Genomic DNA, 57,316 nt, shown 5'->3' with positions numbered 1-57,316 from the left:
TGGCCCATTTTTTGTTTTTGCCAAGAATAACAAGCCTAAGAGTGGACAGCAGCTCTGAGAGGCTGTACTTAGGCCCTGCATCGCTTGGAGCTAAATGCTAATGTGCTTACAGTCACAATACTAGCATATTGATAGCTTAGCCGATGAATATGAATTTTTTGTAATCACCTTAGTTTAGCATGTTAAGATGCAAACATTTGCTAATTATCACAAACACAAAGCACAACTGAAACTGATGGAGTGTCTCTTAGTTTTCTATTCATAAACCATGCACATATTCACCTGATGATGGTGCAATAAAACTAAAGAAGTACATTTTGTGCAAGTAATTATTTAACTGAATGAGTGAAAACCGTGACTGTGGTTGGCACTACATGAAATGTCAGGGATAAGCTACAACAGTCACGACTGAGCGCTACAGATTTAATGAATCTTCGGACAAAATTTCAGCGCAGTTAATCCGGTAATTGTTGAGATATTTCTGTTTGGATTGAAGTGGTGGACAGAACAACACATACACTATTTCCCATTAGAAGAAAATAGAAAATTGTACTTTCATTCTTTTTTAAATTTATGTTTTCCTATCAAGTTTGAAGCTTTGAATAATACAGTATTCCAGTGCAGGTGTTACATCATTAAAATGACAAAAGTGACAGAATATATTTAAAGTGGAGGGTGTTATTGGTATAAATAAAGTCCAAAATGAACATGCAAGATTAGAGATGTACTCTAGATAACTTCTCTTACATTTACCCTGCGATATGTTCACTATCAGTTCCCGGTAACACCAAGTCTTGTGATCTATGTCTGATAATGACAGTGATGGTGAAGTATTGAGGACCTGTAGTCTCCAGAGTTCTCTGTGTCTCACATCCACTTCCATCTCTCTCTGATATGATTGGTCGCTGAGTTAATTGTGGAGGTCACGGATGGATGGGGAATTGAAAACTCTTCCTTGGAGACCACAAAAACTAGATCACTCAGAAAGAGATAGCATTATTAATAGTAAACTATTGCTATAATAATAAAGACAGATTCTGACATGTCCTTTGCAGAACATCATACAGATTAGTACAAAATTGACGTGGATTAGTAATGGGTAAGTAATGTTTGAGTAAAAATCCCTACTAATTCAACCAACGTAAAGTAAGATTCTAACAATTGAAATTAAAGGTTGCTGTTGTTTAGTCATGAACTTGTCCTTTTCATGTGATGGAATAAAAGGCTGCAAAGTTTTGTGTTATTTAAATCAAAATATCGTTCCAGAAATCTAACTTTTTGTTTACAAATTGACAAATACATCCTGTAGCTGAAGTAGAGAGATCTCTAGCAATTGTTTCAGTCTTAAGATGTTGGTCATGAAGGTTATGGTTGTAACCTGGATTCGGTGACTAAAGGTGGAAAGGCATGCAGCAAACAATATATGAGTGAGGGCTGAATTAACACTGGATCTGATGAGAAAAGAAAGCAGTTCAATACTATTTTTCTTTGTACTTTTTGCCCCTTACACACAAGACAAAACAAAAAACACTAACATCGGCTTCTTACTTCTGCGTGAAAAGGTACAATAGTCGTCCAGGGTCAAGGGTTTTGATTTAACTCATATCAAATAATAACTAAGGATGCTTTGTCAGAGATTTAATTATTGATAATTAAATCATCAATACAAAATGTTATACAGAAATAGATATGAAACCAAGTAGACCCTCTCTGATGATATCATACCTAACACAATACCATTAACACACTTTTCAGTGGAAACCACAGTATGTTTCTCTATTGTCTGCTTGAAAATGTATGTATGAAATGTATTTCTCAATACAATGCATGAGCATTGAACTTGGCTTTGAAATTAGTGACTTACAATGCAAAAGCCACTTTAAATTAGTTTCCAACTGATCAGACACTTCATCGCACATTATTGCCTTCCTGTTATTTGACCACTCTCAGACTGAGAGGGTTTAATCCAGGTTTCGCTTGCATGTCCACCTTTGTATTGATGCCAGGGAGTGTTCCTCCAGACATATAGAGAATAAAAACTGTTCCCCAGGAGGAAAAGATTAATGATTGTAGCAAGTGGGTGAAAAAAAGAAATAACAACTATAAATACTAATGCTTTAGAGAGCTGGGATCAGGGTGGAGCTGTGCACATCAATGAGCGCTGTATCACTCTACCTTTTCCACTCTTTGTCTAGCCTCTTTGCGCTGCTTTAACACCATCAATGTGAATCAATCTGACAGTGAAATTTACAAAAAAAGGCACAGGGACTCGGCCAGACGTTGCCAGTTCACCTCCACTACATGTTTGGGTTCACTGGATCTCTCAAGTCCCCTCTCTCGCCATCCTAATCAACTCACCACCAGTTGAAGATCATTCGACAGCTCCACTCTTCTCTTCACCCCAAGTATCCAAGATAGACAGCCACCTCTCAGATGATACGACTTGTTACATTTTCCTACATGGGTGAATTGTAATTTGTTTGTAAGTGTCTGCTGTGCTGCTCCTCAGGCTTCGTGGGCCTCCGGTCTTGATCCTCCCTCATCGAGTGATTGGCTGCAGATCATCACATGATCTCCTGGATCATTCCAGCCTTGAGTCACCTGGAGCATAGAAGGACTGAGAAGCAGGCACCTCACGCTCTCTGTCACATGCTGCCTGTTGCCTGCTTGTCCCAACCTTTGTCTCCTTGCTCACACAAGAGTTGTGTTAGAGAAGCTTATGTTTGTTTCTACATTTCAGTTACTGATCATAGTTTGCTTTCTTTTTTCTGTAGGGGAAAGCTGCCATTTTGTCTCAGCCCACTTTTCTCCTCTTTTGTTTAAAGGTTGGAAGCATTAGAATATAATGTTATATTATATATATATATATCATTGTCATTTTGCACCTACAATGACTACTCATATCTGTCATCCAGCATTACGTAACCTCCCTTTACTGTAGACCAACAGGACTTCACAACCACCTGTTCATCTTTTGCTTTAGGGAAGGTCCATTTTTTAGACATATTTTTTTTCTCTCCCTGATGAGGTTGACATGAAGATCTCAGGTTTCCACTCTGCCCTCTGAGGCTTTGATTGGTACATTTTGGAGGCTTCACAGCTGGGTGACTGGTGTCTGGGAGATTCACCGCTCTTCATGTGTGGAGTTTGTCTTCTTACCACTGTTTTTTTCAGCTCCAATGTCCTGGGAATTGGATACTGCTTTTGTATAGCAGTTGTGAAGAAGTTCAATGAAGCTTTGTCTTCCTCAACATAGAAGATTTCACAATGAGCTCAAGGGCCCATCTGTCTTCTCAGATTAATTATGCTTAAATAAAAAATGAATATAATATAAATCATGGGATAGGTTGGGCCGATGGATCCACCCGTTGGATCCTTTGTTGCTCTAGAATGGAAGTCTTTGTCAGACGCAGCCCCCTGAATTGGGGCACAGCTTTTTCTCTGCAGCCATGCTGGGTCATCAGAAGGCATGGACATGTCTTTACTCGTGTATTGTTCAAAATAAGATTTCATGTTGTCTTCACTCACACCATCAGAAACATACATTGCCCAATTACAGTTCTTGTGGTCCCCACATAGTATCCCAGTAGCCACTATCTAGCCACCATTGCGATATAACACCTTCATGGAGAAATATAAATGGAGCATTAGCCATCAACAAACATCGCTTAGCTTAGTTGAATATCGATGGGAAACATTGCTTTGCAGTTGTGATAGGTGTGATGTCTACTACTTCATTGCCTCAAATTGAAGAATAGATGTTGTCTACCAGGCCACTAGGCCTCATCTTGAGTATAAACCTCAACTGCAGCTTTTTCAGCCCCTTGTTGCTCCACAAGTCTGTGACAGTATATTCCTATAACTTCTCAGAGAAGCAAAGTCAGGTGCACACTTTTAGACGATAATATTAAAACCCATTTGTGATATGTTACAGTCTCTCTCTGTCACCTGGTGTCCAGCTTCTTTTGAGGCCTTACGCATGGTCGGAATTGTACACATTCCTTACCAGAGGCAGGTTAGTGTCAGTGCCAGAGTTAGCTGGAACAGTAACAGATGGTTGCTGGAGCAAGTCTGGCTTTTCCCCTTCTCTCTTTCACTCTCTCGCTCTCTCTCTCTCCCTCTCTCTCTCCTCACAATAACCCCACTGCTGTTCTCATGGTAACACTATCTGCCAAGTCTGAAGGATTGGATTTTTACAGGACATATGAGCTCAGCACTGTACCAGCGGAGGAGACTCTGCTCTCACCGTCTCTCTCCTCTTCTCCTGCACCTTCATCTTTCTTTCCATCTCTACTGAATGTTTCATTCCGTCCTCCTCGCTGCCCCAGGATCCCTTTGTCTCCTTTGTCCGGCTCCTCCTCTCCGCAGCTCATCTGTCATCGCTGCTTGTTGAGTCAACAGTTCCTTCTTCTCTTCCTCCTCCTGGTTGTGTTTCATCATCCAGACATCCCAACCATGACTGGGCTTTATCAGTTAGCATGTATAAATCTCACTCAGATCTTATCTGCTGTAGCTGCTGTGCCATTGTTCCTGTTTCACCGTATCTTCAAACTCCTTGCCTCTACTGTATCATGTTCTCCAGGCTTTACTGATAGTCTCACCATATGACTGATGATCTCAGCTCTGTGTCTTACCTCTCACCTTTAAAGAATGGCACCCATTTTGGAGTATGCTTCTTGCAGTGAGGCTTGGTTGACTGTTGGTGCTTTTTTGGAAGTGAATCAGGGACACGGGCCCATACAAACACACTTATTAAGGATAATAGATTTAAACAGGCACAGCATGGTGTAGGAAAGACAGCCAGCTGTTCTCTGGACCAAGTTATATTTCTCAAACAGTAGCCATCTGTGGCGCACCGATTGAGGGGGTGACGCATTGTGAATTCAAAACATCTACAAATCAAATGCAAGACCACACACACACACACTCAACTCCGCAGATTTACCCAACCCCTGCTCCATCAAAGAAGAAATTCAAATCACGAGAGTTAAGATGCTGGCTTCCTGTGTGTCTTGCCATCTTTCCATCCACAAGGTGAGCTCGACTACCTCTCCCTGCCTCCTCCTTCCCCCTTTCTTCGTCTGACGGCATTGTAAATGGAATGAGTGTGGTTGCATTGCTGTATTACGGCGGGATAAAGTATCAGTGCTGGTAATCTTCCGTGGATTAATGGCTTCTTCTTTATCTGCTGCGGCTGCTCCGCTCAGATGTCTGGCCGGGCCAGGAGCCTCCTGCTGGAATACTAATGACAGACAGACAGACAGCTCCAGCTCTCCCTGTCCCCAGCCCCAGCCCCGACCCCGGCCCCGGCCCACGGAAGCCGAGTGTGACTGTGGTTGTGTGTGTGCATGAAAGAAAGGGAGCACATGTGTGAAGTGCATGTGCATGTAGATAGAGAGAGCACACAGCAGAGGACACAGAGACATACTCTGTGTGTGTGTGTGTGTGTGTGTGTGTGTGTGTTTGTGTGTGTGTGTGTGTGTGTGTGTGTGTGTGTGTGTGTGTGTGTGTGTGTGTGTGTATGTGTTTGTGTGTGTGTGTTTTGCCCCCAAGACCCTGTCGCCTCCTTTGTGAGGTAGTCGCTGTCCTCCTTGTCCTGGCTGACACCTGCTTTGCATACAGGAGGGGCCAAGCGGAGAGGAGGGGAGGGACAACGGTGGTGAAATGAGGGTCCCCCAGGATGTGAGAAAGAGAGAGACACAGGAGGGAACAAGGGAAGGAGAGGAGGGGAGAGAAGAGGGAAGAAGAGATACAGCAGGATTAGTAGTAGGAAATAAAGCAGACTGATGGAGTGGAAGAAGGAAACAGAGGAAATTGAGATAGGAACAATGGGAAATATGAGAAATATCCCAGAATCTGGACCACACCACATCATCCCTTTTCCTATGAGCAGAACCCACTGTAGGGTGCAGTCATCGTGGTGTGGTATACCTCCAGTTCCATTCCCTTTGCAAGATCACATTTACCCCATACAGACCCTGGGCTAAGAATATCTAGTAGGTCCTTTATGAAAAGGAAAAGGACCAACACTGAACACCATCTGCTTCCCCGGTGAAAGAAGAAAAGAAGAGGAGGAGGAAAGGAAGAGGAGGGGGAGTGACAGAAGCACACCATGTACCAACTACTGACCATGCTTCTGTGCACAGAAATACAGAGAACAAAAGAAGACTGCACAGCCCGGGCTTACCTCCTCTTCCAAGGTGGAGCAGGAAGCAGTATGAGGAGCACCAACTGAACATCCAACCACTTAAAAATTGAAATGCCAGTGTCAGAGGATACTTATTGGTAGGACTTAAGCTTCACAATAAATTTTCCACAAGAAAGGCCATGTCACCTCACCAGTTCGCCAAAAGAATTGCAGCGGATTCAGATTTTCCGTTGCTTCGCAGATAAATAACCTTGGTTTTATTCAAACAACATTATCATCTATATTAGGCGCACAAACATGGCCACAAAATTGAATGTAGTATTTCTTTGAGTCTCACACTCACAACAAAACATGGATACTATGAGCTTTTGTCCAGAGACCTTGCTCGTATATTAGGCATATCCTGCAGATTCAAAAGCACAAAACCTGGATCCTTGACAAGTGCGGTCCCATTTTGTTTTCGTAGATGCGGACCTCACCACACATGCCTTCCTCCACTCTCCAAGTCGGACTGAGTTGTAATTTTCAGTGAAAGAGAATCACTTGGGGTCACAGCTAACAAGATGCATCTGCTACAAGAGTACAAATAGGGTTTTAAGGGGTCATCTGTAACCTGCGATAACTGATGTTGTATGGAGGCAGAGGAAACAAGTTGTGAACACGACGCCGACATATACCTTCATCTTTTAAGATGATATGAGGAACCTATGAGCGTATTCACGCAGCAGACAGCGAGCAAAATGATTGAGGTAAAACCTCTCTACATGTCAGATTGTTTCATTAGTAAGTATAAGTTCAAGAGAGTTTTTCAGGTACACAGTCCAATGTAATTCACTGCAACAACCCTGCAATGAATCATATCTTTCTGAAGCTCATCATGTTCAGTTTGTGTTGACACTGAGTCGGAGAGTGGCTGATTTATTATCTATTCCTAGTTTTTTTTGGCAGGTGTTCCCCTGTATGTTATAGGGTAGGCAGTAATAAAGCAAACTTAAACTGCAGTAAATCAGTTTTCAGTTTGTGTTTCTCTCTCTCTCTCTCTCTCTCTCTCTCTCTCTCTCTCTCTCTCTCACACACACACATACACACACACAACCAGCTCTCCAGTCAGATCACTTTAGCTCCTTTTTATTTTTTTCTCCACGCAGCTGTTCTTTACAAGTCCGATTTTGAATGGCGGTAGACGTCGGCCATTTGGCGTTCAGTTAGGGTTCTCTGAAGAGACTGCTGTGCTCGTATGTGTGTGTGCGTGTGAGTGTGTGTCAGAGGGGAAAAGAGAGATGTCAGAGCGCGCATCACCAGAACGTTGTCACGATGCCCTGATGACTCCTCTCTCATGGGGCCGCAATATTTTTTCATATATTTTTTTCTCTACGTTTCTTTCTGCCTGTCTCCTTCCTTCTCCTTCCTTCCCTAACCGAGTCTTTTCCTGTGTGGTCCCAAGCAGCTCCCTCTCTACTTTCATCTCACTGGAAGAGACAATGAGTTTGATTGCATCAGTCGAAGGGTCGACTGTCAATACACACACTTTTCAAAGCAATCCCAGTATCCTCAGTAATCACCAGTAAAAGAGTAGTGAATGTCTTGCTGTTGTGAAGCCCCAGTGAAAACTTTTTATTGATTATTGATTTGATACGTCATGCGTGGTAGACATAAGCTCAGAGGAGAATCGGTGCACAAGGTCCCACTAGAGATTATGTCAGTGTGTGTGTGTGTGTGTGTGTGTGTGTGTGTGTGTGTGTGTGTGTGTGTGTGTGTGTGTGTGTGTGTGTGTGTGTGTGTGTGTGTGAAACAACGTCCAGCATGTGACATCACGTTGAGACGCTGCTGAGTTGGAGCAGGTGCACTGCCACCAGCAAGAGGATTGTAGCGGGTTTCATGGGACTTGTGGTGGGGCAACATGTCAATGACAAGACTGAGACTGACTGGAACGATGCCACAGCCACAGCCACAACAACAACAACAACAACAACAACAACAACAATCATTGAAATAAGTCATGGGTAAACAACCACTCTGTCTAAATTTGGACAATCCCTCCACGGATTCATAAGCAATAAAAGCAGAGGTGTGAATTTGAAGAGGTCATGTTTTTTTTTTCTCTTCTGGAGAAAAAGAAGAAAACAAAGTGTCCTGGCCTCAGAGATGGTTGGAGGGATTTGGTGAGTGTGCATGTGTGTTTTGGAGTATGTGTTTGCAGGTGTGTGTGTGTGTGTGTGTGTGTGTGTGTGTGTGTGTGTGTGTGTGTGTGTGTGTGTCAGCAGCTCTTTGTGCCTTTTTGATGGACTCAGCCTTTGTTGCCACTCTGTGTCACATGCACATGCACTGACACAGTGTCAGTGACTGACGCACAGTCAGCACACACACTATAAGACACACATATCCACATACAAGTTAGCCGGTTTGGCTTCACATTACGGTTGACATTTTTTATGCAGTTATTGCAAAAACCAAACCCACACCAAACTATAAATACACAGTGCCAGATTAAGCTTTATCGATATTTGAATATGCTCAGTTGACTGTCAACACATCTAGAGAGTCATTCTGAAGACTGATGGAGCTCAGGGTGCACATCTTTTACCAGCAACCCCAAAATGAGCTCTTTGGGCCATCCAAAGTGACCCTACAGCAGATGTCCTCACAAGCGTGGTGGAGCGGCTAAAGTCAACCCTCGCAAGCGTGGCTAAACCAGACCCCACACACGCACATGCAGGCAGCCACCATTGGTTCTGCACGGAGGGTCCCCTCCTGTCCCCGTCCCCTCTTGCCTGCAGCTGCTGGCCAGCCTGTCAGTTCCCAGGCATCAAGCCATCACAGATGACGCCTCCTCACGCCACCAAGTGGTAATCACCTGTCCTGCACCGCTCTTCAGCAGGGGAGCAACACTCCAGCAGCAGTGGACGTCAAGGTGCTAACAAAAGTGTGCTTGAGCTCAAGCCATGAAAGGAAAAATATTTAAACTGAGTAATAAAACCCTAATAATGATGCTATCATTAAAAAAAAAAAAGTGTTGTTATAAAGGCAAGGTCTTTCCTTTGTTTTTTTCGTCTTTGTTTTTTGTCACCCGGTACTTTCCCACCAAGTCTGTGTCCACTGATTCACATAATTTAGGATGTGAATCAGCTCTTGTTCAAACATTCAGTCATTTCCTGACTTTTTCGTGTGAAGAGATTTTGAGAAAACCCAACTCAAACACAAGTTTGAACTATTTTCAGCTGTGAATTAAAAGAAAAATGACCAACAAAGCACATCACGGACTCAAGCTGTCAGTGTCATACCCTGATGGCCTCGCAGTATTTTTGCCAAGATGCTGTGTGTGTGTGTGTGTGTGTGTGTGTGTGCGTGCGTGTGTGTGTGTGTGTGTGTGTGTGTGTGTTTGTGTGTGTGTCTGTTGTGAGTTAGTTTATGGGTGAAATACTATCACCTTGGTGTGTGACCTTGTGTCATCACTGTGGATTCGAAGTCGTGTGTATTGGAATATGTGTGCAAACAGTATCTTGGGATTATATCTAGCTTCATCGGTGGGTTTTTGCATGTGTGTGTGTGTGTGTGTGTGTGTGTGTGTGTGTGTGAGTGCCACTGTCAGATCCTTGTCATATTCATGACCTCGACTTAGATGCCACTATGGGTTCAAAGTCATGTATACAGGAACATGAGGCAGTGTTGCAGTATTCTATGTATAATCTATGTCTGTGTGTGTGTGTGTGTGTGTGTGTGTGTGTGTGTGTGTGCGTGCGTGCGCGTGTGTGGAATTCAGTTTGCGTGCACATCTTAGGATTAATGTTCTGCACCTGACAAGTGGAAAACAGGCAGTAGTCTGGGGATAAAGAGGCTGAGGCGATGAGCCGTAGGGCAGGTGAAGCGCAGGGAGCGAGGGGCTGAGGTGAAAGGAGCGGGGGGCTCGACAGTGGGGGGGCTGCTCAGCTCAGTGAGTCATTGCGGTGAGGGGGTCATGCAGGTCTGGACCTCATTAAGAGAAGTGTCAGGGAACTTTCAGGCTCTGACTTGCCATCATGTCGCCTGCCATCTTGTCATTGGAGGCATTTGCGAGGAAAACTAGTGCTTGTTAATACGCCTTACAGTTTTCCAGGTCGCACAGTTCAACATTAGAGTCGGTAACGTCAACGCACGGTAACACGAGGCAGCGCCGAGGCCTGTAGTTGACATACACGCGTCTGAAATCTGTGGGCTTCAGGCATATTAAAGGCAGGTACATCATCTCAACCTGTATCACTTTTGATCATCTTCTCTTTTCTCTTTCGACACCCCTCCATTCTTCATTTGTATTCACGGGGGGGGGGGGTTCTTCCCCATCTGAGGTTACATGTATGAGAATTGGGGGGATTTGGCGGATCTCTCTCCAGCAGCTTTTCTCAAAGAGGGTGAGGTATCAATCAGGTGCTGATGTTACACTGATGCAATCTTTCAGGCTGTAGAGGAGGTTACTTCTGGACGCTGCACTACTTTATACCAGCCTACAAGCAGCTAATATTCAGTAATAATTCTTCGCCACATGATACTATGACCATACTATAAAACTCTATAACTGCATGGTGATTCATTCTGTATTAATGGGTAGCTTTTCTTTGGAGGGACACAGAATGAAAATGCGACTAATTATCTTTTTCTTTTTCTTTTTAGGTACAGAGCACCCATGTTCACTGAACTGTACAAATGTGACTGACAATGCTGGAGGCTAAAGATCACAAGAACACATTTTATAGTGCTTTTAGACCTGTTTATTCTCATGCTCTTAGATATAATTTCAAAGCATTCACTGAAGAAACACAACAAAAAGTCGCCTTCCATTTCAAAAATGTTACACATTTCATTATTAAGTGCAATTTTAGTACAAATAGAATAAAATATATGATTGTCATAGAATATAATCTCTCTCTTTTAAAAATGTCTCTTAGAATCTCAGCGAAGGAAATACAGCATTTACATTGAAGCATAATATAAACAGAAAGATAGACATTCATAGATCAGCAGGTGCACAGCAATGTTCCCAGAACCCAGAGATAAAATTAATAACAGTTTTTCTCATTATAAATATATATATATATATATAAAAAACCAAGCTACAAATTGTACTGCAAGTGTGCAATCAGCCCAAGGATAGTATGATGTTCACTTTCCAACAGCATAAATATTACATTACGTTAAGGATGGGGTGATTATCCCAGAATAAGGTACAGGGTTGGTTGGAGTCAGTTCTTCGTCAGTAGGCTTTAAAAATGGACTCTAAGAAACGCAAAATGAATTAAACAAATGTAAATAATAATGGAATGAAATGGTTTTAGCCAGCAGGACCAAAAAAGAAAAACTGAATATAAATTCCTGATGTGACAAATCTGAATCAGAAATGACTCCTCAACCCAGTGTAGAGGTGAAAAGGTGCTACAGGGCAGAGGCTGACTAGTTGCTCTTTTTGCAGTCTGCCGTCCCTGCGTTCTCTGACTCCTGTTTGGCTTTGAGCGAATTACTTTGTCCCTCGACAGGAGGAGCCGGGGTGCGTTTCCCTGCTGCCCCGTTCCCACTGGACTCTTTGGTCTTGGCGGAGGAGGACGTCCTGCTTGTTGTGCCAGCATCAGTACATGATTCCTGCACCTCGCCAGTTAGGGCGGCATAGGGGGAGTAGCCGGCGAAGAGGGTTTTGTAGACGGCCGACTCGACGGCAGCAAATGGTGAGACGGAGGACCCAGTCAGCATCATCCTTGACTGAAATGAGAGAAAATAAATGTGTGAAGACAGAAGTATTGGGGCCAGCATAAGAAAACTAATGAGTAAAGGAAGTTGTTGTTTTTTCATTTTGCATTTCTAGAATAAAGTTGAACTAAATCAGAGATTTAAAAAAAAAACAACTAAGTTGACATTTCTAGATTTAAGTGGAAGAATATATCAAACCATTACATTGTTTTCCAGAATCAGTTTTACTGTAGTAACAAGGATATTCTCTTTTAGCTCATAAACACAGTGTATTTATTCTCAACATTTGAACTTTATTCTAGAAATGCAAAACAATTCTTCCTGTGATGTAGTTCATATTTATTTTAGACATTTCCACTTTATTCTTGACATTTCCACTTTATTCTTCAAATGCAAAAGGAAAAACAATCTTCCTCCTCTCAGTTTTCTTTTTCTTCTGATGCCTGGCCTTAAGACTCTTCTGTAAAATGTGCAGAAAGAGAAAGACGTCTGTCTTTTCACTTCTAAATCAATATTTTTTATATTAACAATAGATCACACTTGTTGCTTGTAGCGATGAAGCAAAAGAGAATTATCACCCCCGGAAGCCGAGTGTCCTAGTCTTTGTCAGTTTTTCAGGTCATTGTTTTGGTTTCATGGTTGACTGCTTTGGTTCATTCAGACCGTTCTCATCAGCATCATCTTCAGAAGCAGCATGAAGTTGTTTCCGCTGATCACCACCAGCTCGCTTGTGAACATTGTGGAGCAATTAGCAGCTAAAGAGCCAAAAGTCTCCCCCATGTTGGTGGAATAAACACGGAGCTATGAAGAGACTAGGTGGCCAGAAGCTCAACTTTCAAATGAAGGCCACTCCATAAGTGATCGATGCATACATATGCAATTGTTTGCCTGCAAATGTGTTAATTTATTAATGTTATATTTGTTTATAGCCAAAATCTATTACAGGTATTCTGTTGGCAGACGATCAAATCAAACAACCATAAAAAGTCGCATGATGAGGTCTGGGCGGCACAACAAATACAAGATGACAGTGGAAAATATATGTTATTGCTACATGGCTATAGTTAGCAATCTGTCTTTTTTTTCCATGTAAATAGAAGATTTATGTGATTCCCAGTTTATATATGTACAGAGTAAGTGATTGCCATATTAGTATTTACTTATCATTAGGGAGCGAGTGTATAAAATCTGCATCACCGAGCACAAAATAATAAATAGCAGGTTGGACCCAACTTCAAAATCTGATGAAATGGTTCTGCGTTAATTTGACAGATCAGAGTCGAGGGAGCGAAACAGAATGAGAGTCGAAAGAAGACATGGTAGATTTATCTGTGTCTCAGTCAAGAGCACAAGTTTCCCAGAGATGAGAAGAAGGGATGATGCAAGCTGATGAAAATGATGCAAAAGCCCCAGCCCTACGGGTAATACTGAGTTAATGTGAGTCACCGCAGCTAAAAACTTCACCAAAAAAAAAAAAAAGCTGAGGGAGAAAGGTCATTTAGAAGACAGGCCATTGCAGATTTGGAGGGAGCTATAGCACCAAGATACCGAGTTGTATATCTAATGAAACGAATGCACCACACCGACCTTGTTGACGACGGTGAAGATGGTGTAGAGGAGCATCAGGTGATGCTTCTGCAGAGGCAGGTAGTGGGTCTGCTGCAGAGCGAACAGCACCGCCCCGATCAGGGTGATCTTGGTTGGGCTAAACGAACATGCAATGAGAAATGCTCATATCACACCTTGAACACAGTTCTCGAATTTTATCTCATGGGATAATGAGAGAGAAAGGGTAGTGGACAGGGAAAGAAAGCTCTGGACATTAATGTTCACAGATTTCCATATCTAAACACATTTTATGATTTTTTTAATTTTTTATTTAACTATGTATGTCTTTACTTTGTTCTACTTTATTTTATAGTTCTTTCATGAGAATGAAAATAAGCATTAACATAGCAACATGCTGTATCTACATTTTAGCTCATTAATTATGTTATGAGTTGGACTATGCGGTAATTTCCTGCCAAACAACTACAGATGACTCCGAAAAGCCTCTCCCAAGAAACAGCTCAGCACATAAACAGGAATCTAATCTGACTCAAGTAAGCAAAGAAGCATATTTCCAAAAAATGTTGAACAATTCCTTTAAATTGTACATTTGGCTCAATACACTCACAGCATGTTAAAAGTAGTAGTTTGATAAGCGCACCGATAACACACAAAGGTAATGATCTGATGTAATGTGAGCAGGATCCTTCAGAAGACTTACTAAGACATTTTCAGGAGCTCATTAGTCTCTGGTTTCCACACGCCACGAACGAGCTGCTCAAAGTTACTGATCAGACCTCCTCCAGCACCTGGCGTGGGCGGAGAGGACACGCGGTCGGTACAGACTGATATGTAGGTCGGTCCAAACAATAAATTCTTCACCATGGAAAAAAAAAAAGGAAAACAATTCCCAGAGTGTGGCACGTGCCCAACAATAGCCACTGACCTTTAGCCCAGCCGATGGCAATCATGACGAGCAGGCTATCCTTGTATTTGCCGTGAGCCTGGGTGACCCCTCCAAGCACCTTCCATGTCCGGGTCACCTCCTTCATTCCCGACAGCACCAGCCTGAGAGGCAGCAGGGCAGCACAGCAGTACACCAGGTCCATGGGGCAGTAGAACACCAGGTACCTGGAGAGAGAGAGAGAGAGTCACACACACACACACACACACACACACACACACACACACACACACACACACACACACACACACACACACACACACACACACACACACACACACACACACACACACACACACACACACACACACACACACACACACACACATATTTCAGCTGCATGGAAGCTACTGTATGTTTCCAGTAAACATTTTACAATGCCGGTCTGTCAGGTACCTCACTTCTCCAGCAGAGGGCAGTGTGTATTTTTTTGTGTGAGATCAGTGTAATTATGTGTGCCACCAGCAGAGGGTGCCAAATGCTCTCATATTTAGAGATGGGACCTCTACAATAACCTCTCTGTTTCACTCACACGGCTTCCACATTTCTCTCCTTTCACAGCGGATTAAAAAGCCCCACACTTCTTCTACAAGAGAACTTTGTTATTTGGACTTTGCTGTAGGGAATACAAAGAGGAAGGGACACTTGTGACGTGTGTCTGTTCCACAAAGTTGCAGAAGGGCCTCTCACTAATCCCAACACGTTCTGCTTCCCTTCCTCTCTCGCTCTTTCCTCGATCTTTAGTCTATCATTCTTCCACATTGCTCAGACATTTACCAGACGACTGAAGCCAGCAGAACGCTGGTGCTGTTGGTCAGAGGTGCTACGGGTGGCTCGGCCAGCATGATCCCCGACAGCACGGCTCCGCCGAAACAGAAGAGCATGGAGCTGAACCAGCAGGCCAAGGGGCTGACCCTGGACACCTCCAGAGCCCCTGCAAGAAACAGAAGGCCATTTATTAGCCTGAGTCCCCTACATTTAATATACATAGCACATAGTTGTGCTCTCATGTGAGAGGCATGGTTATTATATTATGACGTAAAGAAACAGGCTTTGTGGATATGACTAAAACGTAGACTAGACCCAAAGTGCAGTATGATTGCAGTTTGAACTGGAGTTGACACAGAGGTTGTTGCCTCCCCTCAATCCCTGGCACTGCTTAAATATTAACCAGTCCAGAGTGAAATAGATACAGGGAACAAGAGGAGACAAAGGTTCGTCAAGCGCAGTCGCATTAGTTGCGTCGGGGGCCGACACTGTTCAAAGTGCAGAGGCAAAAAGCACAAACAGTGACAGTTGCAACACTGGAGATACTAGTCAGCTGCTCAACGGGTTCCTTTGTGGTCCCACCCTGATTAAAAAGAGCACTGCCTTCCCTCTAACACTGATGACACGAGCAATCAACAGTCAACATGAGTTACAGGCAACTAGGAACTGCTCTCTGTCATGTTTGTGTGATGTTCCTCTTCCTGAGAAATCTATGAAAGAAAGATTTAATGTAACTGTTGTTTACTTAAACCGTCACACAGGATTACAACACTGAGCCTCATGAACATTTGCACAGATAGTCCAAAGCTATCTACCACTGATGTTTATTTGACTGATAGGTTCACACAGGTAGTGCTCAGTTAACCCTTCAAACCACCTGCCCAGAGTCACTGCGGCCGGACACAGGACCACGCTGGTAATCTGAGGATTACAGGCCGATTATAGACTCCTGGAGAGAGATCGGTAGACCAGGGGGATTTATAGCTCTATACCTGCCTCCTCTGCAGACTGCCCTCGATTCTGTCCTCGTGACTCACAGTTAACTTTCTTCTCGGTTTTAAAAATAATCTGAAAGTAACAGATTGCATTTACCACCCATTTAAAATAGATTGGTCCAGGTTGGTTTAAGGCATTTCCTAAACGATAATGGCACCAGTATAACATTTTATGTTCCCTGTGACTGTGGATAAGCAGCATTTCATAGTTGTACTGAGTCGAGGTGGAGCTCATGATCTACATTAGATACAGTAACTAATGTCTAGTGGTTTACACTTCATAGGTCCGACCTCCCTCAAAGGTCACCAGATAAATCTGAGGGGTCGTGAGATGATTAATGTGACAGGAGAGAGAGAAAAAAAGAAGCTCTGCTGCACAAATCTGTTTTTAGTTTTGGGGCTTTTCTCTCACCTTCAATTTTTGTGAAATCGGCATATGTAAAATAAAAAGTAATAAATTGAGTAAGTAGGATATTCCTCATGATCCCCGGCTTCTTGAACCAGAAGCTGCTGCTGTAACGAACACAAAAAACACTGTTCAGAGTTATTGACATTTTAAACGTTTCCTCGCTGAATACTGGAGCAAAAAAGCAGCTTTTCGTGACATCTAAGTCTGTTTAACTGATGTACAGTTCGTCCTCACGCTTCAACTTGCTGGGCCTGATTCTGGCGATTTAAGCCTCTGACTAACAGTCGTCACACCCACTCACCAAAGTCACATTGTGTAAAGACAGTGGGAATTAGAGAGGTACCATCCTCCCTATCACATCTCAGTGTGCCACCACAATGATTTAGAAGTGGTTATTTTAAGGTATAAAAAAAAAAATTGCATAATGTTGCATTGCACTAGTTGCCGGAATGGAGCAACTGTTAGTTTCACGAGTTTCAGCAGCTCTTCGTGCTCGGACATGTCAAATGCTACAAGTGAACGAGCATGGATTAGAAGTGTCAGACAAAAAGCCAAGGAGTTAAGTAATACTGTATGTAAGTTTAAAAAATACCCCATTGGTATGTCTCTGTGTAATATCTAAGGTTGTTACATAAAATACTCAGAGGGAATTGTTAAAACTTAAACACAGTCTTTGATGTCTGCATGAGGAGATTAGTCTTACCAGCACCATACCTGTTTTTAAATCACATTTTTATAGGAAAACCTTTTAATGCCTGATTTTAAACTAGTTTTAACTGCTTGTTTTTATTATTTTGCTTTTATGCCATCGTTCTTATCGTAGTTTTGTCTTGATATGTTCTGTGCTGTTTTATTCATTTGCATTCTGTAAAGCACTTTGTAACCTTGTTTAGATATGTGCTAAATTAAAGTTTTAAGAATTAAAGTTTTAATATTATTATTATCATTACTATTATGTCCCCATACCTGAGGGGGAGTCGACATGTTAGGCACATTACAGATGGATACAGTCGCAAAATAGCACCTCCGGTGACCACACAGTAAACTGCGATGAATGGTCGTAAGTGCTATGTTGTAAACAATAGTTCAAATTGCATCATTAAGAGCACAGTGAGATTTGAACTGTTTTTCTGTGTGTGATTCCAGTTCTGCAAATAAAAACCAACAACATAACATAACAACATAATCTAACTATTGGACAAGTTAGAAATATGCCAATCATCCAACACCCTGACGAACACACACAATCCTCTACATGAGCCCTGGTGTGAATCCAGTGTTGGTGCTTTTGGTCTCATGACAGCTGTGACACACGAGTTCACGAGTGCAGCACATTGCTCACATAGTAAACGAGTGTTGCTCTGTCGTCACCTTTGGGTGCGTGAGCAAGAGCTGTAAGCAAAGTCTGAGCCTGATCGCTGATTTGGACAAGCAGCAACTTTTATGGGAGGACAGAGATCATGTTTTGTTGTTGAGGTGTGTCTCAATTCTTAAAATCTGCAGCATTTAGAGATGCACAAGAGAGATGGATGCTATGACAGACCAACAATGTGTAGTTTGCTCAGACATGCTGGGCCACAGACACACACCACGACCAAATCCTGTCTCCTTATTTTGCATGTGAAGGAAACACATTTACAAGTCAAATCTGAGCAGTACAAGCTCAAGAACTGCACCGGTGTAACCTGCCATACTGTGTCGGTCGTATTTTCAATTCCTTTCTATCTTTCTCCTCTTCTTCTTACTCTGTTCATCTCCAGTGAGAAGGTTTCAGCAGAGGAGTGAGTTCATGCTGCGTCTCACATCTCATCTTCCCCTCAGTTGTTACAGGAATTAAAACAAACTCAAGATTGTTCCCTTCTTGGAAATCGCTCTCAAAGGGCCGGATACAGTAATTGTTGGAATCCGATTTGCCTTCGGGGCCATTTTTTTACGGCAAATGAGACCAAAAGCCGCTTGTAAACGATGTTAGATTAGCAGCGTCTACAGGGTTTATTCACATGAATGCGTAGAAACCTTTACGAATGAGCACAGAGGACGGGGGCATTGAGATACACTGGGTGAGTCTTGTAGCTGAGGGACAGCTCAGTTGCTGCTGCTGCTGCAGTGCTGGCACGGCCTGATCGTAAACAGTCATTAAGTCTGAACCAGGACAACATCTAATCCATCATGAACACATATAGCCTGTGAATAAAAGGTTCCTTCTCTCTCCAGAAACTCGCCACTTCAACTGTGTTGTTGTTGTTTATTCCTCAACCTCATCGTGCAATTAATTCTCCCTTTTCTCTAACTTTATTCCTCTTGACACTTTTGTTCTCGGTTAATCTCCTGAACCTCCCCTGAGCCGATGCCCTTTTTTTTTCTTCCTTTGGCCACAATTTTACTTTTATGAACCCTGTGGAACTTTCTGACACCTCTCTTCTTCCACTTCTTCTCCTCTGTGTACAGAGTCATTACAGACAGGGCTCTACGAGGAACAGAAGGGCCGCATCTCTGGTTATTTTTGGCCTGTAGAGAGGATTGACATATAACATGTAACCACTGCTTCTCTTCCATGTCGCCCTGCTTCCTCCACTCCACAGTGAGTTTTTCCGATTTGAAACTTTGCGAAAGAGATTTTTTCTCTTTGGAAACGACATTTTTCAGAGTAGCGCTGAGGTTGAGCAGCTCCAGGACTGAACACACTTCAGTGGATGCAGTGTATAGAGCAGGTTAAGAGAGATTCAACACAGGATAGAGAAAAGCAAGGGGAGGGTGAATTGTTTATGCCATTCCTCTTTCCTTTTTAGGGAAAAGAAGAACTGGAGCTGGCTCCGTGAGAGTTGTGGGTCATGACTTTTAATTCCAGTTTTATTGAACTTCTTTTCAAACGAGATTTAAACCTTTCTTTTGCTTTTCTCTTGGCGACATGGTATGTCACCACACACACACATAAACACAGGGAAAATATGAGAATCCCGTGCTGTGTTCGTTGACCTCTGGCATATTGTTTGTACATATTTTGACACACTGTGCATCTGTCTTTCAGCTGGATATAGACAGATAGATGGGAGTAGAGGACAGAGGGTTAAAAGGTCACAGCAGCTCAGATGCTTTCCAAGGCAAGTTCAAAAATAGACCGTAGCTTTACAGCAGCGGGACTACAATGGACGGTGGGTGTGTGGGTGTGTGTGTGTGTAAGGTCAACCCGTGGCATATTTAAAGTCCACCTGTCCCTGCTGCCACTATTTCAGTGACATAACATACAGTGGTTGGCTCCGTGCCTGCCTTTGATCTGAGCTCATATGTGTGTGTGTGTGTGTGTGTGTGTGTTATCAAGTTTTTCCACTATTAGTGTGCGTAGTGTTAGTTTGTCTTTGTCAGTCAAACAAAGCCGACAAACATGAGCTACACTCTGAGTGATAACAGACCAGTCGAGATCCCTCCTCCTGTCGAAGACTAAAAGCTTCATATCGGAGGTGACTGTTGGTTTTACCACTGTAAATATGATTGTGATCAATCATGCAAGTAACTGTTAAGCATTAAATAACAATTTAGTACATTCACTGCTGCACAAGTTGCGAGGCACCAGTTTAGCCAAACATATGAGTTTATAAGTTATGATAAGTTTCTTTTTGAATAAACGGACCGACAGAATCAGATCCATCTTGACCAACTACAAGAGAAAATGCTGTTTAGTCTATTATTATATTTTGTACAGCGTAGTAATATTACTTTTACTCAAGTAAAGTATGTGAATATACTGCCACCACTGGACAAAACTCTTCACATGTATAAAACAAAACTTGAGTAATTTTTTTTTGTGTTTATGTTTACAGCTAGGAATTATAAAAGAGGTATTTGATTAGGTGGTATGCAGGAATTTACTATGCATATCAATGAATAATGTACAAGGTATGATGAGATTCAACACCCGGAAAAAACAAGGTAGTCAACAACAAAAAACTTCACATGTATATTACTAATCAAATTGATACATCAAAGCAGTCTCCAGGACGTCCCATTATACACAATTTATTGTACTAGTATTCAATTAAGGCAACAACTTTCAATTTCAACTCATTTTGAGATTTTTCCTTCATCAAAGTGAAATAAAGAGGAACAAAGGTGTCAACTTTTGCAGAAGCAAATATGATCATCTTTAAATGCCTTGTTTTGTTCCGCCAATTGTCCTAAAGCAAGAAATATGCATTTAACAAACTATTGACAAAAAAAAAAGAGAGGAAATCGTCTGACTTCTGGAATCACAGAACATTTAGCACCTTACAATAACAACGAGGTTCATTTTAATGAAATAAATTGAAACAGGACAGATCAGATGTTTCCACTCGGTCTCTGAACGCAACCTTGTGGCTGCGTGTGGCGTTCAGGTGCGTACAAGTCGACATAACAGGGGAAGCCTGACGTTTCATCAACTGTTCAAAAACTGCTGCAAAGTCAAAACGCAGACCTATGGCCTCACTTTGTGACACTAACAAACTCTGCACTTGGTGCCTGTCAGCCGGCTCTTACCTGGCTGCTCCCTCAGAGCCATGACCGACACGACGTAATGCGCCATGTCAAAGTATGGAAACATGGGCAAGTTCGCCAGCCCGTGGGACAGCTCGTCCAAACGCAGCGCCCCGAGCACATCCATCATCGCCCCCTTCAGCAACACTGGACCGCTCAATCCCGGAGAGGAGTTCCAGTCCAGTTAGGAGGCACCGGTCCAACTCATGAGCATCAGGGTGAAACACTGGCTTCATCCACCGTCTGCCAAGTGTGACACGAGCCGATGACAGCAGCTGTGTGGCCGGGGTGCGATGCACCGCAGCCGGGTTAGTTAGTCAGTCAGTAACTGCGGGGGTCGCCTCTCACCGCCGGGCAGCAGATGTGAGCCGCCAGAGGTTGGTCGTCGTCATCATCGTCGGTGGTGGTGGTGTTGCCCCGTCAACGACCCTGTCAGCAGCGCATACGCGGAATTCCTGCTCCGTCTTCCGCCATGCCAGTGATGTGGTGGGCGGAGCCAGAGCCGTCCTGTGATTGGAGGAAGGAGAGCGCGGCGAGCCAATCGTGCGGCAGCGTGTGGCTTCGACGCTGCAGAGTTTGTAAAAGACACATGGTTTTTTTATTTTTGTATTTTTAAAAACATTTTCTGTCTCTTTATTTATTGTTGAGACTGTACAAACCGCGAGGCAATCATTAAAAAAAAACAATTGCATAATGTCTGCAGTGTATTACACTACACATCATCAGTCTATGATCATTATACATGAGAGAACATACAGAGAATAAATATATATCAAAAACATAAATTAAGTTAAAGTAATTACAGTGAGATCAAAGGAGAAAATAGCAGACAAAGTAAGATTGTTCTTAATAGTAGAGATATTTGGCACATTTGTATTTCATTAATTTCAAAGACTGAGTTCAAAGTGGGATTTAATTATAGGAGCATATGCAAATCAATGGGTTATATTTAGCCTCGTGAATAAAGAATTTGGCAAACATAAGCAAAACATTGACGTTTGGAGCCGTTTATCCTCTTTTATAACACCAGATATTATAATTTTATGATCTAAAAGAGGAATTGATTTCTGTGTTGTTATTTAACCATTGTGTGAATTGTTTCCAGTTCAACTGGGTATGGGACCATGAAACAAACACATGCTCTGTTGTTTCAAATTCACTTTTACAAGAAAAACAACAACAACAACAACAAAACATTAATCCCTATGAAAGCCGAAACCTTTCTACCATGCGATTGGCTGATTAGTGTGTATAGTGAATAGGAGTTCTTGATAAAGTTCTATAAGCCATATCTTATACAATCATGGCTCAAAATGGCCACCGTCTAGTTATACAGCATTTGTTTAGGCTACTTTATCTCCTAAAAGTATGAAAACACTTATTTATACAAACATGAGGGAATGCAGAAACAACAACCAAAAAGTCTAGGTTATCATGAAACACAAAATGCATCTTTTTATTTACAGTACTTAGTTCATTTTATGTGACAACCCTAACACTATTCTGACTCATTCTGAATTTGTGTGGCAGCACACACACAAAAAATGTGTTGACATCACAGCATTTCTGACGCAGAGTGACCCTGTTGCCACAGCACAAGCCCCAGTCCATCGGCTCAACCAGCCCGCGATTCAATCTTTTGCAATAACAAAGTCCAAATGTGCAGTGGAGGTCGGGGCTGCTGCTTGACGCTTTTTTAAATCATGCGAGTGATTATCTGGATGTCAGATTCACTGCAACATCATGGATTTCACCGTGACTTTAAAAATCATGTTCAAGTCATGTGTGTCATGAAATACTAACAGACGTCTCATGGCTGGTGGCTGGTTGACAGGACAGACTTTCTAAAACTAGGTTTGGGCCACAAATACTAAGCAGTGTTTACATGTGCAAATTAGCTAATCAATGCATATATGAATGAATCTATTTTAATGGATGGTGCAAACTAGAAATGGATCACTACCTTAATCTGCAATAGGACTTTGGGCAGATGATATATATGGAAGGTCAAATAGTGGGTGATTATACATCTCAGTGTACATTGCAAAATGCAAGCTGTATCTGTAATCTTCTTGATTTCGGTGCAGGTTATGGATTTACAGTGCTATTATAGTACTGCACAGCACTGAGCTAATGCTCTCTGGCTGACATGAGCATGACACCTGGTGGTGGCTTCATATTAATATCATTCATCTCTAGTCTAACAATTTCACATTTAAAATAAAATGAGGGTAAGTGCAACGGAATTGCAAATCTAGTGACAATTATTCTGTCATGGGATTTATTGGCCCTAACCCTAACAACAGAAACGTAAAACTGAGATATCAATTTATGGAACAAACCTTTTCACTATGCCTTCTGTTTCGACTGATACAGCTGGACAACTTTAGATATTAAATCAATACCACTTAATCTGCCTTTGTGAAGAATATATTGCAAAACGGAAAGATGGAAAGATGTAATTTGAAGGAATCGCCACTAGAGAGCAGCAGTTGACTTTCCATTATGTTTCTCCTAATGACACCTGCTCTCTGTGATCCAGCTGGAACATAACCACCCATCAGCACCATCAGTCTACTGATCAGTTATATATTCATATTCTCTTATGAAAGGAAACATCTCAAGTGATTTTAAGATTAAGTCCAGGAGATTCTTAAAATGAAAAATAGTCCATAGTTTACAAAGATTAGTGATCAAACTTGTGGATCAGTGAAGAATCCTGATGATTGCCTTTTTGTGACATTGCTCTGTACACAATCCTCGTGACAGCTGTGGTGAAAACTCCCGTCCGAGGTGATGTGATGTCAAAGCTGTGATGACACTGCACGCACGGACTGATACACAGCTTGAGGACACAGAGTACCCGATGATGTAGCTGACGTGTATTTAAAACCAACATTCATGGTGAAACTCCACCCGTGTTTGTGTTGGTCGCTGGTGGAGCAGTCGGATGTGTATCAGCTTGTTGAAACCTTGTCGTCATTGGAGGCTGTACATTATTGCCAGGGCCTGCATTCAAGATGTGACTCAGATACTTCCCATAAATATATTATAGGACGGTGGGTCTTTCAGGTTCAAGGCTCAGCGCTTGTCAGTGCTTCACACACACACACACACACACACACACACACACACACACACACACACACACACACACACACACACACACACACACACACACACACACACACACACACACACACACACACACACACACACACACACACACACACACACACACACACACACACGTCTCAGCAGTATTCTCCCAGTGGCGCAGGATTAAATCCCACACCACAGGGACGGCCCCTCTCTCTCTGCTGGATCCGTCTAATGCCTGGTTAGCTTGCTACTTATTAAATTCTGCACGATTCTCTCCCTTTTTTTTCCAGGATAAAAGTTGTTTGTTGTTTTGTTTAGTCTGGTGTTTACTTGCTGGCATGTTTCAGCCGCCTGCGTTTCCTCGGAGTGCTCATGGTTCCTCCTACAGTTCAAAAACAGAGAGGACCGTGAATTTCATTAACTGACCCGTTGAATGTGAGCTTGGTTGTTTGTCTGGGTTCACCATCAGTGACATCACTGTGCTTTGTAAGTCTTTCCAGGCCTCCTGCCCATTGTTTTTTAGTAAAGTTGTCAGCCCACCGAAGTGACTTTGAATAGGAGGCAACAGGAGTGGTTTCATCTTAATGTTCTCAAGCTCTTTATAGATTTAACCTCATTTAAACTAGTCAGTCAGATTTGGCATTTTTCACTTCACTCCCCTTACTGTTTATAGACTCTAGATACTTTTTTAGCTTTTTACTATCACATATTAAACTTCAGTTCACTGATTTTTGTGGGCAATTCGTGGGCAGCACTTTTTATTGACATACTATCACTTTATTAAGTTATTACAGCAAGTGTGTGAGCAAATCACCAAAAGTGTCTTTGTACAATTAGCGAACAAAGAACAGAAGAAGAATTCATTTGAAGTAGTGATGAAAGTTATATCTGATATTTACTTAGCTCTGTACTCATCTAGATCTTTATTTGCTTGGTACTGTCCGTCTACTATTTGGTGCCAGATTTGAGAGCTTTTGTTGTTGTTGTTGTTGTTGTTGAAAACAGCTGCCTCCTGCATCTGGAAACAACACTTATCAAAGATGTGAAATAAAAATGTTTGCAAGTCTGGCAAACTAAAACAATGAACTACAAGAAATGTACCTCAAAAGAAAAAAGGAACTGAGTTGGGTGATAGTTACTTGCAAGTGACCCCAATACTATAACCCGTGGTCGCTTGTTCCATTGTTAACGGGAAAAATATTTATTATGGAAACTTTAAAGGAATGTAAAATTTTTGCATATCAGTTCAGGGGAATCTAACTCTCTGTTGGATTGAATAGGGTATGATAGACAAAAGATGGATCGTAACGCAACGAGAAAACATGGGGAAAAATGCAGAAACACAAAGACAGAATGAGTAATCGTGAATGTGCAATCCAGCTGCTCTGATTCACAGTTGCTCAGATGTTCATGTGAAAAACGTCATATAAAAGTCTCCGCGATGCACGAAACTAGACAACTGACACGATGCACAAGAAATTTTCACAACAGGTGATGGGGCATGCGAAGCTCTACGCTGTAAACAACGGACCTGCTCAGCATGTATCGTCGTGTACATGTGTAGCAACAGAGTCGATTCTCTGGTATGATGAGTGAAATGCAGCACACGGGCCCACTAATCAAACTGAACCAATGAGACGATCCCGGTGAGAGACTCTCGGTACACTTCAGTAAGTTACTTTCCCAGTAATATTAACGTGAATGAACAGGATTCTTGACATCAACACAGCCAAGATCCAAATCAAGCAGAATTTCATTGGCAGGGTCGAACAGTTTCATAATGAGTTGCATAATGAAAGCACAATCAGACAATACCTTTGCTCTCAGATAATATATATGGTCCCAAGAATAAAAAGCTCAATGTGCATCAAAAAAGATCTCAAACGTCTACCAAAGGAAGACAAAAGCCAAGTCTTTGTATTGTCCATATATTGTTGATGAGAGTTACAGTACTTTGCAGCTCTGGACAAAAGTTATTTTTTCTGACACGTCTGACATCCACACTTTCTTACATCCACCAAAATATCCAGTATTTTAACACAGTTAAACAATTCCTACACTTTGAACACAGGGGAAAAGCTACAGCTCCCATGAAAATCGTGGGTGGTTGGTTTTGTCCCTGAGAAACTCACAACAGGTTTTATTTATAATCTGTGCTTCAGTCCTCTCTGTCCTTATGTTCTTACAGAACGAGACAAAACCAAAAGGACTTGCTAATGGGTGCAAATCTTCTGTTGAGCGGTGATGTTTAGCCCATGATGGCACAATGCTCATGGGAAATATTGTTCTTTAATGACCCCTACAAAAAAAAGAGACTGCCGTCCTTATATGAACACATTCAGGGAGCCACAGGGCATACTGTACCACCAGTTGAGATCCAAGGCTGTATTTTTAGATATTAGCATAGTTACAAAACTCAACGGGATTTTGAATGAGTTTTCTTTTTACTTCACGACCAGGACCTGGAGGTTCGCTTTGGCTCTCCATAATCTTTACACACTGTATGCTCCTGATAAAGATCTTTCATGTCTCCACAGTTGCTGTAGAGCCCGCCTGTCTGCTCTGAAAAGCCATGCAGGGCGAGGTGAAGAGATTTGTTAACATCAACATATACCAAAGACATGGTGACTGGGGCAGGGTGACCCGACACCTTCACACATTAAGCCCCAGCAACCCTGCTTAAAACAGAAACTTAACCACAAAATTCTTTGGGACAACCAGTAGCATGGCTGTGGTTGGCTAAATACGTCAAGCGACAGTGACATGAAACACCTCGTGTATGGTTACAGCGGTTGGAGGAACATGAGCGGAGCGATCATGTTGGCCCTTTACCTGCCCGTTGTCTTTGTTTCCACCAAACTTACACAAACACAAGCAATTTGCGTTGGGATCAACTTGCAAGAGGAAGAACAATGGTAACAGCAACAAACGCAAAACATCAGCAACAACACAGCATAATGAGCCCAATCCATTTGAAACTCCTGAGGTTCATCTCATTCCCATGATGTTGATGTTTGGGCTTCCTTGGCAGACACAAGGAAGTTGGGTACACAAAGACTCACTTGTCGATATCCTTATTACCATCCTTATATGAAAATAGAAGGTAGGCCTTCAAAATGACTGAGAAGGTCAAAGGGGGATTAGGATCAGTTTCCGTCAAGTAATCTCAAGTGAGCCATGATGCCAAAGCTGCCGCTCGTTCACAATAGGAGCCAGAAACGAAGTAGGCGCTTTAGTGTACAAACTTCTGCCATACTTCTCCTCCATTATCAACTTCCTCGGGAGCTCTGACGAAAAGTACTGGCTTCTAACTAAACAATGAGACCACCTGGAACCACTAGGGGCACAGCAGTTGTCTGTTTCCTCTTAAAACAAATGTTAAAAATGTGCTCTATCACAGAAGGAGAGCACATTCTTTTCTATATCTAAAGAGATTAATTAAACCTTGATCACATACACAAACAGAATCTAATTTGGAGTTACAGTAGCACTGTCACACAAGTGCATCTTCGAAGACAAATATATACAAAGTGTGTTGTTTACTTTCGGAATTTTCAAATTAATCTCTGCATTGTTCACTCATATTTCAGAAATCTCTTCACAGTCATTCTGATGAGCAAAGTAATCAGATAGCGGCTGCCTCTCCACAGGCTTATCTAGAACAGTTACTGTGGGCCGACGGCATGAACAGAAGGCCTGAATATGCATTATGTATATGTGTGCAGGGACAAAAAAAAAAACAGACTGTAAAGTGTGTGTTGTAGATGGTATATGTGAACGGCCCACGTACCTCGTATGTTTTTGAAATTCACTGTATGATCAACATTAATATTCAGTAGAAAATTATGTATCACAACATCACCCACAAATCTTGTGTATATATATATATATATATAATATGTAAATTAGAAAAAGCATTAATTGCCCCTATCAATCAACTTCATTCTTTTCATTTGTTCAGGGGAGATCAGTTCTTTAAGACTTTGCTGTATTTTACACCCAGCAACAAGCCGTGGTCTTATGGTTTAGGGCACTGATGGGAACCAGATGTGTTTGTTTTAGTGCTTCTCATTAAAGCTGCACTAATCAATAGCTTGTTAACAATGGATCAAATGACTGTGCGATGTGAAAGGGCTCACTTTCAGGGACAAATTAACACCCTACTCGGCAGTTCCCGTCAGCTCTCGTGTTTTAGCTTCTATCAACCTACTAGCTGTAGTATTTTAGTTCCCTGGCATTTCATTTCAATGTTTTCAGACGCAGCAAACCTTTTAAAACCCACAGTTCAATAATAATAATATAGAGAGAGTAGGGCTAGTTTAGGTTTAACTACAGAACTGTGGTTACCGGTATTGTATTGAAAAAATTACAAAAACACTTTTAGTTAATCAAGGAGAAATTTACAAAAGCAAGTTGCTACTAGTAGTTGGCCACTTTATTCTTTTACAGTGCACTTTAAATTCTTGCTCATCACTCATCAGCTATTAACCATCAATCAGTCAATATTCACAATCAATTCAATAAATCAAAAACAACATTTCCATTGATATGCTTTCCTCGGCGTACATGCAATACAAAGTTTCACATCTTAATGATCATCATCACGGCTCACCAGTGTTCATCCAAAAGACTCTTCATCCACAGCACCGCAGCAATTCCAGTAGTGATGTGAATGTGAAACTGTTGAACAATGGTGGAGGTATGGCATGGATTGTTAGCATTACCTTTGTTAACATTGGTAAATTAGCAGTGGTGCTAAAATGCATCCACAAGGTCAAGTGACGTTCCCACTCACCAATATCCAGATGCTTATATCAGAGGTTTCCAAATTCAATCTCCAAAGTTGGTTGCAAGTGAAAAGAGTTGAGAGGGTTTCAAACTGCAAGGTGAGATCCTTCAGTTCCTGGGGCTGTCTAGACAACATGTGAGTGATTTGTATAGTGTTTCCTCTTTCCACAGGAAGTGAGGCAGATGCAAGGTTGGGAAAGGTGATTGGCTCAGGTGTGGCTCAGGTGTTTTGATTGACAGATGACAGATTGGAGTGTCGACCTTGGTGGGACAGCAATGAACTCGGATGATCATTTATTTTACCAGAGTTACACAAAGCTAATGATTGGTTGGCAAACACAGTGGAGCATTTTGGTGGTTTCAAAGATATTTTCTGATCAGGAGTTTCATCAGGAGTTGGTGGAGACCAAAACCGGAGCAGAAAGAACATATTGGACTTAAAAGGATACAGCATTGCTCCAAATCAATGCTGATCTAATGTTGCTCCATGTCTGCTACATGTGGAAAGTTTGCTAACATTTCTACTTTAAAAACTTACGGTGATTATATATCAGTGTCGACAATTTTAGTTTTTATTTTCCATGAATGTGTTAAAATCCCTATTGCTTTGCTACCAGCTCAACGTGGTGCCATGGTGGCTTTTTTTGTGGCTGATTTGAATCAAACAAGTCAGGACTGTGACACATGGGACAGTTCGGTCTGCAGCACATTGAATGTTCCTGGAAGGTCAGTCAGTGAGTCAGCGTGTTGTTTTCTGCCTCAGGATCTACAGTAGATATGTATGTGGGACATTGGCTGCCTCTGGGTCTGGCTGGAAAAACCTCTCACAATCCAGACCTCTCCGAAGGGCTCTCAGCTCCCCCCCCACACACACACACACACACACACACACACGCACAACTTAGACACATTACATTACAGTGTCCTGTATTCTATCTATGGCATCCTCGGCCAAGCATGTGTGTGTGTGCACGCGTCAGTCTGACCACACAGCGATGCAGAGTCGTGTCGCTGGCGTCACACTGTGGTAAATTGGTAGTCATGTTATAAAACAGATTATTTCAGTCTCTGATTACGTACGTATCAAATGATGGCTTAGCCTAAACACCAGAGACTCTGCCCATGTGTCCTCTCTTTGATTACACAGATGAGGTCGACGTTGAGGAAGAAAGTTGAGTATAGAATGATGCAGGTCTGTAAAAACATATAACTGAAAAATTCTGCCTCATAAAGATGCATGGAGATAGTTGTAGATACAGATGTTACTAGCAGACATTTTTTTGGAGGATCACAGATTTTCTCAACATTTTTTTTCCACGGAAAACCAGGAAATGAGGAGTGTTAATTACACCTTTGCACCACACCAAGGTATATACGCTATAAGGAATACACAAAGGCTTGATCATATTTTCTGTCCAGCTATTAATACAAATGAAAACATACATCGTACTAGCAGACACAGAGAGAAAAGGGTGGAGGGTGAACTACACCCTCTTCGCAAATGTTAACAACTTCCTCTCTCCCATAAACACATGTGTTTTTTCTCTTTGCTACCAAGCTAAACCGTGTCATTTCAGAAAGATCAAATCTGGGTGTTGTCTCTTTCTGGTGAAACCACGCCACCAGGCTGGTTGGAGACATGGCTTTGGCAATATCTGTAATAGATACTATGGCTGTTTATGTTAGTCAGGGAGAGTTAAGTGGAAAAAGAAGTGGAACGGAGGAGAGAAAAAAAATGTGGCATCACCAAAATAGGACATGATTTATACCCTCGGGTGTGCGTGTCTGTGTGCACCTCTACTCTTTCGGATCACATGGTAACAAAAATATAGACATGGTAACACGTGTAAGAGTGGACATAAAACTTAATAGGGAGGTCAAACCAGTATTGACCACTGTGACCTTTAACTTGTTGAACATCAGTAGGATTAGATGGCCCACAACATTGCACCCTGGGGATGTTGCTTATGTTGTTCCCATAACAGAGCCCCTGGAGTTATCCTAAATTATTCAAATTCCTAATGATTAAATTTAATACTTATTCAGAGCATTTTCTACATTCTGGAGATGAGGAACCAACAAATTTGAGAAGCTCCATGAAATAAAATGGTTTGGAGGATGCTGTTAATGTTAAACTGCTGTAATTCAGAGTTTTTACAGCAAAGTCGCTTTCAGACATGCACTAAAATCCGTAGGGACTGTATGTGAGAACGCTAATGTCCGTAAATGTTGCTTTGGACATTTTCCAGAGCTTTTCCCGCCAGCTCCCTAGTAAAGTTTCCGGAAAATGTCAGGGTGAGCCCATGTGAGAACACAACGGTGGAGAAAGTGAATCTGCGCCAACATTTTATGGTTTCTTCTACGACCCATGACCCTGACCTCCACCAAGTTTGGTGCAAAGCATTTCAGTACTTTGTGAATAATCCTGCTGACAGACAGACATGGGTGAAAACATAATTTCCTTGGAGGAGGTAAATATAGATAATCTAATCAAACGCATTCACAAGTGGAGGGTTTCTACTGTGAAGCATCTGCACAAGTTAACATTAGGACAAAGAGACCGACTCTCATGATGAACACAAGACTGGTTGTTCTATATTTCACTCTCTTCTCGCTCTCTCGTTCTGATTGGACCCTTAGACCAGAGATCAATCTCTCCACTATCGCTCTAAAATCCCCATTAACAAGGTGAGACAGGCCAAATTAAACAGCTAAGCCCACTGAGAGACTGCCAAAGGCTCCGCTTGCTTTCTGTTTGCTTTTAACTGGGGGGGGGGGGGGTGTAGTGTTTTGTGTGTCGTTGTGTGTAACAGTACACGGTGGGAAAACTGGCACTGTCTGGCACATGCTGAAAAGATACTGTACGTGCTCTCTGTGTTAAAATCAAGGCCAAGTTCTAACAGAAGCATTGCAGAGCTTGCTGTCAAGGACACTTAATTGCGTCTGCTTAATCCTCGGTGGCATAAACATGTTTATGATTGCAATACTACTCCAATACAACTTGTTCTATTTTATGCAGGGGGGATTTAAACATCACCACCATGCTGCCAACATCCTTTCAAGTTATGCCTTTTAAAAGCTAACTTAATTCCCTCCTTTTGAATTTCAAGTCCCGCTAATTTCCTGTGCTGCTTCAGACGGACATTTAGATTAATCGGGGCTGACTTGAGTGGTTGTCGTGCTGGGGAGGAATGCTCCTCATGGCTCGCTCTCGCGTTCAAGGATAATTGGTGCTGATTACCGCCTCTCACTGTGTGTACTCACTGCTCACTGATGAGGAATGACTCAAAAACACAGAAGCCCACACTTTTGGAAAGCTCGATGCGCACACAAAAGGCCACTCGCAAGTTTCCCACATTATCTTCCCCCGGCACATACCTGTAGAGGAGGAAGCTTGTTTATCTGAGCTGCTCTAGTCTCTTAAAGACATTCCAGTGTGGGGTTTTTTTTTTCCCACGCTGAGTGCAGTGCTTGTGTCTGGGGAGGAGCGTGGTGGTGGTGCTGGACGGGCTTTGGGCAATAACCTCTTGGACTCTGTGTTGATAGTTGGTGTATGAACGGCCGAAAATGCCTTGTCTGTCCGCCACGATACATAGCACACATTCCTCCGAGTCATGTCCTGACATGTTGGAGAAGACCCGGCGAGGATACACATTCAGGCTTTCTCACAGATTGGAGTGTTTAGAAAAAACGGAATGTGGGTGCAACCAAGTACACGAGTGCATTTGGATAAGGGGGGGAATGTTAATACTGCAGGATTACTGTTGTTTTTTCCAATGTTGTTTCTCAGATCAGCACACTGCATCTTAATACAGATGCTACATACAGCTTTGAAAAAGGTCTGCAACATTGAGTTAAAAAAGGTGTGTGTGTGTGTGTGTGTCATTACTGATGCAGTTAAACACAGAAAAGAAAAACACAGTGTGGCTCCAAAACAGATCTTATCAGCGAGGTTCCTCATGCCAGAAAAGAGGACTGATGAAAGACGACAGTTTACTATCTATTTATGCCTAGATCCACACACACACACACACACACACACACAGTTCACACAGTTCACACACCAGTGCAAAGCTCCCATTGTCAACATATATCAGCAGCGTTTTGGTGAAACCAGACTCTGACATCAGAGGGCACAAAGAAGAAGAAGGAGAGAAGAACCTCCCTCTTTCTGTTCCTCACCCCCAGCTGGCAGGGCGGGGCAGATCTGTGCCCAGTAAGACATCTCTTGTGATTTACACCCTGCAGGTGTCTGGCATGTTCATGAGCGTGCATACATACGTCCATACATGCAATGTCACAACAAATTGGCCCCTTAGCTGTGAAAGTGAAAAACTGAGTTGCAAACCTAAAACCTTGCCGCGAAGAGCCTCTTAACTGTGTAAAGACATTGCTATTTGGAATGCACTGGTAGCCACTCCACAAAGCTCATAATACATTTCTTTACACCAGTGGACACCAACTGCTATCTATCATGAATAAGTGCTATTGTCTTGTTAAAGGTATAAATAATCAGTACAGCGACAGCTACATTTTGTTTGTGTAATCTACGACAGTTGACTCCAAAACCTATAAATGCCAACTTTATGTTGGCCATGTATTCTTAGATCAGAAGCAAGGACCACGTATCTCCCTCTGCACACTGGAAGAGATATAGAGAACAACTGTTCTGCAATGCACATGCACATACGTATTGTGTCATGTCCAAGAATATGCTGTGATATACAGTGCTTAAAGAAATTAAGTCACCAATATTCTATCATTCTCTCATTGTCAGCAAATCCTGTGAAAAGACAACTATTGTAGTATTTCCTGTGTAATGTGATCTCAAATACATAAAAATGTATGACTTTATGTGTATTAATCCACAGCTGAAAATATTCCCCAACAAATGTATTTTACATATATTTAAGTTATATTTGATTAAAAATAAATATATCACCTTTTTAAAAAGAATAAAGATACGTAATTATGAGAATTAATGAGTAATGGGCAAATATGCTGCATACAGAGAATGGAGGTATTGAGAGAGGGACTGACATTGGTTTTGGCCTTTTTATGGGATATAAAAATGTCACTAATGTTTTATATTGTTAAAAGATATTGCGAACATGCTGTTAATGTGGCAGTTAATCATTCAACATTTCATTTCTTCTGTTGCTTTTGTTCAGTACACACACACATATATACTTTGCCCGCTGTAAACACATATCTTGCTAAATCTCTACTGCAGCCTGTGTGTAAGCATTCAAAACAAAATTGCTGTAAAACAGGAAAGAGCCTTTGTGCTGGGAAAAAATGACAGACACTGATACTGTGAGGTACCTGTTTGCCCGCGTGTCTGTGAAGTTCACAGGAAGTGCAGACTCGGAGCTGAGGCTCTTTTGACTTGGGCACTTGCAGAAAAATGCACATAACATATCAACACAGTTTGTTTTTCTTCGGAAGGTGTTGACAATGTTATGACAATTAGATTCAGGGAGAACACTCAATCCTTTATGCTTCTTTTGATTCAGAACATATTTTTATTAATTGCAGTGTCCTCACTCAACGATGTCCAGTGTCTGCCTGTCTTTCTGTCTTTCTGTCCTGGCCACAACCAGCCCCCCTCCCGGCCTCAAACACCACCTCTGAATCCGTCTCTTCGTTCACATTCCCAGAAAGATAGACCTGATAGAGGCTATACCATTAAAAAGGGTTGAGGGAAAAGAGATGAGATGATGAGACAAAAAAAGGCATGGGGGGGTGTTGGGAGTAGGGGTCACGACAGTGCAGAGTGCTGAATCAGCTCTAACACCCATCAACCATCTATTCTAGAGTTTCCCCAGGGAGCAGTTACGTTCTCCAGGCTCCATGCTCTATATAACATTCATACTGACGGGGATCACATTACTGAGATGGAGAAATACGTGGCAGAAAGGCTCCAAATAACTAAGCGTGTACACAACTATAAGTCAAAGCCAATGTGGTTTTCTCAGCACCATCAAAAGGTAATTACTGGGTAATAATTTTTACTCAAACGCGCTTGTTCAAACAAGCAGCTTATGTTATTGGTCTAGGCCTTGAGCTCGTTTCGGCAACTCCCATTTTTTTAGTTTAGACTGTATTCGTTGCTCATTTGTCAGAATCGGGGACCGGTCCTGATCCGAGAGTAAAAATTGTGGGTGTGGCTCCTAGCCTATATGTAAAACTGAGATGTCAGCCATGATACAGAATGCTGCGACTTTCAATCAATCAAAGAGAATGTGCTTTCACAGGCGGGCCTCAGCTGCAGTGAAGTCACGTGTCGGATTGGGTGTCATTGGAAAATGTTCGGAAAAATAGGTCAGGACATTTTCCGGAAAGTTTGACGACCGTTCACATATGAAGACCACAGCAGGGGATCGCCTGAGTCCGACACATTCACAAAAGCAGAAACATTTTCGGAACATTCACGCGAGGGGTGGCACCTAAGCACCCACTCGCTCACCGTGAATCTTCTGAAGATTTTCCTGCTGTTTTAGTACTATAACCATATAAAGACCTGAACATGCTTGTGGGGAAACATACTGTATGACAGCCCTGTGATTGTTGGAGGGTTTCCATGTGAATGTCTGTGAAATACCAGGCAAGCTGGTGGGATGTTGTGTCCAGTTGTGTCATTGTGTTATTGCCATATGGAAATACTTACTTAAAGTCAAATACATCAAGATATATTGCCGCTCCACAACTATCAAAATAGCACTGTTTGTCCTCATGTTGCCACCACTTCAGTCCACTCAGCGTATCTCGACATTCAAACAATAGAGAGAAACCTGCAGAAGGTCAAGGCTCTCACGTATATGATAGCTGAGCTGACAAAACTGCCCAGAAACCGATACTCTTATGACTCAGACCACCGTTTCTAATTGGCTTCACAGGAAGGAAGCTTGATGAATACCAGGAAGTGAGGTTCATTGAAAAGATCCCAACGGCCGCAGTGGCCTTGGTTGCCAGCGGCATGAAACATTGCAAAAAAGAAAAAATCCTGAGTCTGGCTGCTGTTGCCTAGCAACCCTGATTAGGTTTAATCACTGCTAGACCTTTATCTGCTTGTGACTGCAACGAATGCCCTGCCCTTTGTAGAGGTCACCCCTAGATAGTGTGTGTGTGTGAAGACATGATATGTATCTGAGTCTCACTCCATCAGTTAACTTCTTTTTTGTACTGTATACTATTCCATCATACTCTAGTCTGACATGGGGGTCGGTAATATGCGAGAAATCCGTCCACAAACGGATTCCACACACTGGAATGTGCCAGATGAACAGGACGTTTTTTATTTTTTTATTTTAACATAACCCGTAACCCCAGAAACAATGTATTTAGTCAACAATGTGCTCTTTGACTTTAGAAGTCACAATCATAGGTAGTTAGCTTGGTATGCTTATGATTGCAATTTAAATCCATAAACACCACTTCATTGTGTCGGAAAAATCCTACTCAGACTTCTCCTGGCAGTGTTCATAATCCATTTGTCAAAAGATGGTTATTAAGACCGTCTGGGTCTCCACAACACATCTCAGTTTTCACTCACATATTCGTCCCATTACCTCTACGCTCTCCCTCCCTTATATCTCTGATTCAATCAGCTTTCCCTTTCTCTGCCTCTCAGTGTGCAGTTCTGCCTCACCTTTCTTCATTCTAACGTCCTTAACGGGTAAAAGCTTTCCTTGCCAGGTTCCTCTGAGCCTTGGGAGCGATATAAGGGAGAGAGCAGCCGTACATATGGAGGACATAAATGATTTATTATAGGTACTCATTTCAAATTCATCTCGCACAACGGGGGTATAAGTCTTGTAATAAGCAGATGAAGGAAAGAGGAAGCAGACTGAAAGATAAAGGGTTTCGGGTTTGAATGAGTATTACAGGCATAAGTATAACCACAGATGTTTTTTTTTAATAGAAATTATTGAGGAGAGTGAAATCAAATTAAAAGTACAAAAAAAGAGACATGAGTCCGACTAAAGGAGAAAGGGAGAGACTTTACCTTAGTTTTCATTAGAGCATTACAATTGGTTATAACAAAACTTTTAAAACTCTGAGCACTGAACTCTGAAGGTGTCTCAGTCGTATCAATTATTTTTGCTGTATGCAATCAAAAGCATGGTTGTTTCTATATTTCCCTGCCATTGCCTGAGAGTTGCGCAACTACTGTGAGTCAACTGAATTTCCTGTGTTGCTGTGTTAACAGGCAGGAACGCTTCCATCACATATAAACACACTGTGCCACAGGACTGAAAAAGACAGCTAACAAAACCACTACAGTTATTAATCAAACCACTGATATGAGGAGACAGATGGCCGGATGCTGGAGTGTGTGTGCGTGTGTGTGTGTGTGTGTGTGTGTGTGTGTTGCCGAGTCAGACAGCTGTGTCTGTCATACTTGCTTGACGTAAACCTTCCCAGGTGTTGCCTCTTTGGCTTCACTAAAGGAGGCACCGTGGGCACCACATTTTTCTGTGTGCGTGTGTGTGTGTGTGTGTGTGTGTTTGTTTATCTAGACGTTCGACTGTCTGAAGGCAAAGCGATACTGATGAGTGTGTGTGTGTTTTCCTACACTCAGGTTTCGGTGCCAGTGTACAAGTGTACGTGTCATGTCATGCCTTTGTCAAAGCGAGTGTTCACGGTAAATCTCGTGCTGTGCCTCAAAGCAGTTGGCACAAGGAAAGACAAAGAGAATTTTCTTGAAGCCGGCGCAGCTCTAATGTGCGCATTCTTCTCATACCAACAGCAGGTCAATACAGAGTTTAAACTAATGAAAGATTTCTTTTACTTTTTTTTTCAAATATCTGTTTAGGAAGTCCCAGAGAGACCAAATTTGGTGAGACAAGCACACAAATAAAGATAGGAAAGCAACAATTCACGACAAAAGAAACCCTTTAAAAGTTTATAAAAACAGTTTACTTAATTATCTTCTGATAATGACAAATCTAGTTTTGAACTCCAGTTTACTTCACTTTTCTTTACCTCCGATCGCTGCTTCTTTTTCATAACGCACCCCTGAGACACCGTCCACCACGGTGAACTGCAGGCTCCTGTGGGCATAATGTAACTGTCACTCGCTGGCACCACACAGACAGGAAGCGGATCACCGACTGATCTCATGACAGGAAGAGGGGAAGCAGGAAGTCACACTGATATGCAAGAGCAACCACAGACAATGGACAACTGTTAAATATATCAGCAAAGGGGAACACACTGAAACACTCGTGCACATGCTGCATGACTGGCCTGGGACCGTTTATGTGCATGATCATGAAACACGATCACGACCAAAGAAATTATCGCGCTGTTTTTCTCTTTGTGCCTCGTACCACAAGTGAACCTATTGTTTCACTTTCTGCAGATTCACTCTGCAGATTCCCCGCAATGACCGAAATCGATCACATTTCCCACAATAGTTTTCCTCATCAGAAATATACAAAGGCCAACGTTCAGCTCTGGCAATTGAACTGCGACAATGCTGTTTGGAAACAACAATGCATACTGGAAATCATTTGGATAATTCTAGGGTTTATCAAAATCTCAGGACCAGGAAAAAAGGCCACACTGGAGAACTTTGTGGGCTAATTTGAGTCATATTTGTCCATGTTTGACTTTGCACTAATCTGATGCAGCAGGAGTTAGGTATCTCTGAACAATGAGTGACTCTTTCTGTCGTTCCGTAGCGTTCCACCGCTGTGGGTCCATCTCCCACGGGATCTGGACGACACACAGCTCAGGATGTCCTGCTGGCAGTGATTCTTCCTCAGGGTAAAGAGATGAAAGGTCAGCGCGTGATGGTATTCCTGAGCACCGCATATGGGGAAGTCAGTTCCTTGTGTGTGTGTGAGTGTGTCTGTTCACTTTGAATGAAAAACCTTCACGTGCATGTTTCCACCTGTTGAGTGACGTTTAAGCCCTAACCCTAACCCTAACCCTAGACCGCACTTTGCCAGCTGCTAATTGGCTAACTCACTCAGCTTGTCTGGGCATGATGCTTCACAGATTATCATATCATCGGTCTGAATCTCATGACCCCCCTAGCAGTGGATAAGTTGTCCTGACTACCTGATGTATTCGCATTTTAAAACATTTTCTCTGCTTAAAAATTAACTCATTTTCTTTTCCATTGCACTTTTTATCAGTGTTACAACATTTTCTACCTCAGCCAAAGATATTATAGGCAAATTTTGAATATCAAGCATATTGATCCAAGATTTTGCTTGAATTACATATTATGAATATGGCTGGATATGTGCAACGAAATCATTTTCACGGCCTTTCATTTGTAGCCTTTCCAAAGTGTAAGGAATGTATGATATTGTTGAACACCCTGGATGCTATCAGTGTTAAAGCTGCTGTCGGTAGGATTGAGAGAAGTGAGGACATAGTCTCAGAATTCAAAACCCAACGACTCATGCTCCCTCCCCCTTCCTCTTTGCTCCCTCCCCCTCCCTCTCTGCTCCCTCCCCCTTCCTCTTTGCTCCCTCCCCCTCCCTCTCTGCTCCCTCCCCCTCCCTCCCCGCTGCTCTTCGGTTCCTCCTCCATAGCTCCTCCCAGCCCTCCGTGCCCGTGCTCGCCACCATGGCAACCGAAGCCAGGCAAGGTACGTAACATGTCGTTCCCACCGGTAAGAAGCTAACCTGAAGCTAACACGGACTACTGTCCACATTGATAGACTATAAGACGTTTTTTTAATTATCGTTGCCTCACGTTATTACCTGCGACTTTTTGTGAAAACAACATTGTCAGTGTTTTTGAACGTAGTTGACCGTAAATCAGTTTATATTAGCTTGTTTACGTACCTAGCGTTAGCTAGCACATTAGCTACTGCAGTGTTAAATGTATGCCTGTAAATGAACAGCTTTATCTTCACATACATCATGTGTTGCTTTGCAAGATGACTGACGCTTTTATCTATGTTTTATAACATTATTAGAGCTTTGAGACTGGTACACTGGACTCCGATGAGGAAGTGAACACGGCTGCTTCGACGAACAGTCGAGCGAGGAGAGGAGGGAGCTGATACGAGACGCACCGGGCAGCGGCCGTGGGAGACGGGGCAGAGGTCGGCGTGCGGCCCCACACCCGAGGACCTGGGAGCCGAAGACACAGCTGATCTCCATGTGATGAGCTCAAAGAAAAGCATAAAAAGTGTATCAAAGTACAATGATGTAATATTGTCAAGCTTTATTTTGCATGAATAAAATACAGTAGTTGTGTTGAATATTCCTTCAGCTATGAATATATTTTCAGCTATTATGCTACAAACACCGCTAACAACTAGCCGTAGCACTGTGGGCCTAGCAACTAGCAGCCTGATTAGAACAGCACAGTAGCACACGGTCACAGAGTGCGACAATAACATGGGAAATAAAAGATGAATGAAACAGAGATCATTTCCGGTCAAGCAGAACGCATCGTTTGTGAACTCTGTCGGTGTCGTTGCTTCTGTGGAGCCGCGCCGATGTTTACATCTGCTCGATCTGTTTCCTTCTTTTCAGCTCGTTTTTGCTCGTCGTATATGCAGTTTCTGGCAAAGGAGCTGGGCAGTTTTTTCGATGCTTGGCGTTTCTTTGCCGTGGTGTTTTCAAACTAACTCCGCTTCTGCTGCGAAGACGTGCGCTTGGTCGTGACTGAGCGAGTGAGGCTGTGCACCGCGACTGCAGTGCTGCGCCGCTCGTCCCTGGATGACTGACAGAGCGGAGAGACACCCCCTGGCTGTGATTGGACATTTTAGCTCGGGCGCGGTGGATTCTGGCGAATGGCATTAAAGGCAGTAGAGGGTGCAGAGTGACCCAGAGTCTGTCACAGACGATCTGTCTCACGTATTACTACCAGCATATAGCTAAAGTTTCAGCAAATATGAAAAAAAGTTCTTTTTGCAAATCCTACCGACAGCAGCTTTAATGTTACCAGGTAATTTAAACAGTTCAGTCCTCACCCGTTCTCAGATTTACAAACCCCGCCAACAAAAGACATCATTATTTTTTCTGAATGCTTTGTCTTTATCCTAAAATTCCTCTCAGGTCGCCTCCTTAAATGATGAGCCTGCTTTTCTCAACCCCGGTATGAAGACCAATTTGAGTGGTATAAATCTGCTGTCATTATCGCTCTCACAACAGAAACGCCAGGAGCGTGTGTGTGCATGAATGTGTGTGCATGCTCAAAATGAATTCTCCTCCTGAAAAAAACTCAGGTTCAAGAAAGGGATCCCTGTGGTTCTGCAGCCCCAGCTGGTTTTTCTGGATTGGTGACAGGCCTAATGACGAATCCAATGGTCATTCCTCACCCCCAAACACTTTCGCTCTGACACATACACACATACACACACACGCATACAAACACACACACACACACGCACACACACCATTCCCCACAATACCACAAACAGAGCATAGCCAATTAAATAAGATGAGCAGCAAAGCTTGGGGTTACTGGAAGCACACAAAAGGCTTTTGTAGAGCTGCCCCAAACTGACACACACGGGTCGAATCTGTGGGAAAAGACTAACCGTGCATACATTACTCGTGTGACTCACAAAGACTGTACCTCGTTTCTTCATCTTCACACTGCATTAAGGTCAAGTCTTTCAGGACATTTGTTGAGAGACGTGAAGCGTGTGAAAAGAGGTTGTTGTGCATATTCAAATGGCTGAACCTCTGTCCTTCCATTCAAAAAGCACAATGAAGACAAAACATCAGGATGAGACCTTGAATCTTATAGAGCAAATAGAGCAGTTTCTGCAGCAAGGACAGACGAATTGGAGAGAAATCTGATGAGATTAAGTGGTGGCGGTGGGGAAATGTGTGTGTGGGGGGGTGGACAAAGACTGACCCCTCACAAAGCAAAAAAAAAAAAACACCAACAAAAAAACTATTGTTCAGGCAGATGAGAATTGTTATTAAATGAGACAAAGAAGAGGAAAAGAAAAGGAAAACAGAGAGAAAAGACTGTGGATGGGGCATGTCTTGACTCATCCAGGCAGACAATGGCTGAATGATACAGTGTCTAACCTGATAATAATTCAACATATTGTGCAAAGAAGACTGGTGTGAAGCAAAAGTAAGGTTGAGATAGGATTATTTTTTATACGGTATATCTGTAATTCTTGAATACATTTTTTTATATTGTCTTGCGCGTAAAAATTCTATTGAAATGTCACACAGAAGTAAAGGCTTTGTTAAATTAATAAATCCTTGCTCATAGTTGCACTAAATGTGAAGTAAACAGTTCATAGACAACATCAGCTGTTCCAATTATGAATAAATAGTTAATCTGATGTGATGCAAACGTCATCAGTTAAAATCTATTTGTTGTTTGTTCTGGGTTTTTTTTAAACATTTTTTATTCAGTATTCAGCATGTTCTTTAACAAGGTGTTTTATCTTCACCGCCCAGCTCTAAAAATACACACATACGCTCTGCGTACTGTACATGTACGGATGCATGCGAACACAAACAGAAGCTGGCATGCATACAAATGAAGACAGTAAGTTCTGATGCTTTCACACACCCCAGTGCCAATATCATGCTTCAACCCGAACAGGGCTGTATGAAAATAAATAATTCAGCAGCAGGGAGAGGGTATTTTTCTTTCTCACAAACACATACGCACAAATGTGAGGAAAATATGTAGTCAACAGTCTTCACGGTCAAAATTGTCTCCAGTTGATGAAGAGATTGAAAATCAAACGACTGAACAGTTTGAGGGCTGCGAGACGGTTCGAAGGCTCGCTGACCTTTCAAGAGAGAAGGAGAATCTAAGAAAACGCCAGCGTATGGATCCACTGACTGATCCCGTTCAACATTCAGAAAACTATACTTATTTTCTTTCTAAAGAGTTCGACCAGAAGATCAATGCTGCCCTTGTGTCTATACACTAAATGTGACATTAAAGCCAACAAACCGCTCGCTTAGCTTAGCACAAACATGTCACAGCACGAGAGGGGGGAACCGTAAGCTCTGTCCAAAGGCAACAGACTTTATACCAGAACCTAAATCTCAATTAGTGAAAGGTTTGTTTTTTTAATGTACACAGAAACGGAAGCCTACAACCGACAAGTAGTGAGGTTTCTTTATTTTTATTTGCTAGCCGTAGTTTCATATACTGTATATGACAGACAAATTGTAATTTTCTCTTTCAACCCTTGGCAAAAATAAAAATAAAAAGCAACTGAGCTTATTGTCAAAATATTCCTTAAACATGAGCAAGTTAATCTCATAAATAACTGTAATTCTTAATTGTAAATAATTCTTTCTTCAAGAAAGAAACAAGAGATTTTGCTTATGGCTGGAAAGCAGAGGTGAACCTGGAGTTCACTTTACTTTTGGTTTTTATCATCCATGAGTGTGATCTGTGATCTTATATAAACATACCACAACAAACTGTGGACACATAGAAAAAACTTCGCAATCAATAGTTTATAGATTTATTTTTCTGTCTCACACAAGCACATATTGAATTTTAATGTGAAGTGTCAATGAAAACACACGTGTGTAAACTCAAAATGAATTTAGAAAAGACCTGATAAGTTCCATACATGCCAGAGAAACATACACCCTTGGACATATTCCTGATCCGACGGCATCGGTGTTAGAAGTTCAAGAAAACATTGGAGGAGACGTTTTCATGTCTTCTCTTTGATTTATGTGACATTTACAGGCCCATGTTACATCTGAGCCCTTGACAGATTTGAGCGATGTCAGATTTTTCAAGGATACAACCCGAGAGTTGTTGGATCTCTTTTCTCCTGGACTGTGGACTTCACTAAGACATTGGTCCAAAATCCAAAAGTCTAATTCAGTAAACAGTCACTTTTAATTGACCTTATTCTGATTTTATTTGAGTTTTCTAATTAATTGTATTTGTCCTGCAATTCCAAAGGGGATCAAAGGTTCTAATGTTCTTCTTTACTTGCACTGTACTTGGATGAGGATTAGATTTGAGGACAAGAAACCCACATATTTTTTTGCTTCTGGAGGATTTCTTGAAAACGCACAGCAGTGAATGAAGAAAAATATAATTATTAACAATATATTATTGTCCTGTGATGGCATTCCAAAAAATGCTACCAGCAGCAAGATTTACTATTCACTAGGATGTTCACTTGGTATCCATCCATCCATCCAGAAGGGCTTTGGTGGTTGATCGGCCTGAACTGGGATTCGAACCAAGAACCTCCTTGCCGTGAGGCGACAGTGCTAACCACTGTATCACTGTGCCGCCCTGTTCACTAAGAATGAAATGCTGACATTGAATCAATTGATACGTTTTTTTGTTTCACAAGCAGGGCTGAGCTTATAATATTTTAATATTTTGATTCAGAAACTGCAAAACTAACAAAAGAAAACTGAAATATTTTTATCCCTGTTCAAGCTGGGGTCATGGACTAAATGTGGTACATACTTGCTAAGCAATAAATAATGAAAATGTCAGTGTTTCCTCATCCGTCAGTTGTTTAAACAATTAAGAAGAGATTTTTTTTTTCCCCCTCTTCCAAATGGCAGAGTCAGTCTCTTTGTCTTTGGATAATAATCTATTAATGCTGGAGGCCAGTGTACTTGGACAGCGCCCATTTTCTGATTCAGCACTTTCAGTGCGGTGTTGGGAAAGCAATCAGAATTGTCCCCGAGCGATGCGGTTTATTGCTCTGCCTGCTGCGTCTTATTTCACATGATGTGAAGTGAAACGCAGAACAATGTTCAGTTATTATCTGGTGACAAATCAGGGAAAAGTTTTTTCTCTCCATCCTGTCAAATTACTGTGTGTGTGTGTGTGTGTGTGTGTGTGTGTGTGTGTGTGTGTGTGTGTGTGTGTGTGTGTGTGTGTGTGTGTGTGTGTTTTAGGACTGTGTCTGCAGGGGACATCCTTGCTGCTGAGCTTTGCACAACAGGAAGATCTTGTCTTTTGTCTCATCACTCAAGGATTTTTTTTTCTCCCCCCAGAGTCTGTCCTCCTTCTCTTCCTTGATCTTATCTCTACCTTGCCGTTCTGTTCTGCTTATTATCTTCAATTTTTTTCTTCCATTTATCATCTTGTTTACGTATAGCAAGTTTCTACTTGTCAAGTCCCATAGGTCAAAGTTACAGAACAGAACGAATATGTCGTGTCGCGAAAATATCAATATTGCATTCATTGAATGGCTATTAGAAAATGTATTCCATCACTTTTGGGATTCATAGGAAATGCCTGGCACACATTCAACTCTTTTTTATTGATTATGTCTGGAGCATTAGCGCAAAAAAAAAATTCCAGTACTGAAAGAAAGCTACAAATCTGACCCACCAATTTATTGGAACTCAAAAGCAAAGCAAACAATCATAATAAATCTCATTAAAGAATTCATTTGTAAGATCTAAATTACATTCCTGTTCCCTCAAAAGGTCAATTATTCCTAAATTCAATCTTGATTCCTTACCATTATATATTATTAACATATCACCATGTCTGTCAGTGTTTATCTAAACTGTCTCCCACTGATGACTTCATCACGTTTTTGGCAGGCAGCAAGCAAACTGTCCCCCGCAGTCAAGCTCTGCATCCATCTTAAACCGCCATTTGTTTCCGTGTCTAATTCTTAAACAACTTCCCAATTGCGTATTTGAGGCAAAGAGAGAGCGAGAGAGAGAGAGAGACATAGAGAGAGAGAGACTGAAGATGTCGAGAGGGAACATAAAGACTCAACTGTATCCAAACATTTGCCCCTGAAAAGACCACGGCTGAAACCCCCACTAACTGAGCGCACGCTCACGAGAGTAACGGAGCAGGAAGAACCTGCACCTGTGGCTTTTCTGTCAACAGATGACAAGCGATCAGTGTTTTCCGTTGTGGGGTGGTTTACCAGACACACAAACTAGCTCACACAGAAACCAGACAGGAATTTCTGGTCCCCCCACTTCCAAGACAGGTGCATAGTTAGACAGCTAAGTATTTCCTTTCTTCTTCTTTTTTGTGCCCTACCTGGCCGAGGTCGCGAAACTGAATATGAGAGAGAAAGGTCAAGATAGACATGAAGATTTCTTCCAGACCACCCACCTTCCTCCTCAGGATCTCATCTCTTTTTTTCTCTCTCTCTCACACACATCAGAAATCAGAAAAGTGGAAATGATCATCTCGTCTCAGCAGTTTGCCAACTGTTTGTCCTATAAACCCTCTACGGCTGGGGATAAATAAACATGAATGCAGTTTTCTATTTACCAGCTGAAAGCAGATAAGACTGGGCCTTTGTGGAGTTTCCTGGGAAGCAGTTTTGGAATTCCCAAAGGGATGACGGAAAGCCTTTGAAACCTGCTCAAAGGATCTAAAAACTTTTTTTGGTTTTGTTGTTTTGTTGTCTGCATTTTACATGATACTTATTTTTTTAAGTTTGTTTCTCACTATAATATTTCATGACCTGATTTGTCTCCCAATCTCAGTGACAGTAACTCTGGACCATCCCGCCTTCTGCTGAGCGCAGCATGTCCGCAGCAAACTCTGCTTTTTTAATATTCCATGCGATTGCTGTGCCTTTCCTCGCCCTGCTGTTGATCTGGCAGCCATTTGATACGTGGAGCCAAAGCGCTCTGGAGGTTCTTGTGGTGGTTATTGATGGGGAAACGGCTTGTGTTCCTCATGAATCAACGATCAGCGAGACCGTGCGTGAGCAAGGACAGCACTTCCTCTCTGGGTTGGATGTGGGCGGTACCCTGATAGATCTGACATGACAGCTGCCAAAAAGCGGAACTATGTCAGTTTCTACATCTAACACGTCTGTGTTATATTAAGTTACGTGTGTGTGTGTGTGTGTGCACTGCTCAGTAACTCACATAACTAAGGGTAAGGGTTGCGTACGACTGGGGACTGTATGCCGCTGCACTTTACAGAGCTCATTAAGCTTGGTTGGATGGTTACTGTAACTCATTAAATCCTAGTTTGACATGGCCCAATGCGTGTGCATGGACCCAGAAAACCAGCAGAGAAGCCATGTAGGGATTAGATTCACCTGGCACAAAGTGAGGAGACGAGCCCAACAGAAGATGGGTCATAAAATATACTGCACTTTGCTCTATTGTGGGGTTTCAGACCAAGAAATAGTTTGACATTTAAGAAAATACACCTTACTTAGCTGAGTGTAGTTTCATATTAATGTAGACACAAGAGCGGGTCTTGTAATCTTGCAAGAATGCAAATATTATCCTCAGTAGGAGTAGGAGTAGTGGTTTCTGTTACCGCTCACAATCTATGAGACTGAGATTATTTTTTATGCTGCATTCCAATAAGAGTTCCCTCCTACCAGAGCGTAGTCTCACTCCTCGTCAACACACACAAATATGAATCACTGGGTTTTAATGGAACACCGCAGACCCTGACCTCCATTCACCGTCTGATAATAACTACGAGAGTGAGCAGGTGCTCTCATCATCCTAATGCACTGGCTGGAAATGCAATCTCCCGGATAGACGGATTGTAAGCGAGTGGTCCCCCCCCCCCCCCCCGTCATCTCTTCAAATCCCACGGGCCAAAAAATAATGCTCGTCTGAATTATTAAAATGGTCACAAGTCTTATCGATTTATCATCAGGAGATTTTTTTTCTTCCTTTGTCATCTCCGATTACCTGTTTGTAAAATGTCTTCTGTCTTTCTTTCTCTTCCTTGTGTCATTATGCAGAACTCATTTTACAAAATGCCCCCATGTAAATAACACGCTGTGTGTTGAGCAACTGCTCCAACTCCTAATCTCTGGCTGTCTCCCTGCTGAGAGAAGACATGGCAGTGCCAAGAATGTTTCTTATCTGATAAGGGAGAAGTGTCAAGTGTGCAATAGTATCTGTGCGTGTGTGTGGTCAACCACCAGTGGTATAAAGGCACTGAGTGCCAGATGTGCCCCTGCTACATTATAGATGATAGAGGCAAACATGAGGTCTGCGTGGGGCGTTCACATCATTGTCCCCTCTTTGTCTGTCTCTGAGATCTGCTTTGTGTCAGCGGCTGTTTCTCATGCGCTCGATGCTCTGTCGTCTCCGTATGGAGTCTGTCACACAACTTTTCTGGGAGACACATTTCAATTAGAGTGAATTTTTATCTTCTGATCATCGTCATTTATGTTTTTTCATTTATTTCACAGTCATGTCTTTCACACACAAACTAACAACAGTTAGCATACACCGACATGTATACTTGCATTTATCGTTGGTTTGTTTGAGTGTTTGTGTGTATGTGTGTACATAGGGTGTGTATTTGCCTTTGGTGTGTATCTTAAACCCCTTAAGACTTAATGAAAACAATCCTCCCCTCTCGTCTCCGCTCCCTCTCTTCCTCTCCTCTCTCCTTTTAAATTGGTAGGCAGGTGTTTGGGTGCAGCAGAGGTTAATGCATCTTCCATCTGCTCTGTTTCATGCCATTAAAAAGTAATTGTGATTAATGCACATACACACACACGAGCATACACACACACACACACACACAAACATTAATGTCGTGCTATTCCTGTTTAATTAAACTAAAAAGGAATATGTTCCTACAATATTTTATTTTTATATCTGATCTCTTTCACTCATAAAATAATCATTTTAACAGTAAGTGTTGTTTACACACACACACCTTATTAGTCATTCTTCATTATCTCTCTGGTTTCACTAAGACATAACCTTTTACTCTTTTAATCTATATTATGTGGATCTTGTGTGTTGTTTCCTTTCTGGTTAATTAAAGATATTCAATCATCAGTGTTAACACTTAAAATAGAGCAAAGGAAATATTAACATTTGCCAGAGGGTTGATTATTATCTGGATGTGGACTGTAAATTGTTTGTGTAGCCAAAAGGTTTATCACAACTCTCTCAACTTATTATATTAAAAAAGAAACTATTATACATGATTTATGTCCTCTTTAAGAAGAGGACCTGATAAATCTTGCAGATGCAAGAGTATGCATTAATATTAATGATGGTGATTATAGTTATCATCATAATGAATGATTATTATAGCACTTGTGATATTATTACCACCACTGCTGATGAGCCACACAAAGTAGGAAGAGACCACAGCTGATTTGAATAATGATGAGGCAACCTACTGAGATTTTTTTTTGGATTTTTAAAAACAACTTTCATTCAAATATATCAGAGAACATCACGGTCCCCTACAAATGAATTGAAAAACAATAAACAAAAAATAAAGAAATGAATGTACTGAATGAATCTAGTCATAAAAACACTGAGTAAAAGATGAGCTCTTCCTCCTTCACTGAACACAGAGAGAGAGAGAAAGCATCTCTCTTTTTCTTCTTCTTCTTCTCTTTGTGTGAGTCTTGGAAATGTAAAAACTGGTTAACCAACCATGAGAATCTCATTCCTCTGATGCTTCATTACCAGTCCATCCCGGTTCCTCTTTTGATTCGTGCCTGCTCATAAATGTTTTGCTGCTCCACTCTCCTGCACTGTAATAACCCTCTCCTATCGATTTCCTTTGTATTTAGTTAGTATTAATGCCACCGGGGCTGTGTTTCTCTCTCACAGGCAGTATTTCTTAGTAAGACGGCCGTGTGGTTTTCGCAGTGAGGCCACTTTTAGCATGCAGACGTTACAGACCATTTCCTTTCAACTAATGCTGCTGCATACCGCCAGCATTTCTGGTGATGCAAAGCAGATGCAAAATGATGCAAAACTGCCTATATTTTTGCACTTATATGTGAAAGAGTGTGTTATTTCAATTGCAATTTTTTATCAAATTACACATTTTATGAATTGTGCACCTGCAAAATGCTTCCTAGTTGACTCTACCTGGTTACAGCACTGATGTGGCATGCAAACAGCTACGGGCTTGCTTAACAAACCTTTCCTCACTATCATGTGAGGAATTTCAAGGTTAAGTTGCATTGTAGGAGTTGACAAGATATGAAATGTTGCACATTCCTCAAAATGATCTCAGAGGTAGAATATAGAGTGAAACTCTGAGCCTTGGTGTTACTATTTCTGCTACACACACACAAAAAGTAGAATTTAAGCATAAGGGAAAAACTACTGTTTTACATTTTGAGAATCATTTCAGGTTTGTGTGATAATAGTGCAACTTATGGCCTTCAAACTTATTCGTGCAACTTCAGCAAATCGGTGTTGCCAAACCAGACACCTTGGTTTCCTTTCATGCAGCACAGTTGACCACATTCACACTGATGTATAAGTCAAATGAGCATTGCGTTAAACATTGTAGGGATACATTATGCAATCCTATGTTTAGCTTAGGTTGCTACACATTGAACAACCACCATCAAGCACGATGCACCCTGCTAAAAATATGAAGAAGCACTGAACCACAACCTCGGAATGAAATGAGAGGCAAAAACTGTCTATATCTGCCGTTTTCCTCTCTGTTCCCCAGACGGACAAAAGTTATTTCTAAAAACATGACGCGTCTATTTTTACATGCTGAAAATGTCACTGTGTTGTTTACTCATTCTGTCCCACTTCGCCACACACGCACACACACACACACACACACGCACACACACACACACACACGCACACGCACACGCACACGCACACACACACACGCACACACACACACACACACACACACACACTCTCTCCCGTCTTGCTCTACTTCTTTAACCCGCTCGGTCTGCGCACTTCAAACCACAGATTTAACAAGTGGAGATGAAGACAGAAGCGAATCACACCCAGTCTCTGACTCCATGAGATGTGTGTTTTCCTGCTGTTATAATTAAACAACTGCTTCTACTCTCGCAAAATGTTCTATTTTTTTTCTCATTGCCCTTTATTTTCATTGTGTTATTCACTGCACATGTTTTTCTTCCTACTCATTATTTTTATATTACCAAGTTCCTAATAACCACTCAAAACACTTAATCCACTCAATATACAAGAACTGCGTTGAAAAAAGCTGACAATTTCATCGTCTTGCAAATCAACTAAGATAATGGTTGTGCATCATCTCATCTAATCCGCTAAACTCATAAAATTGGATGTTCTACATCTTGTCTCTGACTGCTGCCACCTGTGGTGGCTGTTGTGGAAGAGGTCTAAGCGCAAAGTCAGCAGCTAACTGCTTCTTGAATGACCAGATGAATCACTTGTTCCTTGGCCCGTAACCTCTTTGAAGTATATCTGTACATACCCTGCTAAATGCTTAGCATGTGAACAAAAGGGAACGTATAACGACCTCAGTGGAAGTTAATTCACCTTTCAAAGAATCATCAGGATCATAATTTTCAAACAATCACCACAGGTCCATGATCCCTCCCCCACTAATCTGCTCACAGTATTGACCAAATCCAATATAACTAACACGTACATTAAAACTGCAAGGTGTGTGAGTGTATTAAGTCATATCCTCACAAAATCTAAAGGCCAAATTTGTTTTTGAGAGAATTTTTTATGGTTATGTTTGGGCACTGGCTCCATTTGGTTAAAGGTTGTTTATTGATATTTAAAAGAGACCAAAATCTTTCCTTTACTTAAACTTCAGCGCTGTAGTTGCCTAAGCACTCTGGAACTCTGGAAAGAAACTGCTGTCGAAGTCTAGTTTTAACCACCACTATCCAGCCCAGCTGCCTCCTTATGCCTTCCACGCGGTACAAGAACGTAGCAATAAAAAAAAAGGTTCCCATTGAAAATGATCCTGATTGGACCTATGGCTCTACTGTAGATGCACATGAAATAACTTTTAGTGGATGGTGTCAGACAATGATGTTAGGGTATTTGTACACCAATGCATCTGACAAGTGATGCTTCATTAAAAGATGCCCCTGCAATCTGAAAAAAAACGTGTGAAAAAAGGGGGAGGCAGAGAGCGAGGATTTAATAAGCTGGTAAACATACACTCATAAAACGCAGATGCACTGTCAGCACTAAAGGAATCCACTGCATGCGTTGCAGACGTCAGGGCTGGTGACCACAAGGCCTTTCATGAGCAGCGCTCTCAAGCCTTTTGGTGTTTCACTATAGATATAAAGACATGCTGACCTTCGGGAGGTCATCAGGGGCCGGAGAGACGCGGCGAGCGGGAGGGGGGAAGTGAAGTCTGGAGCGAACATGCGTCTGGGAACCAAGTGTGATTCACACGCTACTCATCCCCACACAGCTCTGTTCTACACAGAGCCTCGGGCACTTCACTGAGAGGGGGGGGGGGCTTTGTTTGAAGCCCTCTGAGAGTTAAAAAGACCTTGTGTGAAACAACAACTGTACAATTACATTTCGTTTCACAGATCCTCATTTAAAAAAAAAAAGAAATAACCTTTTCATCAGAATAGATCTGATTTCAGCTATTGTTTTGGAAAAATGTATTTATTTAAAAGAAGTTCAGCACACAATTAGAAAGTGGTTCGATCGTGATGCGTCACTACACGTGGCAGCAAGTGGATAACAAGGTGAAGAGACCTGAAAGTGACAACGCAGTCGTCACCCAGTTCACAACTCCATGGCAACTACATCAAGCACACTCTTTGCAATTATTGTTTCTTTCAAACCTGAATCCTAAAGTTAATAAAAAGGTTTCCAGATCATCAGGTTAGAATTAAGACACTGTTGTCAGGTTGATCTTTATGCTGTTAAGTGGATATTGTGAGAGAGAGAGAGAGAGAGAGAGAGAGAGAGAGAGGGAGAAGGTGAAATTGACAAAGAGACAATCAATGCATCAGTCAGTCAAAGTCAGTTGACCGTGGCTGTGACTGGACTGTCAGTGTCTTCCTGTATTCACTGCAGCGGGGGACGATCAGTCTTGTGGGAAGTCTTCGAGACAGAAGGGGGGGGGGCTGGCGGCACGGCACGGTGAAACAGATTGTGTTGCTAAATTTGTGACATTTCAACATTGAGGAAGTTGCATTTCGATGATAAGTTCAGCAGAATTTTTGTGTGAAAATGGGGGGAAAACTAAGACTATGGGATCCTTCAGCAGCTTGTGGAATTGTGGGATAAACAAACTGATATAAAGACCCGAACGTTCACAAAACAGCACATTCCTTTTTTGTTTTAATGAGCTGTATTTTTCATGTTGCTGTCCATTCTTTTGTTTGGTCCCATCACTTACTATACAATTGGTGACACACGGTTTTCCTTAGTGACCTCTACACCGTGTGACTTGAGGTCTCTCGTCGTTTCCCTCTGTTTTTCTTTTGTCGTTTTCTGTTTACAGTGAGTTACGTCAGTTTATTTTTGGGTCGTTTGTCACTTTCTTCCATGCTGTTGGGTTGTCCTTGTGAAGTCCCTTGAGACGTGATTTTGGGATGAAGCTGTAGAAAGTAAACCGGACCCGACCTCTGAAAACATTTCACAGGCGTCCTCGCTGCTAATGAACCGATCTGATGACTTGGCCTTCGCTGACCACAAGATCTGACTCAGTCATGAAGCAGTTGTGTACTTGTAGGTAAAAAAACTCTGATGCAGTCAAAAGCCTATAAATTGTGAATGGAAAGAAATTGATACATATTTACTAACTGAAGCTTTTCAGTACAGTTTGCATTTTGATCTGCAGTGTGCACTGGCAGCCAACACTTTGTGTCGCTCCTATTTTTCACTTTATATTGTATGTATATATTATTATTTATTGCAATCAGGAGATTCAGATGGGTATTCTAACAGAAATGCATTTTCAAGGAAAACTGAATGAAGCTGCAGCCATTTTGCATTCATGCCTCATATCCTGTCTTCATTTTACTGCTCTTTGGCTTGGTTTTGTCCGCTGCTGATGCATGCTGGGAAAGGGTCCAGCCCTCCGATTCAAGGACAGGCAGCAGATAAAGATAATTAATGAAATGTGTGGTTTGAGGATCTATCAGGGGACTCTGTCAACATTTATTTGGAATATACTGTATCTTAGAAAATGTGAATGTATGTGCAGGGAAGTTCAGGGGTGGTATTACATTATTAATCATGTGCATCCTAACGTTCCCTGTCCAAGAAATTCAGGACTTGATCATCTGTGATTTTAGTGCCACCACATACTAACACGAGTAAAACATGATATTAGTGCTATTGTGATAGTGTCCTGTATGGTCCTGGGTTAGGAGGTATTTTATTCTTAAAGGTGTACATTCTTTTATGTTCACGTGCATGATATTGTGTTATTGGCTTATTTCATCCCGGAAACAATTTCTGCTGTACCACCAAAGCATTGAATCAAAGCAGTAAGGGACTTGTCACCTTCAATGCATATTTCACTGAGAGCAATATGCTTCTTCTGCAGGTTTTTGAGTCTATGTTCAAATATTAAATCTTACACGGAGAAAAGCCCTAGAGAAAACAATCAAAGTAGAATGTGCACGTATATGTCTCTTTCTCTCTCAGAATTGCGTTTTTTTCAGACGCCATTTGTAGGAAAAAAAACTTTATCTAAAGGAATTTTTCGGTGTTTAAAACTAAACAATACAGCTAACAGGAGATGTTTTCAACCAAAGCTAAGTGTGTGTGTGTGTGTGTGTGTGTGTGTGTGTGTGTGTGTGTGTGTGTGTGTGTGTGTGCGTGCGTGTGTGCGTGCATTTGTGTGTGAGACATAGAGAGAGGGAGAGAGGAACCCCCCTCTGAGAAACCCATGAACTCGCACACTCCCAGTGTCCTGCTATGATAACTGAGGCCTGGTATGACCTGCGCTTCTGCAGAGGGCAAATGCATCTGGCAGATGGCTCTAGGTGTGTGTGTGTGTGTGTGTGTGTGTGTGTGTGTGTGTGTGCGTGCGTGCGTGCGTGCGTGTATGTTTTGCCGTGTGTGCCTGTGTATGTGTGTTTGCTTGCATCTGTGAAAATAACACCAACAATCATGTTTGTGATTTCGTGTGTTAAGTATTCAAGCAGGGCAGCAGGCCAAACCGAGGACAAACAGGTCAATGGTGTGCAATAGATATTAATGCATCGTGTGTGTTCTGTGTGAGCCAGATCACAGGGCGGCCAATCCCAAACTGAGCAGCTGGTGTGTCTCTGTATCACTGCGTGACAGACATGTTTGCAAAAATGTGTCAGCTTTGACACAGTTGTTTGGAATAAGATTTTTGATTGGACACTCACTGGAAGTAACATAAAACACCAGTTATGGCTATAGAAAATGATTGAATAGATAATAGAGAATTATTGCCTGCTACATAAAGGCAGTCTACGGCCATGTAACATAGAAATGTAAGTACAAAGGCAAAGTTTTGAAATAATCAAAGTTTGAGATATACAGTGTCTTTTACCATTATGAGTAATCTGGGTAAATTAGGGGGAGATTACACAATAAATCTTTTATAAACAAATGATGTGACCTATTGATGGTGAAATAAAATGTCTCAGTGCTTTTGGTGAGCTTCATAATCGGAGGGTGAACCTGCAGGGACAGGTACAGGAATGCAACCATGGAGAAATATCGTCATCAGAGACTGTGTAGGTGATAGAAAGTATACAGGGTGGGTTTGTGTGTATTGTTTGACGTGTGTGTGTCTGTGTGTGTGTGTGTGTGTGTGTGTGTGTGTGTGTGTGTGTGTCTGTCTGTGTGTGTGTGTGTCTGTGTGTGTGTGTGTGTGTGTGCGAGGTGCGGCTCTGCCTTGTGTTATCTTTGCATTCCTGACCACACCAACTCCTCTACACGACTGCCATGGCAACCCAGGAGGGAAAAGGCACTAAATCTGACACCCACCTCTCCCCTCTCCCTTCCTTTTACTCTCTCACACACGAACACACACACACACACACACACACACACACACACACACACACGCGCGCGCACACACAATTAATTCCTGGTGCCTGGCTCTCAGAGGCATACAGTTACACGAGGGGGGGTTTACCTTTGAATGTTCAGGTTTTTAAGAGGGACGACCTGTGGAGAAAAAAAGCGAGTCCTAGGGGAACTGGTTAACATTCTGCCCCTCATGCTCTTTGTAGTTTTCCCCACCAGCAGTAAACAGGCTGCCTACAAACAGAACTTCCTCCGCTCTTTCATCTTTCATTTCAAGCACCTGTTAAAAATGTTCAAATTTCACTTGAACCTTAAGTTGAGCTATTTTTTATTATTACTATTTCCAGCGCAGGGGAAGCAGAGAGAAGCACTGAGTTTCAAATGGGAAGTCTTCTAAAATGTCTCCAGAGACGGAAGAGTATTCTTCACATGCAGGCCGAACGCAAACAAAGACCTTTTGGTGTCCTGACAGGAAATCTTTTATGGGGCCTCCTGTGCTAAAGGGAAGTGTCAGACAGAAACCTGAGCACCAGCAATACCTGGTTTGTCAATTAGTCCAAACAAACAGCTTGAGAGGGCAAAAAGCTCTGAACTTCTCCTTTTGGGAAAGAGCTCAAGTTATGTGAAGAGTGTTCGTGTGTGTGACAGTCACAGCTGTAGCTCTTGTCCACAGCAGGAGCTCAACTAAACGAAATCTGCAGCCATTGCTACAGGTCCTGCTCTTGCCTCCACAGATCTCCGGACCACTCGCAGGACGAGTTCCGAGGAATGAAATGCCGGTGCCGCTCAGGAGAAGCGATACTTCATACTTCTTCCGGGAACTCTCCGGTTGCCGGCAGAGATGTGGAATCGTGACTCGTCAGAGAACCGAGTAGGAGCTTCAGTGAACAAACTTCTTTCTCCTGCTCCGTTATCTTCAAAGTGGTGTCGAAAACTTCCCAACGAGCTATGGGGAAGGGTACCTGCGTCCTTACCCGGCTTCTTCACAGCAGCGACCGAACAATAATAGCAACTGGCCACGAAAGTTGTCTGTAGGGCAAACAATGGAGGAACCTTGTTAAGCAAGGAACATGTCGAGGCTCTAATTATGGGGAAGCTCCGGGAGCTGCAGGCAGTAGTTAGAAGGCGAGATGTAAATAAGGGTGCAATGAGTTCACGAAGGAGAATGAAAGACAGCGTTTTAAAAGGTTGTACGTGCAGCATTTGGCTGCTCTGTATTTCGGAGAAGAACACAAGTCAACAATGGCATCAGTCTTAAAGACGCTTTCTATGTCCAATAGAAAGTTGAAGAAGACTGACGCTCCTCTAACTGAATGAGGAGTGCCTTCCTTATCACCAGTTTACTCCGAGGACCATTCCCAGCGCTCTAATATTACTCTGCTCGTCGTGGCTGACGGTCGACTCTGAAAGAGAGGCAGTGTTTGTGCTTATCTGTCCTAGGTAATGCATCCAGTCATCAGAAGGAGTCTGTTTCTTGCTACTTTGCATCAAAGACCTCTTCTCCCCTCACTAAATTTAATTTGAGAGGATCGTCCCATCAGTAATTCACTCAAGCCGAGGACAAGCGAGAGCAGGTTCAGCGGTCTGAATTTCTTTTCAAAGTTGGACCGGTGGTATTACCGAGACGTTAAACGTTTTATATAATCATTTTTGGTTTGTCTCATCGTGGTGATGAGAGATTCAAAAATGTCACGCGTGATTGTTGTCAGAGTTGCTGTTCATATT

At 42.1% G+C, this 57,316-nt stretch overlaps 1 protein-coding gene and 1 long non-coding RNA gene across 2 annotated transcripts; one reads left to right on the top strand and one right to left on the bottom strand.

The window, feature by feature from the left end:
- Positions 1-10,867: 10,867 nt before the first annotated feature.
- On the bottom strand, positions 10,868-21,546 carry tmem38b (transmembrane protein 38B). Its single transcript, XM_035608370.2, has 6 exons — positions 21,057-21,546; positions 15,150-15,306; positions 14,355-14,539; positions 14,130-14,217; positions 13,448-13,565; positions 10,868-11,872 (listed from the first exon to the last, which is right to left on the bottom strand). Exons 1-6 carry the CDS (start codon positions 21,181-21,183, stop codon positions 11,570-11,572), a joined length of 978 nt encoding a protein of 325 aa, XP_035464263.2. The 5' UTR covers positions 21,184-21,546; the 3' UTR covers positions 10,868-11,569.
- Positions 21,547-24,334: 2,788 nt separating this feature from the next.
- LOC118285054 lies at positions 24,335-39,552 on the top strand. The gene is made up of 3 exons (XR_004785022.1): positions 24,335-24,393; positions 38,633-38,732; positions 39,497-39,552. It is a non-coding gene; the product is annotated as an uncharacterized LOC118285054 (long non-coding RNA).
- The last annotated feature ends 17,764 nt before the right edge of the window (positions 39,553-57,316 follow it).

This window comes from Scophthalmus maximus, chromosome 20 (genome assembly GCF_022379125.1).
Source record: "Scophthalmus maximus strain ysfricsl-2021 chromosome 20, ASM2237912v1, whole genome shotgun sequence".
In the NCBI taxonomy this organism is placed as follows: Eukaryota; Metazoa; Chordata; class Actinopteri; order Pleuronectiformes; family Scophthalmidae; genus Scophthalmus; species Scophthalmus maximus.
The sequence above is the reverse complement of the archived record's forward strand: the minus strand, read 5'-3'. Positions and strand labels throughout refer to the sequence as shown.

Coding starts and splice junctions, on each gene's coding strand:
- tmem38b (XM_035608370.2), bottom strand. CDS start 21,183: ATGATGGATGTGCTCGGGGCGCTGCGTTTGGACGAGCTGTCCCACGGG. Junction 15,307..21,056: donor GGCTCTGAGGGAGCAGCCAG/GTAAGAGCCGGC, acceptor TGTTTCTTGCAG/GGGCTCTGGAGGTGTCCAGG. Junction 14,540..15,149: donor CTGCTGGCTTCAGTCGTCTG/GTAAATGTCTGA, acceptor CTCTCTCTCCAG/GTACCTGGTGTTCTACTGCC.